This window comes from Manacus vitellinus, unplaced genomic scaffold (genome assembly GCF_001715985.3).
Source record: "Manacus vitellinus isolate BGI_N305 unplaced genomic scaffold, ASM171598v3 scaffold_0_pilon, whole genome shotgun sequence".
Lineage (NCBI taxonomy): Eukaryota > Metazoa > Chordata > Aves > Passeriformes > Pipridae > Manacus > Manacus vitellinus.
The window spans coordinates 36194091-36266179 of NW_021938789.1; the positions used below are offsets into that span (position 1 = coordinate 36194091).

Genomic DNA, 72089 nt, shown 5'->3' on the forward strand with positions numbered 1-72089 from the left:
CAAAATATTCAACAATGCTCTGAAATGCTAAACAACTCTTTTCCAATCCAATCACCCCTATATGAAAAATCGTACTTGACACACCTCAGTTTCTTTACAGCACTAACAGAACTATAAGGTGTTTGCATTTCTTTGGGTTGCTTTTTCTTGGGAGGGAAAATTTTGACTTTTTCAGAGGTAGTTCAAGGACCAATATATTTCACTATTTCAGCCTCAAAAGACTTTTCTGCATAATTCAAAGTCACAGAGAATTCACACCCAGAACCTTTTAAAGTTGCTGGAATTCTACTATTTTAGTAACACTGGAGGTTTTTCTTTGTTTTTCTTATTCTAAAAAAAAAGTTGTCACTTCACTGACAGAAAGGTTGCTTTGTTATTTTCCACAAAAAAAGAATTATTTCAATTGTGATATATACCCACACTTTTGCTCAGAAGTAGGATGCATTGTAAATTTTGCTGTAAAAAAAGTTACTCTTTTGGTAAAGATGGTAAATCTACCAAGAAGGCAGTGCCTGCCAGGAAAAATGAAATATTTTCATCCAAAATGCTAACACATATACCTGCTTAATACATTACTTCCTATTATAGCACATGTAATCTATATATCCTAGTACAGGACAAATGTGCCTTGTCTCAGGGGTCTCAGATATAAGGGGAGTTCTGTCTCCATTCTTCTTTGCTATTGTCTTCTCTTTTCAGTTTTAAGTGATTTATTGATTTTTTTTTTCTCCTTTGGAGTAAGAGGCTAATGTCTTCTACTGGCTTAAAGACGGTTGGTTGATTTTGGTTTTGTTTTTTCTCCCAGAAAACTAAGCTTGTATTCCTATTGAACTCTGATGCAGTTCTTTTTTAGACAATCAGGATTATGCAATGGTGGAAAATGAGAAGTAAATGTTTCTTAAAGGTTGAAGGGCATTCAGTTTCAATAGACAGGAAAAACCCATAAGTTTAATTCTTGTAATGGATGGCAGTGACACACATTCTGCTTTCTGGGATATTATTCCATAGAGGAATGCAACATAAACCAGTAGTTAAACTAGCACAGATGTTACTGGAAATATTTAGAAGATGTTTACTTTATATGATTAGTGACTAAATATGCAATGTTCTTGGGTATGTCATCCTCATGACTTCCCACAAGACATAATATTTTCCTTGTTGGAAAAAGCAAACAGCTAAGTTGTAGGCAGCTTTTAATAACTGAGATATTTTGGACTGATGATATAACTGTTTAAGCATCCATCAGCAAAATCATCCTGCAGCCCAACCACTTCCCTGGGCTTGCTCCCATGGAGGAAGGGACAGCTTATTCCAGGGAATTGAGGTGGGAAATTTCTCATTGGAAAGCTACCAGAGAAAGTACCAGTGCTGGGCTGGGAGAGGGTGACTGGGAGAGGGGAGAAGCATTTTTAAGGTATGCAGGGAATAAGGGGAGCAAGCCCAGGGAAGTGGTCTCAGAATAAAACCTGTTTCTTACTATAATTTACTGGATGGATCTCTCTGGGTTTAACTAAAGAAGTGAAAAAGGATTTTTCTTACTAGGGTGTGAAACCAGCAAATAGAGTTTTCTTTCACAAAGCTCACAAAAGTTTCAGCTATTGCAGTAAAACTGCTGCAACATTCTCCGAGTATGTGCTTGTAGTCGCTTAAAGAAAAAAAATTAACAAGCACTGTGGTTAATATGATTCTGTAAAATTAGCTGATTTAAGACTTCCTACACTCAAAGTTGTATCAATATAATCCCCTCTAGCTAATCAGGTGATTTGTGCATAGAATGTACCAAATCCTCTACTGTAGATGAAAAAAGACCAAGCAGTTGAAAAAAAAGGGAGGTGTGAAGTCTGCCTTCCTTTCTCTCAAGCCTCCCACCCTTCAGACCCAAAGTAGACCCTATTACACTGAAGCAGGGACAGCACAGAAGAATCATAGAATAACTTAGGCTTGAAAAGACCTTTAAGATCATCAAGTACAACTATTAATGCAGCACTGCCAAGTTCACCACTAAACCATGTCCCCACGTACCACATCTACACATGTTTTAAATACCTCAGGGATGGTGACTCAAACACTTCCCTGGGCAGCCTGTTCCAGTGCTTCACAATCTTTCCTGTGAAGAAATGTTTCCTAATATTCAACCTAAACCTCACCCGGTGCAAGCTAAGGCCATTTACTTTTGTCCTGTCATTTGTTACCTGGGAAAAGAGACCAACCCCCACCTTGCTACAACCTCTTTTTGTTTACCTTCTCTGGACACTCTCCAGCACCATAATGTCTTTCCTGTAGTGAGGGGCCCAAAACTGGATGCAGGATTCAAGGTGCAGCCTCACCAGTGCCAAGTACAGGGGCACAATCACTGCCCTGGTCCTGCTGGCCACACTATTGCTGATACAGGCCAGGATGCCATTGGCCTTCTTGGCCACTTGGGCACACTGCTGGCTCATGTTCAGCCACTGGCAACCAGCATCCTCAAGTCCTTTTCCGCCAGGCAGTTTTCCAGCCACTCTGCCCCCAGCCTGTAGTGTTACACGAGGCTGTTATGATCCAAGGGCAGGACCCAACACTTCACTTTGTTGAACCTCATACACTTGTCCTCAGTTCATCAAACCAGACTGTCCAAATCCCTCTGCAGAGCCTTCCTGCTCTCCTGCAGATCAACACTCCCACCCAACTTGCTGTCATCTGTGAACTGACTGAGGGAGCACTTGATCCTCTTGTCCAGTTATTAAAGTATTAAACAGGTCTGGCCTCAATACTGGGCCCTGGGGAACCCCACTTGTGACCAGCTGCCAGCTGGATGTAACTCCATTCACCACTACTCTCTGAGTCTCGCCATCTAGCCAGTTTTTTACCCAGCAAAGAGTACACCTGTCCAAGCTATGAACAGCCATTTTCTCCAGAATGCTGTGGAAACTGTGTCAAGGGATTTAATAACGTCCAGGTAGACTACACCCACAGCCTTTCCCTCATCCACAAGCATGTCATCTTGCCATAGAAGAAGATCAGGTTGGTCCAATTAGGACATGCTCTTCATGGACCATGCTGTCTGGACCCGATCTTCTCGTTGTCCTGCACCTACCATGCACATTTCTTCACGATGTCCTTACTGGTCTCTGCCCTGTTGCCTTCCCTGTCCTTCATCTTTTGCCTGACACAAGCATTGTTCCGACTGCCTGTGGCTCTCAGCCCACTTTCTCTGAATAACTGCACCCACATCGCCCCAAGGTCAGATCAAATATCTTTTTAATTTTAAGAAATAGTGGCCCATATCACTTTCTTGAAGACAAAGCAGCACTGTTTTCCTCACCTCATTCTTACTATGCACCCCCATGTTGATGAACTCCTGTTTGTTTCTCGTCTTCTGTATAACCCTCCTGTTTTGGCTCATTACACATTGCTCAGTGATCTCCAGCCTCTGGGGTCAGGGCCGGCATTGGATTGAGGGGATGTGTGGTGGGATGTCACCATCCAGGGCTGTGGTTGCAGGGAGGGAAATGTCGCAGGCCATGGCTGGGCCTCATGCTCTGAGTTTGTCATACAAGGGGGTTACCCTCTGCTGCAGCAACAAGTTTTGTCCGCTCTATTCCTCAGCCTCCTTCATCTTTTTCCTCCCTCTTTTGTTCCACTTTCCAATGCTAAACATGAAGCTGGAGTAGCCAGAAAGACAACTGCTGCCTTTTTCCAACTGCCTCTCCTATGCATCCATCCTTTATGGGGATTAAACATTTTTGTTTTATTGTGAATTTTTTTGACCAGTGGATGATGGCTGGTGAAAGAAGCTTGATTCTGAAAGAGTTGAAGCTCTGTGCTGCAGTTGAAAGGCAAAATATTGTGGAGAGCTCTGTATACCAGCCAAACAGCAAGACTTTCTCATGCTCCTACTTCTTAAATGATCGTCTGCTAAATATGCTGCTTTTATATAATTTACAGAATGTTTCCTGGCCTTTTCTATGTACATTTGCTATGGTATGGTCATATATTATTTTTCTTATCAGCTTGAGGGCACAGATATTGATACAGCTCTTATACCACTGCAATCCCAATGACTTCAAGGGAATTACTTCCCATTACAGCAAGTGAAATCAGAATGACTAAATACACCATTTCTCTGCTATTCACCATTAACACTGTAAATCTCACTGGAGTAGTCAGAGAAAGCTGGAGACTAACTCTTATTTGGCTCTGTGCATCTTGTGTGATATGCAGGGCATCCTCTTTCTCATTGAGAACCAGAACTGCTCTGACAGAGTGGAGAAGAGCCAGTGACAGAATAATTATGTGCTATTTATTTTTACTACCAAATTGGAAATACTTTATTTTCTCTAGCTTTTTCTGTTGGGAATCAAAGCACTCAAGCCATTCAGTCACCCAGAAAGGGCTTTCATCCTCTCTTATAAATGGGAAAACCCTGAGACACAGACAGCTTAAATTATTTGTTCTTGGCCATAGATGTGGTGGAGACAGAAATAGTTCCATGTTCCAGATTGCCACTTGAATACGTTTAACCACAAGACCATCCTTCTTCATTACTCCTTAGTGTTTAATTTAGACACAAACATAAGAAAGCAACAAAACAAAAGCTCAGGTTCAGATCCACCACAAATCAGACACGCAAAACTGCTAAACTGCATCCAGCTATCATATGGCTGCTGTAGGAAAGCTTGGCAGTTGCCTCCCTATGGAGAGGTCAGTTATGATTGCATACCACAGAGATACTCCCTGGATGGGCTGTGAGTTACTCCGGAAGAGAAAGAGAAAGGATCTGTCAAAGTCAAACATGTTCTGAAGACACATCCTCATAAACAGACCCAGGAACCGCCAACCCAAGCACGTACTAAGTGGATCTCAAGTCACAAATGACTTGGGAAGCCCCTACTGGGTCTGTCTGGCCTTCTCTTTCCCTCCATGGGTATTAATAAAATAGTCTATCCCAATTTTTTAATCCAGAAGTTACTAATGACAGCCTTCCTCTTCCCAATGTTAACACATTCTTTCCTGGTATTTTCCTTTAAGACAAAAAGGAATAATGAATCCCTCAATAACTAACATCTCACAGTTCTTTGTAATGAAGAGGTCATGTACTTTCTCAGCATGTCATGTACTTTCTCCATGGATGTAAGCAAGGCTAGTCATAAGTCTAGGAGAGTATTCTTCTGAGCTTTGCCTATGTACTAAGTTATATCTACGGAAGAGAGCAGCAGCAAAATGGTTCGGAATATGGACACATTCAGAGACTGAGCTGGCAGTTCAGGCTCATAGTTGTCATGTCTATGTACACTATATGCAGTGTTGTTCCCAACAGAGAAGTTAGTTTTCCTACCTCCACACTTTCAGCTGCACACTCATTCAAATCTGGAAGGTTTTCTTAATGTACACGACCTAGAATATATTTGTGTTTTAAGCAATGAACAACCAAAATTATTTTCTTGTCTGTGCCCTTTGCTGATACATTCTCAGCAATGAACATACCTTCCATTTTTCTCTAAAGTAAACAGATTTCATCTACTCTTCTCACTCCCCACCTCCAAGTTAGAAATGCCAGGAATTACAATTGCTGATGCTGTGCTTGCTGCAGGACTACCAAGAACTGGGGCTTTGGTACAAGCAGAAATTTGACCTGCTGTTTTCTCAGCCTTCAGCAGAGGGAAAGAGGATGTTGTCTCTCACATAAAGGGCTTTCACAAGGAACTCACAAAACCTGTTCTCAGCCAATGCTGGTTTATCATTTCAGATAAAATTGCAAGCAAATGAGTAGGGATTTTCTTGGCTTGACTGAATGTTTCTACTTTAAAAAAAAAATCATTAAAACATTGCAGCTCAGGTTTCTCTCATTTCTCATGTCACTAAGTCATGGTTTGCAGGCTACCCTGTAGCAAAACTGTGGAAATTGAGATTTAATATTTGCAGACTACAACAAATGCATTTGCAGATTTGCAGAAGAGAATAAAGAGTCAAAACCAGCTCAGTACCTTTGTTCCCACTGTAATTTTCACTGTTGCAAGAGGCAGTTCAGTTTCGTATAATCACAAAAGCAAGCAGCTATAACAGAATACATTAAAAACACATTTGTTCAATAAAATAATGCCATTTCACAAAAGGTCATGCTTTGAGTTTTGAGGAGACTGCTAGTCATTTGCCTAAATGCCAATATATCATATCACAAACCTTTGACTTATCTATTCCCTAGATGCCTTAGCTACAAAAATAAAACAAATAGTATTTACCTACCATTTCAGATGCTGAAATATTTGGCTATAAATTAAAAATACATAGTACTGAATATTTAAAATGAGGCACATGTGAAATAAGACATACAGTTCCATAAAGTGGATAACATATGGGAAATGCACTGTTAAGAGTCTCCTTGGGAAAAACAATAGTCTTGGAAAAAACAGTAATTATGAGTTTCAGCAGTTTAATTAATTGCGTACAACATTCCATGGCACTTATTTAGAAGCCAGCTAGTTCATACTAAATTTTAAATACTTAAAGACAAACCACCATTTCACAGAGTTTCTCCTTTCCACCTGAATGACTGCAGCCACCACAGTCTGTTTCCAGTGACAGGATAAAGAACATCGGCATAGATATACACCATTTCTGCATTACCTCGTCCAAAGCTCTAAAGTGCTATTCCCTATCGTTTCAGTCTGCATCCTGTAAAGCTTCTAACACATTTGAAAGGCGACTTTTATGCTAGAAGAGAATTTACTTTTAAGCTGGGGTAAATTTATTGCATCATTCAATCTGCAAACTCCTCTTAAATAGAGGAACCTAGCTTTTTGTCCATTTGTCTCTTGGGCACTTAGTTAATGAAGGAGGAGAATTTTGCTGATTTTATTGCCTAAATTTTGGTCTTTTTAAAATGTTGTCCAAGGAAAAAGATGAATACTTATCAGTCCAGGTAGATGGGGAGAAATATAGTACTGCCTGTGATATTAATTTTTCTCTTTTTTCATCCTGTATGATATTTAAAAGAAGTCAGGTGTCTGTGAGTCAAGTATTACTACTCAGCAGCATCTGTAGTTATGATTACTTTTTAAGGAACTCTTTTTGATGATTTATATATTTTCCAAAGAAACTATTTGATTAAATTTGATAGTACATGGGTAGTATAATTTCTAAAAGAGTCAGCTCTAATGGATCACCTTTCTCTCAGAATTCTGAAAATGTAAAAGCATATTTCTTTCCCCATATTATAAAAAACAAGTAAAAGGAATGGGTTTTGTTAGCTCTCACACCTAGTAACTCCATAAACGACACCTGAAATTCCTCAAGTGTGCCATCATGAGGAGGTTGTGCTTTTGGAGTTTCCACCTGACCAAGCCCTACAGTTTGGGGCAAGCAGTTCATCATTCTCAGAAGCAATCTATAAGAATTTGTCACCTAAGTTCAGTGCATATGCCCAGTACCACATGTGCTCCACAGCCTTTGAACAGGCAAAATGCAGAACAGGTCTAAAGACGAGAAGGTATGAAAATAACGCAAAGCGGGAGAAGGTGGCCATAATGGAAAAAGATGAGAGTAGAAAAGCCCAAAACCAAAAGCAGGAGCAGAGGGTGGGGGAAAAGGCTGCAAGCCAGGAGGGGACAAAGGCACCAGTTGGAGAGGTAGAGGTGAGAACTGAAGAGGTCTTTAATCATTCCTCTCTCACACTTCGTTTCAGAATTTGGCAGTGAACATACAGCTCTCGAGCCGCAACATACCTCTGCTGTCTAGCAAACAGCTACAAGCACAACTGGGGAAAACATTTTTTCTCATTCTCCTCACATCTTACCTTTAAATGCTGCCTTTTGAAATGTTAATTTTATTTTAATTTCTTTTTTTTTCAATGGAATAAAAAATATCTCTACTGTAGCAGCATTAAAAGACAATCAGACTTGACTGCTGGGAAAAGCACAGAAGGAATGCAAACAATCAACAAAGAGTTGACAACCTAGAAATTCTGGTCCCCTTACTAACTGTTGTGTGTATATAAAATCTTCTTCCTGTAAGTTATACACAGGGTTTTTTTGCTTACAAACATCCTAAACATCAATTATCCATGCAAGTTGGGAAAAAAAATCATAATTGATGCTCTCTTACTCAAGGCAAGTTTCGAGAGAAAATTAGTGCCCTGGATGGTAAAATATTCAAACTGATTATAACTCTGTTACTGATATGAGCTTTTAAATGGCATATGACACATCCAGATTGGTTCAGTAAGAAAACAGGTTTAGGGTTGGATGGTAGCTGAGATTTTTCTCTTGTTTTTATGGCTAAGGATAGCCAGATGGATAAGGATTTTATTATAGGTATTGGCAACTTAATGCTGCTGAAAGCCTGACACATGATGCATTGACTCAAAGTTGGAACATTAGATTTTCATCAACATTAAATTCAAGCAATTTTTCTGAAACTGCAGCCTGGATGTGCCACCATAGTTTGTATATTACCTACCTCAAATGAAGAAACCCCATAAACACCAGGAATTATTCTCTCTGAAGTGAAAAAAGATGAGCAAAGAGCATTCTCCACAAGAGAAGAGCCAGAACTCTTGAAAACTTGTGCATGCAAACACATATGTTAAGCTCTTTTCATCTGCACACCCTGCTCACAGGCACGTCACAGAGCACAGTGCCCTCTTCACATCATACAGCCTGGAAAACTGGGGTTTACTGTTGGTCTTCTGCCTTCCAGTCCAGTCTCCAGATCAGGAAGAAGCACTCCAGTAACCTCTGAACCCTGCACTGTAGATGAACCTCTAAAACATATGTGATTTGTTGAAAATACATGTATCATATTCATCAGTTAAATCCCCAATTTCCTAATTCAAGTATGAAAACAGTGTTAGCTTGGAATACCTAAACCAAAGTGATAGGGCTGCACATGAGTCCTCCAAAGGACTTCCTCATGGGTGAGATTTATCTCTGTTTCTTCATTTGTAGCATAGACAAAGGGAGTCATTTACATTCCTGAAAGATTTGTCTCAGTAATTTCCCTTTTGAGACAGTGCAGTAAGGGAAAGAGGTAACTAATCTATTTGGGGTCTTCAAATAGTACACCAGAAACTTTATAAGCACGGGCAGGTACCTGCCTGGGAAAGTAGGTCATCTAATTTTACATATGCCAAGATGAACAGGAGGAAAAAAATACTATAGGCAGAGTAGGGTTAACAAAGAAAGAATTCTGGCCAGTAAGAGAACAGAGTAACTCGATCGGTGCACGTCTGTGCAGCATGACATGTAGTTGTTAACACAAAGGATAAAAAACTTTGCCATTAATATCACTCAAACTGCAGTGATTAAACATGTCCCTGGGGTTTCTCCTCTCATCAGAACAAGAATTCTTCCTAAATTTGGCCACTATCTCTTAGCCACTCTCACATGCGACCTTCCCCAATAACACAGGTTTCAATTGCAATAGTGAACACCAACTATTATCTGAGTCCTACAGAAAGGCTACCCGAGCTGAGCCAACTGCAGCAATCAGCTCAGAAAAATGACTAAAAAGCTGCTGCGCTTGAGCTATAGCAGACAAGGTCAACATTTTTCTGACTAATAAGTGATTTGGGTCAGGAGGCACTAGAAATGAGGTAGATTTTGGATGCTCCTTCCACGTAACCTGGGATCTGCTCGGCTTGCAGTGCCTCCCAGCACTCAGCAGCCCAGCTGGAAGCCATAAGCAGCTATCAGCTTGGGCTCATGACATCACTGTGGCACCGAGCACATTTTTCACATACTAAGACAACACAGATACAGGCTGATAGCAGAAGGAGTTTATTAAACAGCCAAACTGCCAGCTGCCGGCACTTCATTTCTGCAGGTTAAGCTGTTTGTTTTGTTGGAGCGATCACATTTTTCAGCTGCAAAGACTTTATTAAAAAAAAGTCATTGACATTACCACTGGTTACACTTGCATGTCAGAACACCTAAGCATTAGTTTTTGAAACACATACAATTTCTTCCAACTCCTCTTAGGTTTTCTAAAGGGGCTGAGGTTTCTGGTTGTAAATTTTACTCACCAGTATCAATCCCCTTGTGAAATGTGCAGAAATTGCAGAGAGCAGTTTGATAAAGGAAGGCACATATTTAACTTCAGCAAGAGCAGCCCCTGGGAATAACGTCGTTTTGTACCACAGCATAGGCAGTCTTGTGAAAGAGAAATGAATCAGTCACACTCTGCCCTGTAGCCTCATGGAAGCTATACTGAACCACAGGCTGAGGGGCCAGCTTATTACATCTTTGGGAAAGAGAAATTATTATAGCTGAGGAATTTTGCAGTGTGCTAAGAGGTTTCACAATCCCAGAGCAGACAGAGATGGTGAAAGAGCCTAAACCTGTCAAGTTAAAGGAGTAAATCATTGCTCTGGTCATGTGTCTCTGGCAGCCACCACCTGCTGGGCTGCAGTTGGGCTGCCTTTCTCCATGCTAAGGGAGAACAGCACTGCCAAAGCAAGAGAGGAGGATTTATCCAAGGAGAAACAAACATGCACACTTGTACAATGAGCCACACTGGTAGTGCAGGTTTTAGACCTAAGGGAGAAAGGCCAAGACTAAGCCTAGAGGTCTGCTGCAGCCCTGCAGACACCAACACAACTCACAGGAGAAAACCATATCCTACCTGACACAAAGGCTGTGGTTGGGCTCCTCAAAAGAGCTGGTATAGAAGAATCCCATCTTTCGACTTCAGATCCTGAGAGTTCAAGTCTTGCTTGTGACCTTGAGTGAGAAATGCATAGAGAATTAGTCTGAAAGCTCTATTTAAGTGTACTCTATATTGACAAGGTAGAAGTCAGCTGCTCAGCAAAACAAGACTTCTGCCAGGTTCTTTAGGCCATTTCTGAAGATGGCACAGTATCAGACCTATGTTAACAAAATGCTTTTAATGCAAAGTTTTAATGTTTCAAAGTTCAGCTGTGTAGCTGGTCACATCTACAGGTAATTTTAAATTGAATTTTTACTGCAACAGAAAGCATTGGGTGCCAGCATGACTGAAAGACAGAAGGCAGTTCTATTCTTCTGCTGGTTATAAGGTAAGTTTTTAATAGCTTCCAGTCCACTTGGGCAAAGTACGCTAGCTGCAAAGTAAATCATGAAAGATTTGCTACACTTAATGTATAACTAAAATGATACACTGCAAAAGGTGGAAACAGCACTATAGCAGTCACAAGTCCTGAACTGGAGGAACATGTGACCAAAACAGCTAAGGATGAGAAACGCTGAAGCACAAGTTTAACAAACAAATGAGAGGCTGATATTGTTAATATATTTTTTTTCTAAATCAACAAGATGACCAAGTCCCAATTCTAGTGGGAATCTGATGTGTCAAACGCAGCACAGCTCAAGTGGTTACTACTACTTTGGCATTCCCTACCGATTTTTTTTTTAATAGGATGGCTGCTGTGAAGTGTCAGTCTCATGTGAGCAAAACAAGCTTTGAAAGAGGAAGACAACATTTTCTTATTCTCTTATGCACAAGATCGGAGTTTAAAAAGATGTGGACTCTTGTCTTCTACCCAATCATGATCCTTAGGGTCTGATTTAAGATATCTGAACTCCTGGATGTACTCTTAGCTATTAAGGCATTATTTGACCTTGATTTCCAAGCAGCCATTGCTCAAAGCCTTTGCATTCTTCTTTGAATTGTTTCACTTCTTTATGGATTTTTCCAGCTGACCCTTTTGATCCTATTTGAAGAAGCTGTGTGGGGGCAGCTCATTGCATGAAGGAATATTAGGCCTGAAGAACAACAGCTGTAGCTCCAGCAGAAGTTAGAAAAACTTTTATATGGCATTCTTTTCCTTTAATTCCTATGGAACTGCCTTCTGAGTGCAAAATATGCTTAGCAGTTCATCTTAGTTCTCTGATGACTTTGCCTTTCCCTAGCCAGCAGGACAACGATTTTGCAGCTGCTGCTACTGCACCTAATTTATCAGCAGCTTCCTTCGCCGGTGCTTGGAGCACTGACAATTGTGCTCATAATTCACACAGAACAGGGACTCCACTCCTGAAGGAAACAAGAGCTACACAATGCCCTTCTGCAGTTTCACAGCTGTGGGAGATACTCAGCTGGAGTGGTTCCTTCTCCCACTGATGCCCGCTGCCAGCCCCACGTCCCTGACTGCTTTGTAACAGTCAGGGAGCAGAGGCAAAAAACTGGAAACAGAATGAATACATTCTGCAATTTCCCAGGAGTTACACCTCCTCTTAGAGTGGTGTTAAAGTCAGAAATAATGACAGCTGGCTTCACAGGGGGCTTCACTGGTGAGGAAGGGAGCAATTGGGATTTATTTCAATAGGTTACCTTAGACAGTCTCCAGTAGCATAACAATCAGGTCCAATAGAACATACCATGAACGGTAATAGGGTTTGCAAAGCTGAGCTATTTGATGCCAATCTAGAGCTAGGCAAGCAATCTGAAACCAGCTTTTACGCTAACTGCAGCTGGGGAAAAGGAGAATTGGATTGGCACTGGTCCCACAAAACACGCATTTCGGTATTATAGCCAGCTGTAGCTCTGTTACTTCACCAGTCCTTCAGAGTGCAGTTTTCATGTTATAGCTAAGCTGAAGTAATGGGTAGGTGATGCTGGAAGGGGGAGTCATGCTTCTCCCTCTCATCCTTAACACCTGGCTCTGGATTCTCGAGGCATCACAGCAGCAGCTCTCATCTGACCCCTACTGCAAGCCGGTAGGTAAGGGTATATTTCCACAAGTACACACAAGGGATCAGCAGCAGACAGCCTTAACTTATGTGAAACTCAGTGCTCAAAATTCCCATTTGATCATTGCTTTAGGCAGACTATGCTGAAAGGGGCAGACCTGTTGTCCTCTTCCCTGCTACAGCCACTTCCCTTGCACTTGCTCAGAGACTCAACCTCATCCTCATCATGAGCATAAAGATCAAAATACTGTGTTTATTCATTGGATGGGGTTCTGAGCAACCTGATCTAGTTGAAGATCTCTCTGTTCATTGCAGGGCAGGGGTGAACTAGAAGACCTGAACTAGAAGACTTTGGTCCCTTCCAACCCAAACGATTCAAGGATTCTATAAATATTATGCCTTTATATAGTAGGCGCCCAGTCTTCTCTTTCTCCTGCTGTCAAACCTCACATTTCTTCCCCTTGACACGCTAGCAAAACTCAAGCTCCAATTTGGTTTGGCATTTGCTGTCCTTCAGAAACTGGTGATGCCTCTCAGGCACTCACTTTTACAACCAGAGCCACTCCTTAATCTCAAGAAGCAGAAATAAATCATTTAATGGCCTTTGTTTTGAGAAACAGTTTGCAAGCTTGTCTAATCATGCAGAAGGCACCTTATCCCCAAGGGGTTCACCATCTCCAGCTACCTAGCAGCTGGCCAAAATCAGCCAGCTCCCCAACAGCAACAGCCAGGATTGCCATGGCCATTTATCGCCTTAGAGAATGACAGTCACATCTTGTCTGGTCATGGTTGCTTTTCATCTTCGGATTCCCACCACATGGATTAAAACAAGCAGCACCAAGGCTGAGTCAGGAACTCACAACAGACACCGGTACAGAGTCAAATGGCATTTATGACCCAAAATTTTACTTTTTTGCTCATTCTTCTATTTCCTCCTGCCCCTATCCATTCACATAGTGTAAAGCCATAACACTCATTACAGTATTTCAGCCCATATGCATACTTCCAAGCAAAACTGCATTATATCACTATTTTCTATATTAAAATGGCCAGATATAAACATGCTGCATTACAACAGCACAACATTCATTACAGATACATGCACACCGAGTACAAACTAGCACATAAGCTGTTTCTGTGAAGGAGTAAGTTAACATCTTGTACATTCCACATGCTTGTCTGTAACACCTTCCCACTGCCTCAAACAAGAAACTCCCTCAGAGACTCTGATCTTTCACTTCTGTCTATATTTTTCTGAAAACTAGCACTTCTTTTGGGTGGTTACTGACTCCTGCTATTTCTTCCAAAGTGTTGCTCAGCTGCTTGTCATGAGTTACTTTTTCCCACATAATTCATGCATCTCAAGCAAAAAATAAAGATGCATAACAGCAAAGAAGCAGGTGTTCAGAAAACCAAAATACATTTATTTGGCAGAATCCATGCGGCAGATACTTTCAGCTAAAATAGCCTTATAGGCACAATTTTAATTGTACACAGTATATAAGAATGAGCACACATTTTCTCTTCTTTTCTTTCACAAAAGAGATATGTCTGAATGTCAGACATTATGTCTCTGACTCTTTAAAGCCATTGCCAGGAAGGGAGAAGGGAGGTGTACACATGCCCCCATCTGAGCTTGGCCAGTGGGACTGTTCCACAATGATAGCATTATTTTAGGACTCAGGTACTAACCTTTGACACAGCATCCCTGCATACCTTTGGCCAATCACCTCATCCTTCTGTAATGAATGGTGATAATTACCAGAATGCTGAGAAAACAAACAGGACCTGATTTTATGATGAGCCACAGACACAGGGTGAAATTTCCTGACCTGCCACCAGCCAAAGCTTAGTCAAGAATTAGGAATGGTTAATCAGTGTGGTTTACTCAGCATGGTACTGAGATTAAGATGTGTTACAGAGTGACTAGAAACAGGTTTAGTGAATCCAGAGATGATCTCAGTATTGCTGCATAGTGCTGTGCTACACTGACAAGCTGTGCTATCAGGATCCTCGATGCTACCTCATCACAGAGCGGTAAAACTGCATTTACCTTGAGCAAGTCCACCACACTGTAAAGTTCAATCATATTTCAACCTCAACTACAATGCAACCCAGCTCAGCATCACAGCTACAAGAGGGGTAGTAACGTGCACTTTGGCAGCTGACCACCATCAAACTATTGGAAGTGTTACATGGCAAAAGGCAGTCTGATGGTGCAGAGGCTTCACCCCAGACCACTAACAAGTTCATCTTTGTGCTTTTTAGCACAGTCCCCAATTGTTAAGGAAAGACCGACACTTAGCAACATTCAACAGCTAGCAGCAAGAGGACCTGCAGGTGCAGATTGCTGCTTGGGTTCACTGAGACAGCAATTTCCAGGGACCTCTGCTGGAAGCGCTTTGCCTCCTGGAATGGGACCGTTCAGCTCTTAGCTCTCCAACCAGACAAAGATCTGAAATCTTCTCAGCACTAATCACCAAGTCCATGCCAGATTTTTTCAGGGCTGCAGAGCAGTTGCTGGCCACAAAAATAGACCTGCAGAAAAAGCTTTGTATATTTACAAGAAAAGAAAGAATATTAATTTGAAGTGAAGCAAGGGAGGGTGGAGAAGAGTCAGCTTCCCTGTAAAGTTTAGTATGATCCCACAGATGAACTAGTTAGATTAGGTCCTTTGCAGCAACATAGTCTAAATATCACAAGGCTCAGGACAGGAAGCCTTGTGAAGACAAGAACAGCATTCTCTAATTACCAGCTTGCCTGCATATCAAGAGCATCGGCACTCGCACTTGGGAAGCCACCAGAGCTTATTTAATTCAAGCATATAATAACACACAGCTACTTCTCCAACCACTCCCATCAGCCAACGAATTACCTGTGAGACTCGGAATTTATTTAGCAACATGACAAATGGGCTTTGCATCTTTTGCTTTTGGTGTTTACCCACTACTGAGCAACAGGACAGGCTACTGCATTCTTGTGGGAAGAAAATGGCACATGGAAAACCAGAGGCAGCTGTCTCCCTTTGGGGTGAGGTCGTGGCTAGGTTTAACACAAATGGTTTAAATACCAGAGGCCTGACAAACTCACCTGGAACACTGGTGGCTGTTACGTCCCCAGCTGTGCTGAAATGGCACAGGTCAGTCTGTCACTGGCTTTGGCAATAGCAGCAGGTCAGCATCCAGAGGACCCTGCTCAACAAGCCTTTGGATTCAGTCACCCTTTCCATGTTAGGAATACCAAAACCTGACAGGAGACTGCCAGAACTGTAATTGTGGTAAAGAGCAAGGAAAGGAAAAAAGTTAACTTTCCCTCAGTGCTAACTCCATTTTTGTTTTATTCCCCCACCAGGCAGGCCACTCCCAATATTCCTGACCAACAAGGCCACAATGCAGGACTAGGCTGGCCTGGGGTTCAGGGAATGGAGAAGGCTCTCTTAACCCATGCAGCAATGGGTTGATGCAATGATGTGGGCATCCCAGGAACCTCTGCTTCCCAAATCAAAAGTTAAGGCATACTTTCTTTGTTAGAAACAAGCCTTTTAAGAATTAAAGCGCTTGCACTATGACTGCAGTGACCTTGTACGAGTCAGTCCCTTAAAAGGGCAGGAGGAGCTAATGGGATGGTTTGGAAATGTGATTTTTAATTTCACATTGCTTATGAGGCAGCTGCGTTTGAAGGTCAAACACATGTTGTAGGGAATCACATCTAGTTCATCAAAATAAGTTCAATTTAAAACCCCTATATTTTTCATAGCTAAAGTGAACAACTTTAGGAGATTTGTCCATCTTGAAGCTAACAGGGCCTGTGCAGATCTTAAAAAGAAAAAAAAAGTGATGCGATACTGTAGAAAATAAAAAATGAAAACATTTATACGAAACACAGCAAAGAGGAGAAAACTACACAGGCTCATTTTACCTAGGGACAAAGAGATAAAGTAGCAAAATAAAGTTACAATAGTTACATTAGGGACATATTTGAAACAATTTTGTTATATGCAGGGTTGGAATTCAACTCAACAGAAGGCAAAACATCTTTGTGAGCCAAAATACCCAAGCCCTTGACCCTATGCTACTCTTATCAGAACATAAAACCCCTACATGGGAATATCTCAAGCAGACCTAAGTATCACTTCATATTTCCACATTCACGAACGTTTCTCTGCCCCTAGGATTGGGAGCTTTACTCCTTGGTGAGAAACTCATTTCTCAGGGCAGTCTGCTCTCTCTCAAACACCATTTTGTCAGATCACAGTGGAATCTCTCTTGTAGCTTCAAATGGAAAAAATTCAGTTTATGAGATTACATTTATTTTTGAGTGCTTGACTGTCACTATAAGCCCTTCAGTCATGTGTTGACCTTCAGGATTTCGAGACAAAGTTCTACTCTACTCGTACTGCTTAAACTGTTTTAGCTTTGGAATTGTGCCAGACAGACAACTAACTGCAACTATTATAGGAGTAATTTTCCAGTATGCAGATTACTAGCATGTATCCACTTAAGATAATTTTATATGGGATCAGGAGCCTTATAGGTCACAGTCTCATGGTTTGTCACTTGGTCCAATGTCCTTTATATCCAAAATCCTGTTTTATATGCTTAGTCCTGATCTCTTCAAACATATAAGTACAGAAAGCCAAAGAATATGGTGCATGCATGATCAGTAGAAAGCTTTGCTATATAACTTTTTCAATTACAGATAAAAGGAGAAAGACTGGCAGAACTTTGGTACAAGACTTAGTTACTTTGTGATATAGTTCATGTTTACTGCTGTAGCCTTGAAATCCTTTTTATATATGAGGAGAATCCCTTCATACGCAGGAAAACAGTACAATCAATTGCTCACTATCAATATTTGTATTATTTCAAGTCACATCTTTTGAACAAATCATGGAATCTGACTGCAGAGTTTGAGAATTTTTCAAATCTAGGTATTATTTTCTCCTTTGCAGCTGTCTGTCCTAAAAGCTCTGTGGTAGCCCTCTCAGCCACATAAGTATTTATTAATGCAGGTCTCCGTCCTTTCCCAGTGCTTGGCCATTTTATACCTGTCAGCCTCCATACCTGCCTCTTCCTAACCTGCCACCATCCCAAACATACAGATTCTGAGACACTGGCTAAGTGCTCTTAAGAAAGAAATTCAACCAGTTGATATGATCAACAGCTTAACTACATTTTTTAAGTAGTGGAATCAGAGCAGAGGAGTTTCACAGTCTCACAAAGCCTGGGTGGAAAACCCATTGCTGCCCCACATAAACCACCAAGATAGTCCAATGGTTCACAAGTATCAAAGACATCAGGAGCTGGAGCAATCTCAGTCCTTCTCTGTTCCTAGCTGAGGGGTCCTATTTCTTCCCTTGCCCCTTTGAGACAAATTCAATTTGTTAACCCAGCAGCAGCTTTTTTTTTTTTTCTGTTGCAAACATGTTTCAGCTGGCTACAAGGGACTCATTGCACAACAGAGCAAGGCAAAGATTAAAACTTTAAAACTTGCAGATGCAGCTAGTATGACAGGAGAAAAGACTGGACAGAGTAACTGGGTTTTCTCCTCACCATCAAGCCCCTTGATGCCAAAGTTCCTGGGCTTTTCATCTTACTTCCAAATCTTGTTAGCCTGACCAACAAGCAAACCTCAAACATTTCAGTCTGCAGGTAAGAAGTGCTTACACCCCACAAATCAGACTGTAATTCAGACCTGTTCAAAGATGTTCAGCATAATTACAGTTGATCAGCTCATCTCTGTTTTTATTTCTAAATAAGAATTTTCCAATAAGCTGACAATACTAAATAGAAAGTCAGGTCTTGGAGACTTTGAGAGAAATTGATGATCTCTTTATTTTAAACTAAACTTCATAATCTAGCAGACATGAGGTGTCACTCATTCCCATTTGGTTGAGCAATTTTAAAAACTGGATATATTATCTAATAGTGACACATTTTTCAGGTAGCTCTAATACATATGAAAAGAGCTAAATGCCAGCCACACAAGAGTGTGGCAATTCCACAGGACCTATTCCAACAGTCATTGTCTTAATTTTCCATTAATTTTTGCCATTATTTTTCACACTATAAGAGCTCTTGTGGAGTAAAGTTTCCAAATATGCTAAAAGTGTTAAATCAGGTTCCAAATTTTGTGGAGTCTTTCTGTCAGACATTTCTTGCAAGTTGCATACTCTGCTACTGGGTTATTGAATGCTCATGTGCTTTTAGATCTCAGCTACAACAATAACAGCCATTTCAGAAGTTTTAAAAAGGAAGATACCAAATATCACTTAAGTTGATTTCAGAAAGTTTATTGCACCAAATGCCGCAAAGAAATAGACCAAAATGATAGCATACATGAACAACTATAAGAAAAAAACCATGTAGTTTGACATTGGTATTCAGTCATTCCTAAAAAAGCCTATGTTCTCCAAACATGCAATAGCAACACACATTTTTTTCTACTATGAAAAACCTGCTGTGTATGTCAAATTAGCTCATTCGACCTCCAAAAAAAAAAAGGAAAATGTCTATACTATATTCAGTAGTTCAGACTTGATTTTTATTTGGATCCTTTTAATTGAAGTTAGACTTCGGGGTAAGTGATCGTTTTGCATAAAACTTATTTACAAGAATTTGGTGCATCTGAAAAGAGTTTTTGACTTGAAGAGTAAAGATGCATATAGTAGTAGGGAGTGGGGAAGATCAATCTAGAATTCTGGAGGATGCTATTAGAAAAGTGAATTACAGAATCAGTGTCTATTAGTTTTTTGGGGGCAGAAGAAAATATTATACGTTAGTTCAGAGAGTACCTACTGAAATTAAAATGTTTAATTCTTGGTATCGTCTGGGGTTAAAGAATTCATTTAGATTAAATACTACAATTTAGCAGTTCACTTCTCCCCTCTGCTTAGTCTTGCCTGAAAAAAAAGCATACATTCTTTAAATTTCACTGTGTAAACTGCAATTATGTGGGATTTTGGAAAGACTGTGCACTCCCACTTAACCAAGAAAGTATGTATTTAAGTTTACAAAAACCTACATAATACTGATAAAAACAACTTTGGAATAGTTGAAAATTAAGCTACATTATCAATTTTCAACACATCTGTACATTCATATCACTTTTCATCCTATTAAAATAAAACCAGAAACATGCCCTAAAAATGTCTAAAAACCACATCTGTAAATACTTACTGCCCTGTCATGCCACACCAATTTACATAAACATCAAGATGCTACCAAAAACAAGTTAAAAGACTTTGAGTCAAAAAAAAAAAGCCCTAGAAAGTGGAATCCTGTCAACTGAGGTAGTACGTTTGGTGGAGGGGGAAATATATAATTAGCTTTCATTAGTGTAAAGCCTTTTAAAGGTAATAAAGAGCTTTTGTTTTGAATTTTCTTTCCCCCAAAACTAAAACTGTAAGAATAAGATAGTTCAACATGTCATTTCTGAAGAGCAGCAAAATGTTAGAGAAAGCAGCAAGAACTATAAAGTTTTAGCCTGGGCTGAAGAAAATCCAAGTTTTTTTGACCATCGGCTCACATGCCCCCATAAGGTTAATTGATGTCTTGCCAAAGGGCAGATTTTTTAATTTTTCTTTTATAAATAGTTGATGTAGTAAAATCAGGTATTACTGACTATGGTATTAATATTGAAATCATTGAATGTCTGCTGATCTCTGACTTCTTTAGTACACTCTGTGATAACAAAAGCACATCTTTATGTTAGCATCTATTTCTTTGAAGACTTGTCAGTGTTTGGTCAGATAAAAACCCAACTTACACTTTAAAGGAACTGGAATTGACTTTTAATGATCTCAGCTACTATTTAAGTGATATGAAATAGAGAAAATACATGAGGATTCCTATATACACTCAGGGAAGCAGTTTCATAGTCTTACACATGCACACGTTCTCCATCAATAGGGTAGTTTAGGAATATGTGACTTGCTCTATGGTTCTTACTTTGTCTTAACCTTGTGAAATAGAAAGCAGTATCTGCTAAAAGTTATATGCAGAGGTAAGTTTACTTTCCAGCAGATATCCAGAGACAAGAAAAGTTTCCTTAACTACAAGCAGGAGAAAACCTGAACCACAGAAATATTTTAACCTTTTTAGGCAAAATACTAGGGAGAAGTATGAAAATGCAATAAAAGTAACATTTGGAATGTCAGGTCAGAAAACCAGCATAGAAGGAACAGCTTTAGAAGTGTTACCAGAATATTAAGTATCCCTCCACATGGAAACAACCTCTTTTCACAGTAGGTCAGTCTACCTATTTCCCCCAAAAAGCAACACAAGGTTAATCAAGACCCCCATCACATTTAAACAATTCACAATATGCACATTTCATTATTTCAAATCATTGAAAGTTTACTGTAGAAAAGTCCAAACATCAAGGTAGTAGGAAATAACACTTGCAGTAAAAGTGTGTCCCTTCAGTGTTAAAAATCTGTAATCATCAACAAGGAGAACTCACAACTGGTGACCAAGAGTTTCTTATAAGAATTCACTATTTTCAAGCAATCGTGTTGCCAGCAATCTGCTTGCAAGATGACAATTTCAGACACTGCATTCGCAGTGGCTCAAAACAGAACAGTCCAACATTGAGTTTTTTGTTTAAGAATGTTTTGATCCTTTGTTCTCTCCTCAGTCTGGTCCGTAGTTTCATATCCAGCTTAACAGTGCTTGATGCAAAAAAAGTATTTTTTTACATTCATTTTAATCAACCACATGAAAACAGTGAAATACAAAATTTTATTTTGCTTTCTAGAAACACCAGAGGCCAGTATCAACTAGTGGAGAAGTGGTTTCTGGTGTCAGAGTACTTAACCTATTAAGGAAAGGCACCTGGATGATAGTTCAAGATTTCTGCAGAATCAAAAAGAGTAATTGCAAACATTCATAGTAATATCAAATATTGGGGTTTGCCCCCTACATTTCATTTTACTTCAAACAGTGTTCCTCTTTTATTCCTACTGAGTGTGACAACTTGTAGCTGGAAAAAAGTAATACTTTTGACTAAAGGTTTGGTGGGGGGTTTTGTTGTCTTTTATTTCCCCAATAGGATTGTCTTCAGTTTGTGCCAATGGCTTGGTGTATGTGTGCACAGACACGTGCTGACAGCACTGGCATCATTCAGAAGGTTTTCAGATTCATACTTCTTGGAGATGGTAATACTTGATGACACCAAGACACAGGTTTAGTTCCCAGGACTACAGTCATACAGCAACTCAAGAGTTATTAAAGTTGCATCAGCAACAAATGTAAACTTGTAGTAGAAGTTCCATAAGGCTTTCCCACAAAATCCCTATCTCGGAAGTTCATTCCATTCCATCTCTAGCCATGGGCCCATTTGAATGCCTCCTCATTAAAACAGAAGCAGCCACAGCTCTCAACCTCTTGTCCTTAAAGGGAAAAGTAACATCAACCTCACACACACCTCCATTTCCACATAACATTTGGCTGCTGAATCCAGGTTCCTTGTTCCGAGCCCATCACTTCTACTACACAAAATCATGTGTATGCTCCGCAAGAAAATCATGTCCCACCTAATACACTTGTGTATAGGAATGCTATATACAGAGTCTACAGCTCCTCCTCCTCCCCAGTAAAGAAACATACACCACACCACACTCACAAGCATAGTATTACAAAATTCATTTTAACCCACTTGTTCTTTTGACTGGTACTTCATGGTTTTGAGCAGCGTTTTGGATGGCAGCTCCTGGTCTGCCACATAGCGTTAACTTTTGTCCTCTGAATAAAAATAAAATACAAGGATGCAGTCTCTTTCTTAAGTCAGAAGTGAGATTGTAAGAAAAACCTGAATGCCTTTGACATTATGTAAACTGAAGTCCTCCGATAAAACATCCGGTTGAGATCAGAATCGGAAGGTGGTAGAATGTACAGTCATCACCGCCTTTCCTCAGTGCTCCCCTTTACCAGTGTTTGGCACCTCTGTTCTTCATTCAACATTCCCATTTTCTTAACTTTACTTTAAGGGAATGACTATCCTGAGAGTTTAATTTATAAGAGTATTTGAGCAACATATGGGGAATGAGTACTTGCTATAGCAGCCAACAGAGGCAAGTCATTGGATTCAATCCTAGAAATTAAAAAAAAAAAAAAAAAAAAGAGACAGACTTTAAAATATACAGTCACCTTCACAAGAAAAACAAAAGATATTTTTCATTCACTTTAAAGAAACTGGAAGTGTCTTGCTATAACTAAGTTCACTGTTTAATTATTATTTATTGCCATTACTCATAACATACCAGTAAAGGTAGGTAATAATGTTTAAAATCAAGAAGTATGCTACCATTTAAGTCAAAAGACAGTATTATATTCTGTGCTATACAATCTTTTGTAGTTTAAATAAAAAACCTTTTATTTATCTGCTAAGCTATGAGCCTTAGCTTGTAGTCTTCCCAGTCAGTAGGCACCAGTAAGCACAGTTTAAGCAAGTACTAAGTATCAGCTTATGGAAGACTATGCATTTCAGGTTTTGAATATAACTCTGTTCACTACATAGTAGCACTTTCTTACCAAAAATGACTAAAAACTGAAATTATTAACTATTACACAATAACAGTTCCAGGAATGTCTCTCAAATGCATTGGTCAGCTTCCAACCATTTCCAAATGTGAAGCTGCTCAGAGGCCAGGATGTACATGTATATTTATATATATTTAGCATATATACGCACACTGAGAAGAGTGCTTATTTCAGGTTTTCACTATTTACAGCTACATTTCTGAATATGATATCTTGAACAGTCTGAAAAAGATGAATTAGATTTAATTTACAGTGCTAAAAAGCATCTTGAGAACATGTTTTCACTTCTTCCCCCTTTTCTGCTGTCAGCAGGCACATCACTCAAGGTTATGCCAATCAAGTACTATTATTAGGAGACAGGTGCCCAACAGGACACCTGTTTGTTTTCTACATCTGCTTTTTAAGACCCTCTCTTCCCTCGAGATACAAATACCTAATCTTCCAAAAATTCCAAAGTATTTGTTGGGATGAAGTTTTCATTAAGGAGATCACAACAGATGATCTTGTGTATGAATGCATGCTTAACTTCCTAAGGACCAAAATCCAAACTTTCTTTATTCTGAAGATTAAAGAGTAACAAGTAATTTGTTCTTGCTGTATAAATGTCTCCTCCTGATTTCCAGATAGCTCCGCAGAACCCATTTGCACACCTTATTAGGTATATGAGAGAGTGCTAAATATGAAGCAAGTCCTTGTGAGAACAAGATGTCAAAATTCAGATGAAAAGGAAAACCACTGGCAAAATCTGGGGCAGTTATTTAAGACTGATACCTGCAATACTCACCCCAATACAATTCCTAGTTCTTTTACATGCACTCTTGTATGTCCTCGCAGATATTCTGAAAGCATTTTGCTTTTGAGATACATCTCTTGTAGTCTATCCTCAAGATGCATTATGCACTGTAAACAAAGATCAAAAACCTCAGAATGGCTTTAGCAATTGCACGCAAACATTACAGATATGTAAGCATATCACTTTACCTTCTATCTTTGCCAGAAGATAAACTAAATCTATACTCCGACATTTAGAAGAGGTAATTGGTTTTGTTACAACCGTGCTACAAACATTAAAACAGTTACAGTATCCCACAAAGAAGAAACCCCTGATAGAACTGGGACAGTCCAGCTTTCCTGGCCAGCCAGTTTACTACACTAACTCCATTCTCCACTAAAGTAAGCCACTGTGCTTCTGTTGACTTCAGCAGTTTTAACTGAGTTCAAAACCACTCTGAACATCTTATTAAGAATCAAACCAGAATCCTTAGATCAAGATGTCTTTGTTATAAGTCAATACCATTTTTCTGAAAGACTTGGTTTAGACAACAGTTCCTAAAATTATCATTCTAGCTCTAAGGCTCTAGTGCCATTCAAGAAACTAACACTCAGGAAGTAGAAGACATCAGTACCTTATTCATCAAAAAATTATAACTCTTTTGCTGACAGCTTTACCATAGCAGATAAGATACAAATTAATTTTAGGCATTTGTCTTCATTATTTCTAGGTACTTCTAGTTTAAAATTGCTTAAACATTTGATGCTGATTGCCAAAAGGTAACAGTTCAAGTTGAAACATCAGTTTAATCACACCCCTTTTCTTTCAGCAGTGGAATGCTAGAAATGCATATTATTTTTAAATACAGTCATGTGATGCATGGTATTTTCTTACATCAACTACAGGAGAGCAGATGAACTTCAGCTTCAAAGAGAAAGAGGGGTTATTTTGGTAAGACAAGGTCAGTAGTTAGCATGTCTTCACAAGGCAAGTAGGTAGGATGTCTTATCAGGTATTTTGTTCTAGGACAAAAGGCACATTCACTTTGATATATTCCTTCTTTTCATAAGGATGACCACTTCAAAAAAGTTAAATTAGTTCAGTTCTCCAAACTCCAGGAGATGAAAGCAGGAAGTGCATGCAGCACCTCACATTATCAAATGTATAATTATCCAGCAGGCATACACAGCAATTAGAAACAGTAGCAGCAAACAGCTTCGGGCCATTGTCTCATGTACTTCAAGTTGAATGAAAGCCTAAGTATTAGAAAGGAGATCTGGTAAAACCTGTTTTGTTAATTAACAAAATAATGATGAAAAAAATAGACTCAGGCTTGTAGGTAGCCTACCATGCATTTTTTCTGATTGTCTGGAGCAAGATGAAGATTTGTAATGATTTAATAGGTAATACCAAGTCTTAATCATGGAAGATGAAGAGGCATTTTAAAAAATGTGCTACATGGTAGTAGAGTAAAATAATTGACACCAGTGGAGGAAAGGTAAAAGTTTTTTGGCAGTAGTTTGATCTATTTGTTTCAAGCAAATTTTCACTCAAATCATTTTAATCATACCACTTCTGATTCTGGTCAAAAGGGAAGCATTCTTATCTTTTCCATTACAGGTAACTCTAATGCAAAAAGCCTATGAGCACTGCCTCAGTGGTTCAGGGGAGCATGCAGCTGATTCACAAAGCAGCAGTTCAATATATTTCAATTCCAGTATTTGTATAAAGGAATACGGATTATTTATATTTTCAAGTCATGAGGCAGCATGTAAGAAAGAATGACACATGATTTTAAAAGAGGGATTGTTTACATAATGTTATCTGCTCCTCATTAATATCAGCCAAAAATCAAAAGACATTTCTCCCCACAAGCTTGGTACATGAACCTCTTTTGCTGAAAACTTCCACAAGTCTTTTGTTTTTAATGTTAGCTTCCTCTGCAGTTTTTCCTCATTGACTAAATGGAAAAAAAAAAAAGTCAAGTTACTTTTAAAAATAGAAGAGTAGCTTAAAATGAGTTTAAAGGTGTAGGTAAAACTTTTGGCATATTGCTGAAATGCAGCAGTTGCAATCATCACTTTCCTCTCATCAGGGCATACTGCAAAGCTCTCTGCAGCACTGTCACCAGTCAGAAGTGCCAGAAGGAAGATATCACCACTTCCCTTTCATCTGGTCTCAAATTGTGTTTTGTTTTCTGTTGTACCAAAAAAAACCCAAAAATACTTATTCATCTGAACATCTAAAGAATCATGCATTCCTAAAGGAAACTTCAAACATACTGCATTATGCTCATCTCTGACTGGTATTAGTACATCAGTACATATGGTTTCTGTCCAAATTAAAATCAATAGAAACACTACAATTAAAAAGTCACACTTCTCCCCCTAGAGTTTAGTAGAACACTTAACTGCCATGCACCAGTGTTCTGTTCTAGCAGAGTTGTACAATCCACCAGAAGGATCAAAGTGTCTCTAACATGGATTATAGAAAATTTATCAACTACTAGCACTGTCACTTCACTGTTCCTTTTTGTAAGAAAAAGTAAATAAAAACCTGAAAATCATTCCACCTCCAGACCCCTCCCAAACCATACAAGCCATAAAGAAATTGCATACACAAATCCCAAGGCAATTTCGTAAAGAACACTTCGGTTGCAGAATCAACTATTCAGTTTAAAAATGCCAGAATTTAAGGTGTGACTGGGATAGTGTTAGGTTATAATTTCAACCGAAGTTGCATATTTTTCGACACCCAGAAGAATCCAAAGACAACACTGAAAAACATGCCCACACATTTTGCCTAGCATTTGACTTCAAGAACTCAGTGTAATCAATACTACTAATTTTATCCAAAACAGTGCCAAGTAATACTACTTACAGCTGTTAGTATTTAGCTCTATCTTTCTCTTCCATCTGCTGGCACAGTCATTACACAGGATTCCTACAAAGTTTCTCAAGGCTATCTGCTGAAGGACAGATCAATTCTGCTAACTGCAAAAGCAGTGAGCACTGAAAAAAAAACGACTCCATCTCCCCTCACCTACAGTCGTGCATTAAAAACTGTATTACAATTACTGCTGTCAGACTTCTGAGTAATTTTGTTGTAATAGCAGCGTTACTGATTTGCTCTGATGAACTCCACAACAAATGAGGACAGAAAAGGATGCTGTGGGACAGGGAGCACGCAATATGACAAAATAACATCCTCTGCTGCGACCCACCCGTTCTCCGAGGTGTCTCATCCCATTAATCCTACGGAGACATCAGCAAGTCTACCCAAGACAGCACTTGCTGACAGGGGTGGCTAAAATATGCACAAAATAGAAGGGTCAGATAAGCACACAGAGGAACAATTATTTGGAAAGCAGAGAGAAGAGGCATCCACTGCATGGGATTGAATAGAAAGCGCAAGAATAGAAAGTTGTATGCCAGAACCAGGCTTAGGTAATAGACACTTCAACAACTTAAAGAAGTGTGGAAATCATACAAACAAAAAAATAAGAACCAAATTTAAGAGTCCTAAACATAAACACATGAGGACCATGCTACAATTGCCTAAAAAATTTGAGTTTTGGCACATGTATTTTCAAGTAGTTAAACTTCAATTTGTTCTATTAAATGTAAATTACAGCTAAACCAGCATCCGTTATTGAACTGTAGCATGGATTCTTTTCAATATGTTGTAACAACTCTGCATTATTTCAGGTATCAGTTCATTGATATAGCAACACGGTATACAAAACTCTGCATCTGCTATCTGAGCTAAACCATTTTCATTAGCTTCAGTCTGCAGTAAGGAAATACTTACAAAGTCAGCTGGGACGTTGAGTTTGTAAAGCTGTAAAATAGACTGTAATAAACTGGATACTTGACTTGAAACCAAAACATCCTTGCCCAACTTCATACTGTCCATCATCTTTCTCTGGCTTGTAGCTACTTGTACGTTCCATTTATCTGTGTCTGCAATAATGCAGACAGCTTCTGCTATGGGCTCATCTAGCACTGGATGCTGCAACAGAAACAAAATACAATTATGTGACACTTCCATATACATTTCCACAGCTCAGTTTGAAGTTCTATTTTCATTCGCACTGAGGTAGGGACTGAGAAAGTGATTCAATGTCCAATAGGGAACAAAAGGCATCTTGAAAAACAAGGAATACCATTTAGTTTTAATTAACGCTTCAAAATCACTACTCCATTTTATTTTTCTTCACATATTCCACCTACCCTGAAAACAAATTTCTTTCAAAATTAAGAGAGTAATAATTACACTAATCCAGTGATGTTGAAAGTATGTTCAATGTTTCAGAGATATGTGAGAGATTTTACTATGCAGAATCAAGGGCAGGTTATCACAGAATAGTTAGGGTTTGAAGGAACCTCTGGAGACCACCTAGGCCAACTCCCCGACCAAGGCAGGGTCACCTAGAGCAGGTGACACAGGAACATGTCCGAGTGGGTTTTGATTGCCTTCAGAGAGGGAGAATCCAGAACATCCCCGGGCAGCCTGTTCCAGTGCTCTGCCACCATCAATGTAAAGAAGTTCTTCCTCATGTTGAGATGGACCTTCTTGCGTTTTAGTTTATGGTAATTACTCCTTGTCCTGTCACTGGGTACCACTGAAAAGAGTCTGGCACCACTCTTGACCCACCTTTGAGATATTTACATGCATTAATGAGATTCCCTGTCTTCTCCTCTCTAGACTAAACAGGCCCAGCTACTGCAGTTTCTCCTCATAAGAGAGATGTTCCAGACCCCTAATCATCTCTGAGGGCCTTCACTGGATCCTCTCCTGTAGCTCCTTGTCTTTCTTGAACTGTGGAGACCAGAACTGAACACAATACCTGAGATGTGGCCTCACTAGGACCGAGTAGAGGGGCAGGATCACCTCCCTTGACCTGGTGGCCACACTCTTTGATGCATACCAGGATACCATTGGCCCTCCTGGCTGCAAGGGCATACTGCTGGCTCATAGTCAACTTGTCATCCACCAGTGAAGAGACACAGCATCATATAAGACCAATCTGATGTTGTTTCAAGAAGTTAGTTACATACACACACATCACTGTTTTGGATATTACATGCAGTCATGCCAGCAGGATGATTCTTAATTGCTATAGAGAAGCTGCAGACTACTACTAGATAAGTATTTTAAATTGCATATTGAGGTCAGACAGTTATTTCAGTGAAAGGTTAGTTATAAATTCTATAGTTTAGGAGTACCTACAGTAGAGTAAGAACATGGCAAAGTTCTTACCCACAGACAATTACTTTCTATAGTCAGTCATTTCTATTACAGCCTAGTATCATACAGGCCTCAACAAGACTTTATCTCCCTTGCAACACATGCCACTAAAGTGGCAGAATATGATGTTTCAACTTGCGTATCATTTTTCTGAAATACAGATAATTCTGTCTGCTATTGTGATTGAAAAGAGAAGCAGCTTGAGTTTTTTTCTTGTCACTTCAAGTTGCAAACAATCTTCCTTGTGTTTATCTTTGAAGAGAAGCCTTAAGAGAGTATAAAGGAAAGCACACAATTCTTGTGTGAACAGGCTTTGCATATAATGAATTATGGGCTTACATCTTTCAAGAAGGAAGACATGGTAGGTGTGGCTGTTCAGAACAGGTAAGTAAAAAAGAAACCTATTGAAATAATCTGCTTCTGTTGATCTCAGTAATATCACAACTCCTGCTATGACTCAGAACAGTACTTTAACTCACGTGCATCGCATGAAGTAGATCTGCTAGTAGACACTGCTTGAGTTTTTCATCATTATTTATTCCGTGCAGCACTAGATCAGGTATATATGTATGACAGTAACCACCCAGAAGTGATCTTCCAAAGTTTTTCACACATTGACTGCTGATGGTATTTGACCTGAAATACAGAAATGCAAAGCAGGTAAGATTCTTGCTCCACAAACTGCATTCAGATTTTACAGGAACACGAAGTTAGGTTTATCAACCTGCTTCTACTGCAAATATTAATCAACAACTGTACTCAAAGTACATGTAAGTGTTCACACCAGTAAACATTTACTGGTGTTCTTCGAAACAAGAATTTTAAAAGTTTAAATTTAACAATGTACTGATTCCTTCAAATTCAAAAATAAGCAAATTTACATGCATTAGAGCTTGTGGTATGTATGAGCTCCCTGTTCTGCACCTAAAAAATTTGCTAAATTTGAATTTTCTCCAATTCTCATGCTTAAGGTCTAGAAACCTACCTTAAGCATCAAGTTCCACGCACACTTATAATGCTCAAAAGTTTTCAAATAGGATGTCTATATTTATTCCAAATCTGTCTTTGACTTGTCAATTATGTCAAATCTAAACAATTATCTGTTTAAGCAAAGCTTTCCTTGTCCTCAGATGTTCTCTCTACATGTCTACATTAAACGTTACAGGCAATTTTTATATAAAAAGTCTGACCACTTTTTGTTAGACATTTGAACTATACCTTTGTCACAAAACTTCTTTAAACCTGCTGTCTCTGTTTTCTTTTTGCTTAATCTGTTTACAAGATTTCTAACCACATCAGTGTCTGTTACTGATTTGTTTGCAAGGAACTTAGTCAAGACTCCAGAAGATTTCAGACTTGAAACTCTGAAAAACTCTAAAGTAACAAGAGCTTTTAACTTAATTTAGTTCTAAATTAAATCAGACTACTTTACCTTGGTAAAGGAAGTTCCACTTCCGCAAATTCTTCAAGTCGTTTGCTGACATTATCACAATGCACTTCATCAGGGATACAACAGTCACCTTCTTCATCACTGGCTCCAAGAGCACTGTCTGAACTCTCATTCCTTGGAATGTCCCCTTCAACTCTGAAGGAGGTTTTCCTTCCAGCATCCCCATAGGGGACATCTTTAGCACCTACTTTAGGGGAATCCTGTTTGACAGCAGAATCTGCTTCTACGCAGTCAGAGGAATAGTTCTGTAAGTTGCCAGAGCATAAAGTTCTATTTTCTTTTATGTTTGGCAATTTTACAGTTTCTATGTTATCCGTGGGCAAAAGCAGTTCACTTGATATGGCATTCTTTAAATTCATTTCAGTTCCTTTACTTTCCATATGTTGGCTAAGTGTACTCTCCTTCTCCTCACACGGTGGGATTTGGGCATAACAAACATTATGTTTACTGAAGGGTATAAAGGCAGCTTCACAACTGTCTTCTTGATTCTGAGAGGCATCCATAGCCAGACTTGTGGAACTTGAGGCACAATGTATCACCTCTGTATTTTTTCTTAATGCCTTCAGGTTTTCTTCCATTTCTCTTCTACAAGTTTCTAAGTCTGACTCTGGTGATGCAGAACTTCCAATCTGAAAGGTGACCTTTTCTAAGTGGGAACTCCTGTGGCCAGACCTTTCAGGACAAGGTAAGGCAGATGACCTACTAGAAAACTGATTTTCTGCTTTTCTCTCATTCTGGTTCTTGTTCTTCTTTACATCCTCTAATTTAGATAACTCTTCAGAGTGATAGGATACTATGCCTGTGTCAGTGACGGTTCTTTTCCTACCATCAGCTGCTCCTTTACAGAAACTGCTAGTTAGACAGTCCACAGATGCTTCGGAGCTCTGACTGGCCTTTCCTATTGCCTCCTTCTTTTCTTTTGAAGAGATCGGGACAGCATGAGTGCTTTCTGGGTCATGCACCCACTCTACAGTACTGTTGTTCTTACTTCCATCATTCTTTGGAGGTAGGATTGGAGGCACAAGAGCAGGTTCATTTTTAACAGTGACAACCACATAATCAGACTCCTCTACCTCTCCCTTTTCTAGAGCAGTTGTTATCTTACTTCCATTTAGCACTTGTTCTCCTTCTCCAGCCGTCTCACTCCACATCAGCTGATTTTCCTGCAGCTCAGAGCACCGAATGAAGTAAGTTAGAACATAGAGCAAGCGCTGCACCAACTCCTTGCGTTTTCCAACAATAACAGTTCGAGTTAATCTAACCGGAGAGCCTATGGCACCGTAGAGATCACCTACACAGGAGAGCAAAAATTTCATTTTAACATCACCTTCACTGCTCAAATTCAATACATTTTGAAACAGCATTTACTATGGACACAAATCAGACAATTAATTTCTTTCACAGTAAATTCATAAAAGTTTAAAAGAATAAGGAAAGACAAAAAAAGTCCCCTACTGCTTCTTACACCTGGCTTTTGTCTGGAAGTGTTTTGGTGTTTTTTGTGAGGAATTAGCTGCTATTGCTCATTTTCTTTCTGTTCAAAACCACTAAGTTTTTTATTCACACAATGCTTACAAGGTATTATCACTTAGAAACTGACACAAGAGGGGGTGAAGAGGAAAGTAGACCCAGAAAAACTCCAAAGCAAGCTGGACTATTTTCTATTTTTCTACTTATTTTCTTTCACATCAAAGTGATTTCTTTTCTGTTAAATACAGGTATTTTTACAGAGAAAATCTAAATTACATTTTTCAGGACTAAGAAATCAAAAAAAGGATTAAATATTAGCTTTATAAATAAGGTTCAGGAAAAAGAGGCCTTATTGAGCAAGGCTCATGGTATGGACTTGGAGTCAACCTCACTAACATGAGCATTTATCTGTGGCAGGGGGCAGTGGAGAACTAGAAAATTTTACTACCTAAAGTACAACTGTAATATGAAAGGTAGGCACTACAATATAATCTGAGTCCCCCCCTACTCATTTACTAGATCGTTTATCCTGAAGAACTGCTTTTGTAACAGAACTAAGGTCATACATATCCTACTTTCAACATATTTGTTTGGGAGAGTGGTAGCTATCTTCCAGTTGCTTATAATCATCTATCAGCTACAGAGTTTCTACTCCAAAGTTCTGGGAAAGTAAACACAGCTAGCCAATAAGGGAATGTTCACGTGCTCTCTCAAAGATGGACTAACTCAAGAAGTGTTTATTACCAGGTTGAGTTAACCCTGTTGTCTTCACCTGACACCCATTAGAAAATACCAACTAAATTGTCTTTGCTTAACCAAACTGTGACTGATCTCACCAGTACATGGCAGACAGCCAGCAAAAGCTCAGTTTTCTTCAGCCACCTTAATTGTTGAAAGCAGACTTCTTTGCCTTGAGACTTTATCAGCTACCTGCTAATCTACTGGATTGCTTTAGGTGCTAAATCCTTACTCTGAGCAGCTCCAACTCTGTTCTGGATGGAGTTTGCCATCAGGATTTTGTATGACACCTCAAGAAGCAACATTATATTGAAGTTATAATCAGAGCTTCAGAAAAGTTTCTACCAAGGGCAAGGGGGCCTCTGGCTTCAATATGAGGACACTAACACAGCAAAAAACCTCCAAATATATTTATGCTCAGCCTCCTCCTCACTATACAGAACATAAAAGGAATAAGGCTTCTGACTCCATTCCTACAAAACAAGGATCAATGAGACAGAAATTCCATGGCTCTCACTGTCTCCCCTGCCAAGATCTGCCATTTCTCATGATTCCAGTGATGCACTGGAGAGGCTGCTGTGTAGTGGCATCAGTGGTGCCATCTTTCCTCAATTAGGAACAATCTCATAGCCTAACATGCCAGCAAATTCATTTCTCAGTAACCAAAAGCGGGTGTCAAACTGCGCAATTAACCTCGAAGCCTGGTAGGCCACAAGAACAAGCAATTTGGAAAGGAAACGGGAAGATATTGCTTTACTTTTGAGTTGAGCACAGTTGCTATGGAAATCAGATTCAGACTTCATGTTAATTTGCACAATTGCTTTTTATATAAAATCATTATTAATAAGACAGCATAAAAAGTCAAAATTGTGACCGTCAAAACATACTAATACTTCTTATTAACACTATTATATTGAAGATGATGCTTAAGAGACAGTATGTCTTCCTGACAATGGGATTTACAGTTTTATCAGTATGTAACTGTAATTGATACATAATATGTAATGACAATAGAGGTCTGAAGGTGGAAAGACAAGTGGAAAATCCCTTCCTTAATAAAACGGCATTTCCATTTTAAATACTAGACACATGACTTTTTGGTTTTCCTCCCTCTTCCTAAAGAAGGAGACCAGCAGAGGGCAACATCTTACTTTCGTGATCAGTTTTTGCAACCACTTAATAGTGGTTTTTTGGGCTTTATAAAAATGAAACAAAACCAGAAAGCACTTTGCGTTCAGGCACCAAGAACTTGTCAAGGCAGAAAAAGCCCAGATCCTTGACTAGTCACCAGTGCTCGCTCCCAGGAGCGACCATAAACTCAGCAGCAGCTCTTATGCTTCCAGTCTAGCTGGTTTTTATAACTCCAGGCCTGGCTCCGTCCTCAACACCATGAACACACTTCTAATTTCTCCTTCCGTCTAAACTCTGCACAATGTTTAAAAGACATCCTAAGCCAGGAAACAATTCTATTACAACTATATGGCCAAGGCAGCAATTATTAGTTTCATAACAGTTGCTGAGAATAACGAGTATAATTGAAACAATTAGCAAGAAACACAACCAGTAGTACAGTGTAAAAGTCAAATTATTGCTTTAGTGTGCACATGTGTCATCTTACATAACAATACAGTGTATCAGTTAAAGTGAAGGCTGACCTGATGTCACTCACATCTCCTGCCAAGAAGGACTTTTCCAGGATTTACCACTGGCAGAATTATTCTCTCAGCTTTCACTCACCTACTCATCTAACATCAGTTGTTTAGTCCTCTGTATCAAGACAACTTATAAGCTATAAATTATTTGTCAGAGAATAGCTTGAGGCATGGGGCATAATAAAAAAATCTTGGACCAAGCCCACTCATGTAACTGTGAATGGAGGTATTGTCACTTGCCAGACTTCTGATTTGTTGTCTTGCTGTCTATCCTACTCTGTGAGAGAGAGATAAAACGAAGTAGAACCAGGGCAGCTGCAACTACAAAGGGCCTCCAAGACCAGATAACTCCCCTCAGTCCAGTCTATTCCCTCTTGTTTTTTCCCAACCTGCTCAGACTGTTCACAGCAGTTGCACCATTTTAATACTTCTACACCAAATTACTTAACCAGACAGTGTAAAAGAGGATGACAACAAAAAGTAAAGAATAAAAAGTAGGCTATGCAAACAGGCCTCCAAACACTCTGATTAACCAGGCAAAATGTGACCTGGATCACAAGTGGTTCCTATCTAAAAGGAGCAGATACAGGAAGGTGATAGTTATAGAGAAGTCAGAAGCTTTCCATTTCCTACTGACCAAGTTGTGCCCAGAGAGGGTTATATGGGTGGGATTTTGCCAGCATGTTCACAGACTGTGATGTGCGCTTCTCAGAGAAGGCCTTGATGGGAGGATGGTCAACTGGCATTACTGTTGGGACCCAAGCCAGATGATATGTCAGCACTGCGGTCAACAAAGCAGCAAAGAACCTAGGAAAAAAAGAATATGTCCAAAGTAACACCAACAAAACAATATCCCATTAAGTGCTTTAACATCCCCACATGCCCTGTGAAGAACACAATTTTTTTTTAAAGAAAAAAGCATTGGGAGAAGCTTACTGATTTTTGTTGATCTGTTCTATCAGAAACGTAAATTCTTTAAGAAAACGCTGGCATAGCTGGTTCTTTTCCAGGGTACTGGACATCATATTAAGCCACACAGGCTCTGCAATCCTTGGAACAGAATACAGGTTCCAGATGGTAACTCTGCTCAAAGAAAATTCCCAAAAAGTAAGTGTTAACATGCACATTTCAATCTTGCAAATAATTACAAGTAGTCCCTTTCCTCTTCTATTGTCCACTGATTTTTATTTATTTTTGCAAGATTGAGGAGACTAAACAAACTGGAAGAGTTTTTACTAGTGTCCAGAACACTAGTCTGTTTAATTCAGAGTATCAGTAATCTAGTGTCTTCACATGAATTACATATTTGGCTTCCCTTTCTTGCATTACAGTGTGTACTTGATTCAGAGAAACCATACAGAAATAATTTTGAGGGGAAAAAGAACCCATTCTATTCATTGCAGGGATTTGATTCTACATCCCAGATATTACAGAAACTCCATCCCACTAAAGCCTTCTCTCTCTCTTTAGCCAACTTTCTTAGCCTCTGACCATTCCTTCCTTCCTTTCTTAGGTACAGAAAAGAGAGCCTTTGATCGCATCTTTCTTGCCAGTTACATTGTTCAGCATCTACGGCTAGGAACAGGCAACTCCTCTGTCTGAATACAACATCAATCCACCTGACTATACAGGTATCAGCAGAGGTCAACTCTTGATGAGATCTTATAAAATTTAACTGACAGTTCCAGGAACACATGATTGCAACAGAACTACTTTTACTCTCATTAAGAAAATGGTTGAGCTGGTTTTGCTAAAGTTTTTTGAAAGCATTTACCCAATACCCAATGCAGAAAATTCATTCACGTTAACTTCAAGACTGTCTAAAATACAAGACCTTGCATTCAGTTGCTTATAACTGCAAGTGACAAATATCTTTTGAGGGGCATGAAAAGAGCTTTCCTTGTAATTCAGAATTCCATCAACTCACCTGAATTCTCCCAGGGCATCCATGACACGGCTGATATAAACCTGCACTCTCTGGCTGGATTCTGCTATTTTTCTACATGAGATCATGGCCTTGATTAAGAGTTAAAGACACAAAACAGCTTCTTAAAGGATTCGCATTCTTCATCTTTTTAAGCTTCATTAACATGTCAAAACAACTAAGTTTAGCCCCAGTCCTGTACAGCCACTCATGACAGCAACAGCTGCCAACCTCCCTCCACCTGGTGAGGGACCAATCCCTAATACTGGGTAAGGAGAGAGAAGAGGACATTTCTGAGAGACCAAGAGGAAGACAGCAACAAATATTTTGTGTCTCTCTTTTAGAAACTGCATGAAAGGATAGAATATCATCATTTCCACAGTCTCCAGGGAGTCAAAAACCTCATAGCGATACATGGTGAAAAAGAAAGAAAAGCCACCCATAGCATAAAACTCTCCATTCTAATTCTGTCTAGAAAAGAAACCACACCCCTTTCAGCAAATGTTGAATTCCTACACTGGGCTCAGGCTCAAGACTGCATGTGTAAGGAGGGAGGCAAGCTTGAAACCACGCACCTTCTCCCACTCTTCATCTATCAGATTCTAGAATACTTCATTCTGATTGACACTTATTTTTCCACATTATGCCAAATTAGTATTCTGTACCTTTTCTATTGCATATTTCAGCTTGTTCATGTGAGATTCAAAAAGAGGAAAGTGAGAAAAAAAGAAATCCTGGAAGTTTCTCTGTGCTTCTTCTTTTTCAGGCAGAGAAAAGATTATGCTGATTGCAATTTTTTTCCTCCGAACCATCGCAGGATTGGAGCTGCAGTTTTCATCAGCCATACTAAACATTTCTTCAGTGGACCTGTAAGGCAGATTTGTTAGGACAGTTACTTATACACTGAGAGATAATTCATCTTCTATCCATACCTCTCTATATAAGTACAAGGTCTCCTCTGACTGACTATATAAGGCTTTGCTGTCACAGTCTCTGAACAGAGGATACTCAACATTTCAATGCACAAGACCCATTCTTGTTCAAATAGGAGGAAGACAATCCCCAGAGAGGCCTGGTGTGAACAGTTTTCATCTGAAACAGAGTTACTACAAATTCCCTCCTGGATTTATCTTTGAGGGAGATAAAGAAAAGGGAATGGAGATACCTCACACAAAATCATTACCAAAAAAGGTTAAAGGTAACTCCAGAGCTCTGAACTGCATCTACCACTCAAGCTCCTATCTAGGTGCTCAGCAGTATGCCCATGATGCTCTTGAATCTGTACTGTTCCTCATGAGAGAAGTTGGGAAACATGCTACCTATACTGTTCTGGCATCTTAAGATGGATGTTTGCACTTAACGATGCAAAATAAAACTTTTTATTTTAACTGAAGACAGTGTGTCATCATTCAGTAATTACTGTGGAAACACAAATTTAATGCCTACCAATACATATGTACCCAGCTCAAAGTTGGGTAGGCTTCAGCTTAAATTATTTGTTTTCTGATTAAAATCTTTAAAACAAAAAGAAAAAAAACCAGACAAACCCAACAACAACAAAAACCAAACAAAACCCCAAACAAAACAAACAAATGAACAAAAAAACAGTGGCTATTTTACAACCATTATTATTTCCCCAAATTCTGTTTATTTCCTTGACAGTTCTGCCACATTCCCTTCAACAACCATGTCTCTCTTCAATATTACACCTGTGTTACTACTAGGATCAATACCGCTCAATATTTTGATTATCAGCCTGGCCTGTGGATCAAAACACACCTTCAGTGAGTTTGCAGATGATGTTAGATAGAGGAAAAATGGTCAATAAACTGGAGGGCACTGTCCAGAGAGGCTGTGGAATCTCCATTCTTGGAGATTTTCAAAGACTCAAATAGACAAGATCCACTGCTACCTGATATAAATTCCAAGCACAGGTAACTGATTTTGATGATATCCACAAGTCTCAGCCCACCATAAGTTTTACTGTGATTATGCAAAACCCTGTTCTTCCATAAATACTTGCATTGCAGTGCTAGATATTGATACTCTGGGTTTACAATATTATTATTTTTTCTTGCTTGAAGCATCCTGATCAATTTCATCTATATACACAAATAAGTAAAACAGTATGGACAGAATATCTGTTGGTAGGAACTTGAACTGAAAAATGGGTTTTAATCTACTGAGAAATTATAGAGGGGGACAGGGTAAGAAAGACAAGAAAGCCACGAAGACATTCAGAGCAACAGCTCATGTGGAAATAGCTTGATTATGGAGTTTCGTCATAAGTTAAGACTGCAATACCAGTGAGTGGTAATTAAAAGCTTGAAATCTTTTCATATCAGAATTACCTTGAAATGGACTCTGTGGTATTTATAGACCACTATGAAGCAATTAACAAAAGGAAAGACTCAGAGCTAAGCATTCATGCTACGTCCATTCTAAAAATAAGTGGTTTATAGTTTAATTGGTTTTACAAACTTAAATATATAAAAGTTTCTCATCACAGAGGTATGACTCCATGAATACAGGAAAAAACACACAATAAAACCCCAGCAAAAAACAGCTTGTGGGAAAACAGAGTTCAAGACAAAAACATAACCTCATTTGAACTTCAGGAACTTGCATGCAGAGACAGAAATTCCCAAGGAAGTCGGGAAAGGGTGGACAGTCAGCATCTATGAAACATCACAAGCTTTTGTACTGCTTCCCAGGAACAGAAATTGAAGAACTTAAGTCTGTGAGAAAAGCCTTTTCAACAAAGCTACTTAATCTAGTTTGTTTGCCAATTGACTATGAGGAGTTCCAGGAGGCATCTCATTTTCTTTGAGCTATTAGCCTAAAACATCAGTGACAGTGATTGTAGAATCTTGGCTGTGCAAAATGGAAGTGCAAACTGTGGCACTGAAGTATTCAACCAGAAGCCTACTGTTTCTTTAGCAAGTAATCAGAAAACAAGTATCTGAAGAGGCTTTTTGGCTTAGAAAAAAATCACTGTCTAGAGCTACTCCTCAATTGGGAAAATAATGTCCTGTTTCCAATATCTTTCCCCAGCACAACTTCTCCAGTGTGGAAGAAAAAAACCTACTCCCTACACTGAACAAGCAGCCCAAAGAGGTTACTTTCCCCTAAACAATTTGTAACTTTCAGACATTTTGAGGAAGTTTAGATTTGTGAAACTTTGGCTATTCCTTAAACTGGGCTCAAATCGTCCTATCTACCCTAAATGTTTTAATTTTTTTACATGGACTGCTCTCAGCCTTATTTCTTTAGGCAAGTAGACTAAAAAGTACTTCAATTTACTGAAAGCAAAATGTTTACTAGCTTGATCTCAAATGCAAGTGTGATTTAGGAAGTATGACTGCTATATTAGCATCATGGCACGATTCTTCATGTTAAAAATGATTCACTAAGAATATCCAGGAAAAAGCTGTAAGTGTTGACACTAGGGAAAAAAGTCTTTTAAAAAAGAGTTTCATTTTAATTTTCAGTGACTACATACTTTACTTGGCAGATTTTAAGCTTCCCTTAACTGAAAACAGTGAAAAGGGAAAGAGGCCGAAGAGCAGGAATTTCTTGTGGCTCTCCACTAATTCCATGCTGTCTCTGGATACAGGTAGATGAGCAGAGTGAGAAGATAGTCAAGAACCATTTGATATTTTGCAACTGACAAGGGAAGAATTTGCTTATTAGCTATGCAAAGTCTGCTGCATTCCATGCTTTGTTATGCCACTGAGCTACAAGAGCTAGTAAAATTCCAAAACAGAAGCCTAGCCTTTTCATTACAGCTTTTTTTTTTCTTCCTGTTTTGGCAGAAGTCACATCAGGAACATCCTGTACCAGCCAAGAGAGTCGTCACAGGCTATTACTCCAAAATTTCAGTAACTGCTCACTAGTCAGACTTCATTATAGTATAATGTAATTATGGCAGCAGTGCCGTTACAGTCCCTTTCATCTCAACAGGATGCTCTGCTCATTCAGAAACAGTTTAGTATGTTTTTCAGACTGTGGCTTCAGACACAGACTATATACTAATAAAAATAAGTATATTTCAAATTGGACTTTGAAGTTCATATTCACCCAAAACTTAATCTTTCTTTAAATTGGCAATCTTATGTAACATGCAGAGGAGAGAGACTAAGTCGAAAGCATTTAATAATAGGATTTGTCCTTTTAAAGAAAAGAGGTTTAAGCTCTATTTATCTTAAATTACTGCCAAACAGCTTTTGTAAAAAGAAAGGTGTGGCACTCACCACCTTGGAATAATTCCATTCTCTAAACTGGTTGTCTGACTTCGGAGCCAGCGACGTTGGTAGCTGCTAGAAGATGATGATGAAGAGCTTGGAGATGGAAAAGGAGTAACCAGAAGACTGCTCAGAGATGCTATGAAGAAAGCAGGAAACCCCACAGATAATGAATTACAAAGAGTGCTGGTTAAATATTTTTCTTCATACTCTAACTGGGAACAATTTCTCACAAATATTGCTCTTGCTTACTGATCTTTTTCACACAACTCACTTGCAACAGGAGAGACAATTATTTTAAATAAATCTCGCTGCCTGAGAACATTCTTTTGTTATAAAGTCAGAGATCTTCCCTATTAGAACACACTAAAATTTATCTTATTGTCATTAAAAGCAATCTGTCCCAAGAGGTGCTGCCCTTCTATTATAATGGACAGGACTTCTGGTCTTCTGACACCCTTTTCTTATTCAGTGCAAGAAAAAGCTTCTCTTCACTTGCTCTAGTAAAGGCTCAAACCAGTTCTTCCTCCAAATGAGAAATTGGTTAAGGACCCAGAACATGGTAGCTGTAAACAAAGAATAGAATTACAAATATTCTTGCATTAAGGCTTGGGGCAAATGTAGAAGGAAAACCACCTAGCAGATCAAAACCATTGTGGTTTACAGGTCATAAGGTGCCTATCTTTCAGGTGAATCACTGCACTGAAGAATTGTAACATAATTACAAAAGCATGCAAACAAGAGACAGCAGATACCTGACCGAGCAATGCCGCTGTCTCTGTCCTCATTTTGTCCTCTGCTAGGCATATCGACAGGTGTGCTGTGTGCTAAAACAAACAGACAGATCAATAGAAAATATTACATAACTCATCATACTGTTTGTCAGCATTTAAAAAAATGTTTACGTTTAAAGGTCATACAGGAAAAGAATTACATCCTTTACTCTTACTGCAAATCAGCAGTATGGTGTGAACAGAGGCGGCAGCAAACAGCATACCTATACTGAGTATCATGTTACTAGAGAGGAAGGTTATTTGCCCCAACGCAAATGTAAAAACATCTCTAAGGAGCTTAAGAATACAAATACATTATTTGCATTATCAGAAATCAGATATGCTTTGAAAGTGAGGGCTCGTGGTAAGCTCACCTGTCACGCTTGACAAATTTTTTTGTGTGCAAAATTGTCATTTAACACAGGTTAACTTCATAGTGAAATAGTCAAACACAAGGTCCATTAAAAGCTTCTGTTTCGCTCCCCAAGCAGAGATTTACTGTCCTCAAAGCCTCACAGTAAGAAGCATTCAGCCTATGTCATGTTACATTGAAGTGTTAGTAGTGCAGAGTCACTCAAATCGTAGAGCATGCAAGATCCGCAAAGGCTGTGAAGAAACTGCATCGGTATTTCAGTTTGTATTTTTGCAGTTAAGAGAAGTAATTGGGCCTAAGATCTACCCACCTGCATGGGTCATCATTATGCCTGTAAAAGCAGACTTTATGCAGCTTAAAGTTTTGAGAATTAAAGAAATTAACATTGTTAAAGAAGAAAACCTTAGGACCTCCTAGATTTAGCTCAAAAATTAAATTTTGAATATATGCCATCAAATTAAAAAAAAAAAGGTAGCAAGAGGCAAGAGAAGAAAAAGTTGTACACCAGCAAGACACCTGCACGCTAGCAAGAAACCAGCAATAAGCCAGGAAACATAAGTTCTCTAAGAAATATAAGGGCTAATTTATTATTAAAAACACTGCATAAAAATATCTTTAAAATTAAACATAGTACTCAGAAAATAAATATGGACCAAAACCAATCAGTTTAGCCATTTTTTTTGAAGAAAGATTTTTTAAGTATATGCCAGATACTTCTGCTGTCACTATTTTAGCCCTCTGTTTCTAGAGAGTAATTATGTATGTCCTGCAAGGATACAGAAGGAACTGGATTTGTGTGTGCAAATGGATGGATCACACTGTGGCTGGCATTCCACACAAACCTGCAAAGAAAGAAGCACTGCGGATGAGCCGGAGGGGACCTCCTTCAGACACACCCTGCAGCAGTTTGCTGCTACACAGCTGTAACACACCTAGGAAACAAAAGCAATGTAGAAAAAACACACACACACACAAAAAAAAAAAGGCAAAAAAAAAAAGTTAAAAAAAAAGTACAAAAAAAGTAAAAAACACAAGGAGGTGATGTACTGGGGAAAAAAACCTTAAAACTTAATGAACAGATGGCCTTATGTTGTCAGAAAGACATAGAACCTGGAAATATTTACCTAAATTACTTCCACTGCGACAGGTTCCCAAACCATTCTGATTTGAGCTCAGTTTTCCCAGGCTGGGATCTTGGTTGATGTATTCAAAGCTATCTTGCAAGCTAAAACAGGGGGAAAAGCCAGTGTTCCTTAAGAATGCGATCAATAGGCATTGATATGAGCTTAAGAATAAGGTTCATTTTATAAATAAAGAAGGCTGAACACAAACTTTACAATCAAATTCAAGGACAAGTACGTTTCTGAAACTGGAATGAAACAGGCATTTATTCCTTATATACGCTTCCTCTCTAAATTATTAGAAGTTTCTTTATGTCACATTTGGGATTTAGTTTATTCACATTTGCCCATTTTGGGGACAAGGAAAAAAACAGAACAGATGAGAAACAGTGGATTTGCTGAAGGAAACAGAAGTGGAATATAACGAAACAAAGCACTCTCAACAAATGTACCCTCCTCACATTTCTGATAGCAGGAAGATATAGAGGCTTTGATTGTTCAAAGTACCTAACCTCTCAACTTTACTGTATGCCCTGGACAAATTAAGAAGCAGAAATTTGTAGAGATTTTTCTTTATTAAAAGCTTGGGTAGCCTGACTAGGATCTATTAACAGAACCCTTCTCCACAGCTGCCACTCCTAATTCTTTTCTAGGACTACAAAAGGAGAAAGACAGACAGACAACTGCATTGGACACGGAAGAAAAAAAAAAAAATCTTCTTACTTATTGTTGCTTCCACTGAAGCTTCCTACCCTGGCTGAGAAGACTTTACTTATCATCAGCTGTGGGGGAGAGCTGAAAGGATAAACAGTCATTTCAGTGAATCATCAATTCCAAGTGCCTGACAAGAGAGTGCATCACAGAAAAGGACACTCACCGTATGTAGTGAATTTTCAAGGTGGAGCCTTTGTAACTCATTGCCACTGAGCCAAACATCATTTCTCCCAGCATATTGACATCAGAGGCTGGCCTGGTGTACTACACAGACAAGATGGGAAGAGCAAAGTCAAAAATAACTTGGCATTTCAATTTAATATAGTGTCATAGTGCTACATTTTGAATGGAAAGTAAGATCAGTGTGGTTTTAACACACCGAATGCAAGGATAAGTAAGGACAGCCAGAAGATGTATTCCATTTTGCTCACTAGATGGGCATTATTACCCTTTTTCCAGGGGGACCTCCAAAGGCAAGAAAGAGGAAAAAAGATCTACTGCATTTCCAAAGAAATAGCTGTGTCCAGCAACATTCCCATATAGCAGAGTGTTTGATGAAACCTGCAGGTGTTAACAGGACTTGGATTCTGTGGTTTGGATCCCCAAACAAACTACTTCCTTTTCCAAATTAGTATATTCTCCTTCCCTGCCCTTATAGAAAGCTTCTTGGAAACATTTTTTATTGGAAAATAGTTTGTGATTATACTTAGAAAGGCAGTCTTCAGACCAATTGCTTATTTTGTTTCAAAGACTGATCATCAATAGCAAATATGAAGAGAAGTTTGTTAATTCTGAGGGAAATCACTTACCTTCCAGTTAAATATATTTTTTCCCACCTTAATCCATACATGCTGCAAATTACTTTTTTCTAGCTAAAATGCTAATAATGCTTTTAGTGAGAAACAGTCAGAGTACCTAAAAATTAGCTCTCTTAAAAAACAGACTAAAGGGACTCTTAATTTACTCTTTCAACAGCTTCTTCAGAACTAACCTGAAGCATAGGTAGACAAGAACAGAGAATAGTATAGTGGTTCTTATGACATTGACAAAATGTTATTAGATTTTAGATTAGATTTCACAGTTCCTTCAAAAATAAGACCAAGATAGACCAAAAGGTAAAGATGCACCCACGTGTTTTTATTCTACACCACTTCAAGGATAGGACAGATATTTCAAGGTTCAGATTAACTTATAATACAACAGAAGTGTAAGTCATTCAATGTATGTAACTGAATGCTTTTATAAACTAACTTCTTCAGTAAAGTGAATAAATAAAAGCAACAAAAGTAATGAATATTACCTGATACTTCGGTATCTGTTCTTTGATATTCTGCATACAACTTATTGTGGGACTGCGGGAAGAAATATGGTTGTTCCCATTGCTTGCCTGGCAGTTCTTGGCACAAGTCTTTACAGAAGCCTCATCTGCCATTTTCTATGTCAAAACAGAACAATACGATAAAAACTATTAAAGTCAATATAAGAACTCCCATCTCTAAACGTACCATGGCATGAATTTTCTTAAAACCACAGGAAAACAAAAGAAATTAAAAAACACAAATTTATTTGGTCTTATATCAGTTTTAAAATATTTTATAAAATGCCAGCATCAGAGCAAGTGGAGAACTATCATCACATTTACAATGGCAGATAGGTTTCATAGTATCACATACAGTCTGAGTAATTAGCCAGTTTCATGGAAAGATCATTCCCGAGAGTTATGAATTACTCTTTGTAACATTTACCAAAGTTTATGTAAACAAAATCTCAGCTTATGGGTTGCTTACAAACCAATTCTTGTAATCATTTGCACAATTAATCACTCAAATTGCACATAACTTTTGCTTCCCAAATGATTAACAGATTTCTTAAAGAGAAGAACAACCAACAGAAACAAGGGGTGAATAATGCATCATTTGGTAGAATTAACAGGTTAAAGGCAAACAATGTATTTGAATATTCAATGTAAATAAGCTTTACTGTATTTCAGGAAAATGCATGAATGCACAGTATACACACACCTTCTTGATTTCAGTTTAAACAGGACTCAGTTTGAGAGTAAGTCTGCCTCAATTTTAAACGAATCAAGTTTAAGTTTGCTGTTTGATAATATATCAAACAAACGACCAGACACTCAAAATCACTTTTAACATCTATGTGTTTGCACTGCATTCTAAGTGCTTTAGCTGTTTTAAAAGGGTACCTAGTTTAGTGTCTAGCTGAAAAAGAGATTATAGTCTGTATCACGTGTTATGAGAGCGGCTATAATCTGTTTTATGTCAGTGTTGCATGGAGTTTCTGATCGGATACATTTTAGTTAACTTTTAGTTTAAAGTATTCAAGTAAGTGGAATAGTTTGAATATTTAAATGAAGCCAGAAATATATTTCTTCTTCCCATGCTGTGTGTTTTAAACCAACTTAGAGATACAAAGTAATGACCTTGATTTTGGCGGGGGGAAGAGGGGGGAAGCAAGATTAACAGACCAGTCTGACCCATTTACCCTCTTAAGTAGATGATCAGACATCAGCTGATGATGCTCACCAGTCTTACTGATTCAGCACAATGGCATATTTACAGTGTGACTGAAACAGAGATTGTCGCTTTTTAAGCATCTTGATAAGTAATTTCTACAAGTCACGACTATTCTTATATAGCTTATACAGCTATATATATAGTTCTACAATAAACCATAGTAGTCTAATAAGATGAAGCTGTTAGTTCTAAAAAAACTTCAAAACAAACAAAAATTTGAAATAATTCAATATAAAAGAGAAACATGGAGGTAGTAAGAAAAAAAACACAAGCAAAACTACAACAAAACAGGAAACACTATTGGTTTAGTTACCTTAAAATCACTTAAGTTTGCTGAAAGCATTACTCCACAATTTGTGTGCCTGGAGAACAGCAAAAAGAACTTGCATCTTGTCAGCATTTGCTCTTGCTTCTATGTGTGTCACCAAAACTTACATGGTCATATATCACCATGTGTCATTCTTCACAATATGGCATGGTTAGCCAGGGGAGTTGTTTTAATTCATATAAAGACAACAACTTGACTAATCCAAAACACCAAAGGAAGAAAAGCACCTTCAGACATGTGGTAGACATTACTGGAACAAGGGGACTGCACAGCCAGGGCTAACAACAAAAAGCAAACCCAGTCAACATTAAAAAGGCTCAAGAAATACTCAGTTTAAAGGAGCATAGATTTCTTTGCCAGAAAGCAAATCAGGTCTAAGTTGTTAAGTTTCAATAACGCATTTATATCATAAATACCAAATACCAGATATGTTCCCAGGCTTTTTGGAATCTAACACACTCTTATTGCAGCTATCACAGAATAGCAAAAGATAAAGCAAAGATCACAAGATTAACAAGTTGACACTGTCCTATTAGGACAACAGCAAAATTAACATTTCATACCTGAACCACAGTTTCATCAATTTTGCGGACTGCTTTGGAATCAAATAAGACCTGTCTGCCTCTCCTCTCACAGTCCTGGTAAACTATCAGGCGGATTTCATTCAAGTCAAACTCTGAAGAGGACCAGCTACGGATTAGAAACACAAGATGTTAAAATAGTGTACTTACTTTGCAGGTTCATTTAAGTGAAGAAACAGGTATTATGCAAATACAACTTTTACTCAGCATTTACAGGATCCAGGGTGCAATCATTTAACTCCAACCAAAAAGGAACTCCAAAGGAGTACCTAAACCCAGTGTCACTGCTGATCCTAAAGCAGGAATAGCCACACCAATTTTCATCCAATCTTTTTTCAAAATTTTGCAGAAAGAGAACACAAAACTTTGTCTCAGCAGTCTGCCTCAAGGCTTAACTACTCCTAAATTTCTTTGTACACAGCCTGGATCATCCTTATTGTAAGGCAGGTGTACTATTTTGTCCGATGCTCTTAGTGGCAATAAAATACAATGGGTTACCCTTCTCTCTAGCACAGTGCTTCAAAAGCACAAGGTTTGCACCCTCCCACATCCTTCTCTAAACAACAGAAAGCCAATTCATTTTGGTCTATTCCTGACAATATCATTTAAGATTTTCCCTAAGTTTAAGTCTTGCAACTGAAAGACAAGGTTTATGTTGTTCCATTATTTTTCCCCTTTTTCTGAGACATTTCAGGGTTTACTGAACAGCCATAGATTACTGAGACTTGATCTCCAACTACAATAAAATTCATTTCGTATATGAAATCAAGATACCACAGAGATTCAACCTGAAGAAAACAACTATCTCAAGCCAGAATCTGCCCATTCCCCAGAGATACAACATGGCACACAACTTGGCTCATTGCACTACGGCAAGAGGCTGAGGAGCACAACTGCAGCATGGCTGCAATGACAAGAAACCTTATTTACCAATACAAAGGGAGTCAGTCTGCACATCAGAGCATGGAGGTTTGCTTGGTCTCAGCTTCAGCCACAGAAAATGCTTTTCACGTTATGTAGCTTACAAGCTGAAATTAATGGAAAAAACCTACTACTGCATAAAGCAATGCCACACAGCACTGATGCTCAGCCATATTGCCTCATTCCTGACCTCGATGAACTGCACTGAGGGGGTAAGAGTACAACTGTTATTAATAGTTTTTGGTTTAACAGACTTCAGTCAAGGCCACACTGATCTTCCACCCAAACGGAAGTTACATTTAGGAATTTTGCCAAACTGTGCCTACAGAAAAGGAAGGCAGAGAATTGAGAAGAGCATAAAACCCCTATACAGTTGAAACACTAGAATTTCTGAAGCTATTTCTTTTTATTACTTGCTCTGTTAACATCCATAAGCGAGGTAAACACTTTCAAATACTGCTAGAGTCAGTAAGGTAACTGTGGATAACTGTTTTAGGAGCACACACAGACTTTTAAATTTAAAATCATTTTAAGTAAAGGCAGCCTAATTTCCTCTTTGTGCTCTTTCTTGGTAGCTAAAAAGAGAAATAAGGGTAAATAGGCATCCTTTTCAAACCTGAAAGACCTCATTCTGGAAGGTTTCATCCTACTTTCAAATATCTTGAGACAGAATAAGCCAGATACCCATTGCCACTGTAAGGTACTCTGATACGAGTATGCTATATGTACATAATATGCAAGGTTCCAGTACACTTCAAAGCCAGATTATGGAATGCTGCTAAAGGCTGTTTTGCCATCCACAGCAAGGAAACTTCTTGCTATGTTTGTAACATGTTGCCTCCAAAACTGCCAGGAGTGCCAGGCAGATTTCTTTTCAAGTTTTCCCTTTCAAACAGAGTCACAGCATTAAGTTCACCTGCACGAGACCAGACCTGATACCATTGTTGATAGTTGCCCAACAAAGATCCTACACACCTCACATATACAGAGAGCTGCAACTACACCATCTGTTTTAGAAATCTGTTACTAGTTTCTCAGCCCACTGCCTCTGCAACGCTATAACAAAATCCAGTTATGCAGAATGCACGAGAAGTCAGAGCCATGAGTACACTTCATTCTAGCCTGCCACACGAATCTGATGCTCTTCAGCTATCTACTTACATGCTTTCTGCAGTAGGTGACCTCAGGTAACTATTCTGCTTTCTTAAAAAGGCTACAGGTCTCCTTTTAACTACTAAGAAAAGGTATCTCTCTATGGCCTTAGTTAAAATTCTATGCAAGAGCAAAGCCTTATTTATCTCCAGGATTAGCACAGCAGCATCAATACTTCAGACTACAGGACTGCAAGTCTAAAATGAGAAAGACTCATTTTAGACAGACTGAGCCAATCTGGCCCTGCATCTGCCCACCGATGCAGGGTTGCATGCAGGTTGGGTTGGGCTGCATGAATTCCGGTTTCCTTCCCTCACTGTGCACTAAAGCAAACTTCATGTTGTTTGTGCAGTGCCAACTTCTGTATAAGATTTTATGCTGAAGTAGAAGCCAATTCAACAGCCTGCTGAGGTGCCTTTTCCACACAGCATGCTAGAACTAAAGACTGCTGCAATCTGTCATAACTACAAACAGATTCTCTAGTACCAGACAGCAACAAGCTAAGTTACATAAAATCTATTGTACAGAGCTTTATCTGACTAATAGATCAAATCTAGGGAAGTAATTTCCGCTAATGCTTCTTAGAGTACTAACCAAATATCAACCTTATGTTTTAATGAAGTCTTTGCTTTCAGGCTGTAAATTACCCAGAACAGAGATGCAGTTCCTGCAGCAGTCCTACCCATTACAGAAGAGTTCCATCCTACTAAAACCTCATTTGGTAACATCAAGCATATCTATAGGCAATTCATACAGGCATATAAGTCCATGTAGTCTCATTACTTCCACGTGGAATCTAGCACCAGGCCCAAGACTAGTCAGATGACTGGGATGTTTATCCCTGTCACAAAAGCTGATGAGCAGAATGCTTACAGTACTTCCACCCTTTATTGTTTAAGCCAGCTTATATAACCTAGAGCCCCCAAAACAGGGACAGCAGGAATATTCAATCATCTCCTAAAAGCACAGCGTTGAAGAACACCGACAGAACACAGATTCTTTGGTCCGCTCTGTTTTCACATGTGTAAAAACCAAAACACAACCCATTACTTTCTTATCTCTGTATCAGCTTCCTGCTTATTTAGATACGCAAGGTCCTGCATATTCCTCAAAATTAGCTGAACTGATTAATTTGAGCTTGTGCAGATGTTCACGTTTCAGGTTAAATGTGGCTATTCTGACTGAACATGTTTTCTTATTTGACCACAAAAATTAAAAGCCCCATATAACCTTTTGCCCCTTTTTGTAACTATGTGACCCTTCCTGTTACTCATGTCTGCTCTGGCAATTCTTGGACCCTTCTGTAAACTGAATTCCCTGCAGCAAGAAAAGTGCGTCCAAGCATCTGAAAGTGGATCAGAAACATAGTTGGAAACAGGAAGGAAGAAGTAGAAAGCAATGGAATCGCCACCTCTTAGTGGCAGCATGTCCTACACTGACTTTGTCCATGGAACTATACACCTTTGGGAAAGGGCAGAAAGAAAACGTTCCCTATGCATTCCAAATAAGTATTGAGGCTAGTTAGAATGTTAATTGAGTTTTCTTGTTCCCAAGTCAGTTCTCTGCCGCTTATTGAGCTAACTGACACCCTAAGGGGAGCCAGTTCCAAAAGGACTGCAAAGGGGGAAAAGGACAAAACCATGATGCCAGAAATCAAAGGAAGAAGTGGCAGTGTAATTACCTCCTTTGACATCATCGGCTTGGCTTATCTAGCTCACCTTCAGACGGTATCTTTCCTGCACGTAGAAGATGCTAGAACTAATAAACATCATTTTCAACTCAAAATAAATAAATAAAATCAAGCTGTCTGTGTTCATACAACAGGAGAACCAAGTCTACTAAAGATACTAAAATACTATGGATTTTTATTTTTCGAAAGAAAGCCACAAGTTTGGAACATCTTACAGATAGCCTGAAAAGTTTTCTCCCCAGATTCCATATTAAGCTTAAACATGCTTTACTTCCTCTTAAACTGGTATATAAACTACTTTCCTTTGGCTCGTTCAACATTTCTTCAACTATATATATATATGTGAGACACGGAGGTAAGGAAATCTCTCTTAGGGGAATGTAGACTTGTTTGTTTCTGGAAAAAAGCCACAAAAATTCTGCCTCATTCTGCCCTGAATCAGTACTTTCAGTTAATATAGATCTCCAAAGCCTGATTTTTACACAGAAAGCTTTTGCTTCACCTTCATAATAATCAGCATTCATGCATGCAATAACTGAAGAGTGACCTATTAATTTATATCCAAAAACTACTTTGGCTGACCTTAAACTGTTTTTGAAAGTGACTAAGCACTCACTACTTCAGTGTAACATCTATAGGCTGGAGAAACAAACAGGCTGTAACATCTCCATATACCTATATATGTATTTATATTTTTCTGCTTCTTAGACCAGCAATCCTGAATATGTTGAATACTAATTGTAACACCCTTGGGTGCCAAGATTTAGAAAAAGCTACCCTGAACCATGTTCCCAACACAGTTACATAGCTGTAAAGACTCAGACATTAGAGACATGCTGGCACACATATGAAAAAGACACCACAAAAGTTAAAGAAACTATTCACACTTCAGATTACTTTGATGTAATGCTTGATCTAGAGGTAATTTCCAAGTAAAACAGAGGATTCTCCTCTCCATTCTTCCCCCATTTCACAGCATTCCCTCCTGTCTGCTCTGCACACTGTTACTACTTGACCCACTAACACAGGGGGTGGCAAGAAAAAGAGGGCAAACTAATTAGAAAACTAGAAAGAGAAGGTAAGATTATTCAACCTTAATTGAAAAGATCACCCTCCATGCCTCAGTTTGCATATACATAAATCTCACATATCAGAGATAAGAATGTAGATTCAGTTTCAAATAGGAAAGACTTTCTTGAGTTTCAGTCAGCATCATCATCAAGAATAAGCTTCTAATAGAACTTTCCCAATTATTTACAAAATAGCCTTTCAGGAACATGATTATAAATCTAGTATTAACTAAAAACGTCTATTCTTTGTCAAGAAAAAATTACATGCATACCTGTTTTGCAGCAGTCTAGTCACTTTGCTCGCACAGCTGACACACTGGTCCCTCAAACACTTTCTACTTCTTTCATCCAGTTTGGTACAGGAGAGATTATTTCCAAGTAGTACATCGTTGTTGTTTCTTCCTCTTTCTATTTGTCCCCCAGTGCCATTTGTAGCTTTTGGTGTACCCCCACACATTTTCTTAGTTACAAATACTCTTGTAAAGCTCCCTCAAAGAAACTAAATACCTGCTGAGGAGGTACAGCCTCAAGCAGATTTCTTTACTATTGATCAACCATTAACAATGGTAATTTACCATCAGCTTTCTTCCCTATACAGGAACCCAGTCTGCTGAATTTCCCACTAGGGGAAAAAAAGGCAAAGCAACCTTCATATAGTCTATAAGCCATTAATAGAGAAAGACAGCTGTAGCTTAGGTACTCCTGCAATTATTCCAGACAGAGTAGACATGACTTTTAGGTCTCAGAAGCCATCCTAGACTTGCTCTTGCTGCTGTCAGTTTTTCCTACCAAGCCTGGCACAAGGCTGTAGCAGATACAACAGCTAATATTGACTTTAGCTATGTTTGTTTCCTGGTATGTGATTTAGGTAGCCGGCAATTATGTAGTCACAAGACTGAACCATATGGCCTCTTAAAAAAAAAAAAAGCATAGTTGCTTTTGCAGTGACTCGCCCTTAGTTGCAAGGTTGTTCTAACACTGGCTACAACACCCTGTTAATGGCTCTCATGTGAGCAAGTGTCATCTGACAACCCCTAGCAACCTCATATAGCTTAGAAGCAAGTAAGAATCTGTCATCATTGCCATATGGCTATCAGTTAAAAAAAAAAACCAATTACCAACACCAAGAAACACCCTAAATATTCTGCACCATAATGCTTTTACTTTGAAGGACAAACGGGATTTACACTTGGCCAAGAACTTGAAACTACTACCTTGAGAAGCCTTTTTTTAAAAAAAAGTAGAAAGGAAAACAAGGAGAAAAGGTTTGTCGCAGACACCAAGTCGGTGGACGAGAATTTATAGTCATGTGCCTATTAAAATAATTTAATGGCAGTGCTGATGACAAAAATATCTAGTAAAAATATTTCTGACCAAGTAAATTTAAGTTTTTTAACAGAATAGAGGAACTGGATGTTCTGTCAGGCTCAGGTAATTCTACTGCAGAACAAAGTCCTCTTCCCCACCCCTGATTTTTAAAAAAAGTTATCCATATGTCTGCTCATAATTCATGTCTTACATAGCTTTTCCCCCATCAGTAAGATGACAGCTCTACTGCAATTTCCCTTCCAGGTTAAAAAGGGAAAATAACTTTGCTATTAGTCAACCAGAAATACAGCATAGAGTTAGAAAACACAGTAAGATTTCAAAACTTAGTGCTACGTGCTACCTTCTAAATAACACAGCACCCTTGCTAAAATGATTTTGTAATCTCAGTTAACCCCAACCTCTAAACACTGGACAGATGTCAAGCAAAAAACTAGAGCAAGGTTAGGCTGAACAATTCACTCTGTTACAGAGGGAAGCCTACAGCAATTAAAAAAAAGTTCAGTTTCAATTCCCAGAGTAGTGACAAGTACTAGATCATCATCACTCCTCCTCCCAAGTGCAGGGAAACAAGTGAAAAGCTTTGGTCTGTTCTCAAGTGATTCAAATGATCTAGGAGAGGGTAACCCCTAGTCCTCACCTCACCGAGGAGGACTACTTTAAACATCAGTGTTCCTAGTCATCTTTGAAGTGCGAATGAAATAAGCAGCTGAGGGCCAGGTTCTTACACTTCCACTAAGATCAACAGTTAAAAGCCTTCACTTCTGTCCTATCTTTTCACCAAACAAAGCAACACTCACCACAGTATCAAATTCACATCAAACATTAGAACTAGGAATTCCTGTAAGCTCACCAAAAAGACATGTTTCACAACACTACCTCATCTGTAGGTGCAGTCATCTGTAGAATATTATAAATCTCAAAGTACCCGGGGAATTAACTTTGAAAATCCACAGAACAGTTTCTCAACAATAAAATAATATTCAAATCCACACATTGAAAACACTCAGAGTCCACAAAGTAGATCATACATAAAATAGAAGAAAAGCATCCTGTTCTCAAGATATAACCCTCTGGAAAGCAGAGTTTAATCACACCTTTTCTAGGCTATGTGACAGCACTTCACCTGCTCTGTTTGTAGGTCATTTCCTGTCCTTCATCCCCATTGAGAGACAACTGCCCAAATGATTTCAACTCAAGGTAACACTAGCAAAAAAATTTGGGGTGGGAGAAAGAGGAAATATATGTGATGTAGTTGTCTAATTAAAAATAATTTTCTGTACAAGTTACAGCTCTCCACTAAACCTTAAGCACTGTTTTCACATCTAAGAGAATATTTGCAGAGACCCCTGTATGGATTTATTTTCCCAAGAGCTTTTAGAAGCCAGTTAGAGAAGCTTAGGAAAACAAAGTTTGAATCATACCTGCTGTTTTGGTGAGCATTTGTTTTTGCAAAACATACACTTAGCAAAACTGATACACAAAAAATGCCTAGACCCAGACATTCAGGATTAGTGCCAAACACATGTTTAAAGACGAAGTGGAATCTATTTTGGATTGCTTAATGATGATTTCCCCTCCTTTAGTCCATCAAATAGCTTATGTAGAAGATATAGGTTCCCTTCCTCTCTCCAAATACGAATCATTTACCTTGCATTGTTTCTCCTCTTTTTAAAACCTCAGATGTGGAAGAGTTGTGCTGATGCCACACCACATTCTTTTTCCACAATGACTTAAAGAAGTCCTAATATGGTAAAGCACTATTAACCTCAGATGAACTACCTTGTTCAAGCATGATACATAGTTACTAGGTCCACACGAGTTAGGCGGGATACATTGCAGATTAGTCACGCAACAAGTGAAGGAACCTATTATTTGCAGCACTGCTCTCTCTCGGGTTAGATTTTCCTATAGAAAGAGCTCAGGTAGAGAAAAATAAAATTCTCAGTATTAGATCACTATACAGAAAAGTTATCTGTTTTAGGATAATTCCATATGTTACCATATGAAATGTAAAACAAACATTGGATATATTTGTTCACTGAAAAGTTAGAAATCCACAGACTCCCTGCTTAAGAAAGGAGAATACACTGGATTTTTGTGAGGTTGCAAGCATTTTTCATCATCTTGGTTGCCAGAAAGCAATATCATCATATGCATGCACAAAAAAATGACAAGACACACACACTGCTGATAGAAGCTAACAAACAGATCTACACAAGTTAGTCACCATAAATTTGCACACATCAGCCTTCCACAAACATAAAGAACAGCCCATTAAACCAGTGTTTCACAACTCAGTCAAATTCCGTAAGTTGAAATTGCACAAAAAAAGGCATGAATTTAATTGTGTTTTACCATTAAGAAAAGTGTGGTTTTGTTAAACTAGGTCTTTAAACAAAGGTAAGGTATGCAATACGGTTAGTGCCATAGATCCACCACTTAGTTCTTTCCTCAGTACAGAAAGCCATGTCTAGTCTTAATTAACTTTCCCCCTTCCATCCCACTTTCTGCCCTCAATCCCATAGTTACTGACAGCTGATCCAGAGTAAGTCAAATGTTTTGCAGAAGTTGTTTCATAGTCATGATCTTTATAATTTTCTGATGAATTGAAAATTTACTTATAATTTAACACTCTTCACGATTTGACTTAGTTTCTTTCCGTGTTTATTTTTTCAAGGCACCTGCAGTAACCAACTTCCAGCTTTCACTGGAGCCAAAGAGGTTGAGCCAAACAGCAGCAGCCATCTGGGAGCAAGCGGTGCTGGACACAGCATCTGCGCTGAGTGCCGGGGCGCAGGCAGCCCGGCCGGCTGGGCCACCCCACCTCCTCCAGCACAGGTCTCAGCTAATGCATCATTCCCATGTCACTTGTTCCAGTGGCGCCATGTGACTGGGCCAGCGTCCAGGAACACAGCTACTAAATACAGACACTGCCAAGGCACGTCTGAGAACTGCCTCTGCCAGAAAATGAGATTAATAGAAATCTCTTATCCTACCGGCTTTACTGCCTCTGCCTTCCCCACCTTCTCTTGAACAGAGGGAAGAACTACACATTGTACATCTGAAGGAGAATTCTGAGCAGAAATGCAAGGCAGAATCCAGTATTTATAACACTATCAGCTCTTGTTGCATTTCAGTGCTGTATAAAAGTACTGACAGATCTCAGACCTCAGTGTCTCCTACATAAGTGAGCAGGTCAAGACAGACTACCACACCTTAGGGGCGGTATCCTGAGGCATGGGTTTGCTTGCCTGCTCTTTCCTGTTCCTTCTCCCTCTTCTATGAAGCCCTATTTTATTTTTTAAGAAAAGAAGTCTGTACACAGCTTTCAAGCCTCTGTTCAAAGAAGTAATTTCAGAAAATTAAAAAAAAATTACTAAGAAATAATGTTATTTATTAGATAAAAGTAAATACATATTAATACCAACAGATACAGAGATATGAAGAATGTCTGATGTTTAGCATCCCCCCCTTCCCACTTTTTTCTAGTTAACTGAAAAATATTCCTTTTGCTAAAACACACACTTTCATTCAAAGTGGCTAAAAACACATGCATATTAACAGCAACCATTTCTTTACAAATTTCCTCCACTTCTACTATGAAAAGCCTACTTTCACAAGAGGGCTTTGTAAACTCCAGAGAACATGGCACTCTCTCTCAAATTTTACAGCCAAATAAGTTTAGGGTAATCCCTCCAAGGGCGCAGAAAGCATTGCAAATGCCCTCCTCGTCTTCGTTCTGAACACACACTCTCACTGCACAAGAGAATGCTCTTCAGGAAGGTAGAGACAAGTGCTATCCAGGGACCTCACATTTTTCTTCCAAAGGACACTGCTTCAGAAGGGGTCAATATCAACTAACTCAAAAACACAAACTCAGCAGTATCATTTCACTTTAAAAAAAAAATTACTAAAATTTACCTGGTTCTAGCTGCACCCTCCTAAATTCCTAACATATGAAAAGGTATCAGATGTGGCTCTCTAACAGTCCTGAGAGCTGAGGCCACACAGTTTTTTTGACCAGCTAACATAATATTGGTGAGACTTCTGTAAATGGTTATGTTAAAATGTTGTAAGCGCAAGATGTTTTTTGATTCTTTTAAAACAGTTGCTTCAGATTGCAACTGAAAAGTTAGTCTGTAATAATCAAGAAGGGAAGGAAGAAAAACCTAAGTCAAGTATTTATGAGAATGTACTGATTTACCCAACTAGCAAGAATATGGGAAAAGACACACACAAGAAGCCATGTTTGATCACCCAAAAGTTGCTATAGCATGAACAGCAAAGTCCATTGCCTCTGTCTAGATGAATGCCAGGAAATCCTGACTTAGATTGAATGAAGTGATAACACAGACGGATATAACGTCAGCTCCGGCATTTTTCACTAGTTATAGCCAAAAATATGTTTTGCTGCTCTTGTTGTTGTTATGATAACTTGTCTATTCCATCCAAAACACTTTCCTTAACCCTCACTTGTAGACAGCATGGAAAGTAGCTTGCTAGTAACTAGCACTGAATCTTGTAGTCTTGGACACATTTACTTTCAAGTTTCACGGGAAAGGGAAGGAAGAACCATATCTTGGGACCATGTACAGAAGATCAGGGTAATTAAATCACTCACACCATATACCTTCTCAATGAAAAAGACTACACACAAAACCAACCAAATAAACCACAGTCCTGCAGCTGACTGGTATGGGCAAAACTAACCTTGCTGCAAGCCACTATACCAGAGACTCATGTTCTGTTTACCACCAATTGCGTAGGACTTTGAATGTATAAATAGTCATTAAGTTATGAAACAGTTTCCCCTCCTTAAACCGCTCAACCACTCTTAACTACTCACATAGAACCCCAAACATTTTCTTAAAAACACTGGTATTATAGGAGACTTAAAAGTTTATCCAGTCAGGTTTGTACATAATTACAGTTGACCACACCCAGTAACATGCCAAGATTTGGCTGCCAAGTATCTGTCCAAAAATCCCAAAATATCTGGACAAAAAAATAAAAATCACACACAACGATCCAGTTGCAACCTTGTCCTGCAACAGGAAACTGCTTTGCACATTGATAGAAACAAATTTCAGTCAGCAAGCTTATGTAGCAATTATCTTTTTAGACAAATTACAAGCTTATCTCCTCATAAGAAGGTAAGAATTGGTCAAGTTCCTTTGGTGTTCCCCAGAAAAACACTGTACAAGAAAATAGTTTATAACAGACCTGACTTACTCCTGAGATGAAGTCTACCAGAGCAGACTTACTAGAAGCCTTCTTAGCAGTTACAGATTCAGGATAATTTCATTTAAATATAAACAAAATTCACTTTCTTTTGAATCAAAACAGGGCCCAAGGATACAACTCTAAGACTATAGTCAACTTTTAGTACTATAGTCAACTTTCAGTACTTCAGTAATGCAAACAAAAAGCCAAATTTAAATCAAGTTTCAATCAAAATTCTAGTTCACCTGCCAACACCACATTTCAATACAAATAGAGAATTATTTCTTTAAGCATTAAACAAAGTTTAATTCAGAGGTTCAAGGCATCTTTGACATTCCACACAGATGTGTTTTTCTTAAAAACAAAGGAATTGAGCAGATATATTATCAATGTGCATGTGAGTTCATTGAGCTGACTGTTTCAAAAAACCCATGTCCACTACAAAGTACATTGTTCTGATTGCATTTTCCTCTCCTTTGTATACCTATTCCTGCATCCATTATCCAGTTCAGCTACACATATGCATTTTACAGTTACCAAGTATCACCATAAAGTGACAAACAGAAAAAGCTATTTTCAGATCAACATAATTTCTCTAGTTTCATTCAAAAGCACTCTTAAACATATCCCTGTCTGTAAGACTACATATAGGAACTTCATAACACAAGATGCTTAGCACCTGAATTGTTTTTGAACTCAACTGTACTCTGATCTAGTCCACAGTGGGTGACTGACATATATCCCCGCGTCTCCCAAATACTGAATTCACCAGATTTTACTCACCCACACCAAAACTGGGAATTATATCTGAAATCATTTTAGCACTTAGTAAGCATGATGTATATCCACAGCCAAATCTCATAAATAACTTGTAATAAGAGAGGGTTACTTTTTCCAACTCTTTAACTTGATGTAACTCTTTTAGCAGTTGGAAGGCAGAGGTGGCACTCTTGAAGCTGTTTCAACCAGCTAACATAGGAGAACAACCTTCCTCCAGGCTAAAAGCCAAGACCAAGTAGGAGCTCAGATGCATGTCACTATGGTTGTCCGCTAAATTAACTGATTACCAATTCCCTGCTCTTTATTCCAGCCTTCTCAACCCAACTGAGGATTAGAACATATTAGCCCTCTATAAGCATTCCTGCATTGTGTGACAGCTTAACACAGACTGGTGTAAGAAGAGCTGGGTTCTATCACTGACCATTACACAGAGATGACTGAGAAGAGCTTCAACGCCCTCTATTCCCTCAGTGCTGCTGTGGAAGTGACAAATGTCCAGCCAATAATTGATTTCAGCAGAGCATGGGAGAATGCAGTAACATCTTGTACCACTGCAGCCATTCACCAAGACCAGAGTCTTAACACACGTGGACTAACTCTGCTGCTGTACAGCTGAGCAGAGTGGTCTCTGCACCAAACTCGCTTCTTCCTTGTGCCTACACCAGAGATCACCAACCTTCCTTTGCAGCAGCCTCACAGGTCTCTGCCCAGTTTGTTTAAACCAGTCCTGTTAAACAAGCCAGAATTTCAGAAACAAAAGGCCCGTGACCTTTCCTATAGTAGGATTTGCCTTAAAAAGCACAACCTGTTTTAAAGGGCAACTTAGAGAGCAGAGCATTAAATGTGAAGATTTTAAAAGGTCATTTTGGGGGAACGTGAAAGGAAGAGCAAGGGAATATGACAGAAACAAGTAACTGATCAGCAGCATTAGTTGGACAGGCTCAGGTGCCCACACGGAAAAACAGAAGACACAACAAAAATTTGTCTGAATATAAACTAATTTCTGTGACTTGCAGATTTAAAAAAAATTCCATAACTGTCTCTTCCAGCCCACAGAGGGCTTTAACATTACAACATTAAAATTCTGTAAAGTGAAATAATAATAATTAAAGAATAACTCGTTCAGAACTATATATTCAACAGTTTGTAGATTCTCCCTCTTTGGGGTTTCCTTCCAAAACTTTATCTAATATTCTCTGCTCAGATTTTCTGTACTCCTGGAGTTGTGCATTAACAAACCCAACCCCAAGAGTTGAGCAATTTCAGGTGCTGGATAATATCCAGATTCAGAATTCAGTGCAAATACTCTGCACAGAAACCCAGAGCACTGAGTTCATTCAAGTAACTGTTTTCTTTCATAGAAGTCAGTAAACTCAATTAAAACAAAAGCTAAGAGATGTTATTTTAAGAAACTTCCCGTACATTATAAAAAATAAATACTAATGTGTTCAGATTTCTAATTTGAAAGTGCTAATACCAAATTCAGACTGCTAGAACTTCTATTAGAAAAGTAAATAAATATTGTCAGATTGTTTACTTAATACAGCTGATTTCATTAGCATGTGTGAAACTCCACTGAGCGCCTCAGAGGAGAAAAGCTGAACTGTATTAAACTGAGGTGAGGACATCCTGCAGAGAAAGCTCCATACTGATTCAGTAATTACATCACACAGAGCTCAAGTTTCACTTCAGCAGTCTATGGAAGGAAAATCATGAGTCAGTTTTAACAGCAGCAAGTGTGATGTAAAGCCCTCATGCCCATTTATCTAAGAATCTAACCAATATCCAAGAAGTGTGCTGACTGACCAAAAATATTTCAGCTGTTGGTCATGTAAACGCATCCACACTTGTCCTATTTGACGTGGGAAAGGCACAGGCTGTTACCAAAACTCCTAGGCTAGTCCACTCACTGCCTCAAAAGAACACTTTGCCTTGTAACCTGGAAGGGAGCTTGTCCTATGACCTCAGTCTTGCATATTAAAATATGACACTGTTATGGTATTTGAGTGACAAACCCATACAAACAGGGCAAATGGAGCAACTTGAGAAAGGCACTGTTAAGGTGAGGAGAAAGCAGAATAGAGAAAAACCCGAGCCTGAAGATTAAAAAGTAGCATAGGCAGAGCACACATAGAGGAGCTGATTCATGACAGGCAAAGGTGAACCACCATGTCCATGCCTGTTAGTCAGATCAGCAGTAATCTGACACTATCACAAGAAGCACAAGAAGAAGAGCAGACAGACATATTTGCTGTCTTCACACAACAAGTATCCAATTCAAAGTCCTCCTTTTCTTGCTTATTCTCTCTAGCAAGCCTGTTAACCACCACCCTACAGAACTGCATTCCTCTTCTTTTGCCTAACAAGTGTACCCATGGAAACCTTCACATAGCAAATACTGATAAATAGGACAGCATAAGAACATTCCTCTTACACCACTTCGTCTAAAGCAGCATGCAAGACAACAGTGTGCTCTTAATCAAGAGTGCACCTGGTAGAAATAACTGTTGAGAAACATAAAACACAACACATGGCTTAAAAACTGAATCTACTCTTCAGAAGCTATCCCTGAACATCACTAAGGTGTAAAGTACATTACAGATGAAAGTACATGATTGTTAGCACCAGAAGGAATACTTAAAGGAACAGGTACATCATCAATGTTTGTAGCACATGTAGTCATTATTAATCCAAAGAATTTTCTTTGCAAAAGAAGTCCTTAGCAGCTTCAATAGTACTGAAATGTCAGAACAAGAAATTACTTTTACGAGAACAATTACTCCATCTTCTGTCCACTCTGACACCAGCTATTTTGTCACATCTCTGGGCTTTCAGTCTGCTGTTACTCACTGTTCAGACCAAAGCAACAGCTAAAGGCCACTACCATGCACTGAAAACACCTACATCTCACAATGTCAAAGTGGGATGACACGATGACTAATGATTAAACATTTTTGTCAAACTTCTTCCATCTTCCTTTCCCCTAAATATTTAATAAAGCTATTTTGCAACTTTAACTTAGTCTACATAAGAAAAGTTACAAAGTTTATGTAATTTTCATGAAGCCAGCCTCTCCTGGCAACAAAGCTCCGTATCAGTTTTTTAAGTGTTTCTCTACAAATTCAGCTTTTATGAATGATAGTCTACATTTTTTCAGCCCCAAGCAGCTTTATTTTCTTATTCACATCAAACCATTTATGTCAACTGATAAGTATTCCCCTACAGCATTAGCATCACTGTATTAGATTGTAGTGCATCCTGCTTTAAACTCTGCTACCGGCAAGGAAAGGTAGCTCCAAAGCTTTCTGTCACTACTGTTCCCCAAATCACTTTCCACTGAGCACAGTATGTGGCAGAGTACTCACTCACCCAGTTTTAGGTATGTCAACAGTAAAAGTGCCCTAAGAATAAGGAATCACGAGCCTACTATCCAATTACACATCAATTTAAGAATCAATGCATGGAACTCTGTGCATAAGTTACTTGTAAATCAGAAATAACCTACAGGCAAACCTCATGTGATTAGTAAGGCAATAATGCATCTTTTCATGGAATTAAATTAAAGAACTAAGGTATACCCATCCCCCTTGGAATACCAGTAGCTTGTGCATTTCTACCTATTTTGCAGTCTTCTGTGGCAAAAAAAAGGAAAAAGAAGAGGCTGTCTTGCAACTTTAGGAGTTAGTCTCAGAGCAAATCTAGAGGAAACCAAGAGGTTGTTTTGCGACAGAAGTATGTAAGGGAAGGAAAATCCAAACAACTGAAGAAGGCCTTAGTTCCTGCAAAGCTGAAAACCAGAGGACTTGGGGGTTTGTTTGTTTTCCTTCTAAACAGCCCCAGGCTGGAAGTGTAGTTTCCATGCCAAAGGACCATACTTTCAACCACTTCCACTCTAAGCTGTTTTCTTGAGTGAGGACTAGTAAATCTATTTCTGCAGAACTTACACCTTAGCTCTCATTACTGAGCAAAGACTAAGGACAGCACAGAGGTATAATACTGCAACTAAGGCTCACCTTCAGCTGTCAGTGAAGCGGTATATGGCTTAGACTTGCTCTTTGACCTTTCCTGCCCCCATGATTAGATCTGGCCCTGAGCTGATTCCCATTCCTACAGCAAATAAAATAGTAATTTTATTTCAAATGCTTTTTGAAGGGTTTACAGCCAGATGTTTAATGATATTTCCAAGTATGAAGATGTACATGTGTGGTCAGCAGTGTTATTGCTCTGTGGCTATCTACAAAGCTTCAAGAAGCTCAAGAAAAACCCAATTAGGCCACAAGAGGTTACGGAGGAGCATTTCATTTGAACAAAGAAGTAACAAACTGACATGCAAGCAGACTCCGAGCTCACTACTGTTTTTTTTCCTTTTTCAGAAGGTGGAGCACTGCCAGGCTGGTAATAAATGCCATGAAATAATGCTCAGCAAGTAGGATCTCACCAAGCATTTCAGCGCTATGACCAAAGAAATTACTAGTACCAGCTGCTGAACAAATGATCTCATATACCAAAGCTAACAAACTGTTACCAGATAGATATCCTGCAGCTACAACACAACATCCACTCCAATATAGACACAAGAAGGAGCAGCTGATACTTAAAGCTGAAGAAACAGACCATATGCAAGTTTCAGACACAGCTGAAATAATACAACTTTTTTTTCCTAAATGCACATAAAATGGTCCTTCACTAAATATACCAATATTAAAGAAATTTCAGAAGTTACAATACAGAAGTTATACATTCAGCATGAAAGTAGTCTTCCAAAGACTCCAAGGCAACTATTTGCATTTTAAAAAAAAACCAACCCAAAAACTATTAAAGACTGAAATTAAGGTGAAACCTTAGCCCTCAAGCTTAAGGATAACATCAGACTTCATGTTGAATACAGAACAGCACTGACATGAAATCTCTTCTATAATCAGGTAAACACAATCACAGAAAAACAGCTATAAATTTAAGTAAAATCAAACTATCTGCAACCCATACGAATTTCCTTAAAGCCATTTCCCAATACCTTACTCAAACACATGCTTAGCACTTGAGACATTCTAGTCTTGAGATACTATGTGCTTATACTCTACATTACCCCTAAAACTTAATGGACTGTTCAGTGTGTAAGGAATTGGTTGGATGGTTGCATCCGGAGGGTAGTGGTCAACAGCTTAGAGTCCCAATGGACATCCATGACAAGTGCTGCCCCTCAGGAGCAGCAGAAAATGGGGTCAGGTGCACCCTCAGCAAATTTGCAGATGACACCAAGCTGAGTGCTGCGGATAACACACCTGAAGGCTGGGATGCCATCCACAGGGACCTGGACAAGCTCAAGAGGTAGGCCCATGGGAATCTCATGAGGTTTAATAAGACCAAGTGCAAAGTGCTGCACCTGGATCAGAACAACCCCCAGTATCAACAGAGCCTGGGGGATGAACAGATCAAGAGCAGCCTTGACAAGAAGGACTTGGGGGTGCTGGTGGAGGAGAGGCTGGACATGAGCTGGCAGGTCAAGGGAGGGGATTCTGTTCCTCTGCTCCGCTCTGGTGAGACCCCACCAGGAGTGCTGCATCCAGCTCTGGGGTCCCCAGCACAGGAAGGACATAGACCTGTTGGAGCGAGCCCAGAGGAGGGACACTGAGATGATTAGAAGGATGTAGCATTTCTCCTATGAGGAAAGGCTCAGAGAATTGGGATTGTTCAGCCTGGAAAAAGAAGGCTTTGGGGTGACCTAATTGTGGCCTTCCAGTACATGAAGGGAACCTACAAGAGAGACTATTTACAAGGTCATGAAGTGACAGGACAAGGGGGAATGGATTCAAACTGACAGAAAGTAGGTTTAGATTAGAAGTTAGGAAGAAATTCTTTACTGTGAGAGTGGTGAGGCACTGCAACGGGTTGCCCAGAGAAGCTGTGGAAGCCCCATCCTTGGAAGTGTTCAAGGCCAGGTTGGATGGGGCTCTGGGCAACCTGATCTAGAGGAAGGTGTCCCCATCCAAGGCAGGGGAGTTGGAACTAGATGATACTAAAGGTCCCTACCAACCCAAACCATTCCATGATTCTGCTGAGCACATGACCCTAATGGCATTCCAAAAAAGTGTACAAACTACTTTAAACCAATCTTGTAAGGGAAGTAACATTTGATATGGAAATAAGAAATATTAGGGGGATTTAGCCACATAAATACACATTTCTTGTAAACAAAGTGTCCTAGTTAGGACAGCTGAGATCAGTTCATCATGGTGGGTGTAACCCAAAACTGTATTCTATAGCCTTCCATGTCATTTCCCAGAAACTAGACTATTGTTGTCAATAGGCTATTCGCACCCTCTGCCCATAGAGCATGGTGGGTGTAACCCAAAACTGTATTCTATAGCCTTCCATGTCATTTCCCAGAAACTAGACTATTGTTGTCAATAGACTATTCGCACCCTCTGCCCATAGAGCCTGACTCCTCAGGCTATAAACTAGGTGTTAAGAGGCCTGTGAGATAGAAGGATGTTTCTGTCCTCACACCCTTTGTGAGCTCCCCGCCCTGAGGAGAGTACCAAGCATTCCTGCCTGAACTGGAGGATATATAATCTTGGAGTTTTGGAACATTTTTCAACCCACTCGTGGGATCCAGAGGACGGCTGCATCTCATCGCTCTCAACCAGACTTAGACCACCACTGGACTGCGATCACCAGTTCTGGCCAGACTGCAGCAGCTCTCCCACCAGCAGGTTCTTCCCCTCTCCCTTTACTTTGGACTCAAACAGGGCCCAAGGAACACCACTTTGTTCAGGCCCCAGGGTACTGGGTTACACATTTGGGTTTTTGTGGGTTGAGACCAATTGTTTGTTTGTATTATTGTACTTACTGTATTATTTTAATAAATTGTTATTCTGACTTATAATCTCTCCTTTGAGTTGGGTTCATTCCCCCTGCTGGTTAACTTTTAAACCAGCACACAAAGTAATTAGGATTTCCTCAGAGCCTCAGAAGCTAAAAGGAAATATACTGAACTACAGCCACTCAAATGTCTCTGTTGAAAGGGGGTGTGCGTGCACATATACATACATCTTTATGTATGCATTACACATACAAATATATATTTTTAGTTAAGGGAAGCAAAAATCAGTAGTAACAAAAACCAGAAGCTCAAGTGTGTACAAAACTGCTTAGAACAAATGTAATATGTCACTAATACACATCTGTTCTCCAGATTTATAATTACTCTTTTTAAAATAAGTAAGATATTCTATAATTTTAACTACTACCCTTCTACCACTTTGTAGTTCCATTATTTTAAGGGAGGCCTGGGCCAATAGAAAGTCACATTGTCCTAACAGCTCTATATTAACATTTACATCTCATGTTCACATTCTCCTCACCCAGCAAGTAAGGGTTGTGCTTACACGAAGATACAGTGTGGCCCAACCAAATTAGATCCACAGAGTGAATTAATTGGTGCTAAGGACCTGACACCCACACTATACACGTTCTGGAGTTTAACTTTTGATCAGCTGTAGTCTGGTCCCAGGGACTGAATGCCCATTAGTGGTAGGAGCACACTTTCTAATCTCATTCATTCCAACTGGAATCCAGTTTATGCACTGAATCCACCTGGCTATGCAAGCCAAAGTGCAGTCAGTAGAGACAATTGAGAAGCTTTCTTTAAAAGAGCACTCCTGGTCCAAATTAATATGTTAATGGTCATGCACCCAAAAAACCATTTCCTGTAGCTCCACATTCAGCTATAGGCACCATGTCTCCTGCTCTTTGAGGCTGTGCCAGCTCATCCTGGTAAGCAGCGTGGACCTTGAAGCTTGCTATTTCCTTCAGAGCTAAAGAATGCAAGCAGCACAGATGTCTGGTCAAGATTTAGCTCCCCTTATAGAAGAGGGGGCAACAGAACTTGCAGTATTTGTTACAGGTAAACCTCAAGCCTAACTGATGGACCTCTGCAACAGAATTTCTCCTGGTGTTCCTAAGAAGACTAGAAAACACTAAGCTTCCTAACAATGTAGTTGAAAAAAGTTGTCAAACTACATTAATTTGAGGATTTTTGGTGATTCTGCTGTTGTTCAGGGTGTGTGAATACACTTAGGCTTTCAAGGATTTCATAACAACTGAAAGTCCAAGGATACAGACTGTGGTCTTACAGGGCTGCTTAAGAGAGCTAAACACAGCAAGACACACTGAATGTGGAGGGACCTCGCTAACCAAAACACAAAGTGGGAATAAAACCTTAAAACTAAAATCCTTAAAAATACAGGCCTGCCATTAGAACAAAAATGATTCTGCCACTTTGCCTCTAACAGTAAGCAGCAGTATATGCTTAATACAGAAGCTACCAAAGGATTAAGTCTCGCACTTTACTTAGGTCCAATCGTGTCTCTCCATTCAAACAGAGATTACTGCTCAACAGAAAGTCTATTAAAAGGGTTGTAGCAGAGCTTCTAAGACCCAGTAAGTATGCTCCTGCAGGTCATCAGCAGATCACTAGAAAGAAAGAAAAAGCATTATAGTATATTTAGAAGTCATAAATAGGAAGCTCAATGTAATATTAACAAGCACAAAAAACATCCACATGTAAAAAAAAGAGACAGCAAGGGAATGAGGGAAAAATCAGGGATATAAAGAGTGAAGGGTACCTCCAGTAGTATTTTAAATATAACAGTTTTTCTTTGAAGTGTCAAATCATTTCAATGTTATTCAAACTGAAAACTGAGTGCGGAATATCTTACCTAAGAAATGGAAAGACAAAGAAAAAAATATAATCCCTAATTTCACAAAATACTCCAGATGGAACAATCTTACTCATTCTAATGGGGAACACACTGTGCAAGCAATCTGCCTTCATGAAGATCCTTGATAGTCCAATACCCTAGAACTAACAGCCCTGGTCTCTGATACACCAGTACTTGGTATGATTTTAAGTACAAGGCAAAATAATAGTTCGTCTGGAATTGTCCCTCAGTTTAAATGTGAAAAATTGTTTTCTTTCAAATTAAAGATGATATTTAACTCATAAGGTGAATAACTACCACAAGAAGTAACTAGCAAATACAGTGTATAGACTTTACAGCTTCCCAAAATTCACCAGCCCTGCTCTGCAGCTCCAATACTATGTCCAATGACATACAAAGGAATCACCTTATAACTCAAACATACTGACGTTATTTTGATCTTATACAATTTTTCACCGTGATCTTGCAACTTTGGCCATGCACACGGCCATGACCCACACAGACCATCTTTGAACACATAATGACTCCACAATTGTCATCTTTCATAACTGGCACTAGGGCACTTTGTGGATCAGAGTATTGTCTCTCTTAGCATTCTTGATAGTTTCAGCAGTGAAAGCCCAGATTCCAACTCAATCCTGTATACCATCTGATCACAAGACCAGTCAACTCATGCCGCACAGAAAAACAGGCACAGAGGTTACGGGCACGCATGTGATTGTCACTGCGCTCACCGGGCGCTCGGTCTTGTGAGCAGCACAGATGTGACAGGAACAAAGCTCCAAAGCATCAGCCTGAGCCAGATGCTGTCCCCGAGGTTCAGAAAACAGTAATAATTCAATATTATATAAAGATCACACATTTAAACCCTAAAGCAGCAATTGCTACTGTATCTCACCTTTAAGCATTTGCAGCATCAAAAACAGAGGGCAGTGAAATGGTTAGCGGGGCACCAGACAGCGCACGTGTATTTAGGTCACGACAATCAAGCCATGTTTTAATTTTCCAGTGCTGATGAGACCCGACCACGAGCTATCGCAGCAATCACACACGATCGCCGGACAGAGGGCCCGGCGCCTCTCCCCCGCCGCTGCCCCAGGGGCGAGCGCCTCGCGGCTCCCGGGTGTGCCATGCCAACAGTGGCCAGAAAATGGTGAGAGATCCAACGCGAGGGAAGGGCGGGAGAAGCTCCCGCTTGGCACCCCACGCCCGCCCGGCTGTGCCCGTCCCCGCCGCCGCTCCCCCCGGCCCACTGGCGGCGGGCGCTCCGGATGCGGCACAACCTGCCACCCACGCAGCCCCTCGCCCCACCGTGCCTCTCCGCCGCCTCCTGCCGCCCACCGGGCACCCCCGCCTCGCCGCCGTCGCTCACCTGAAGGCGGGTCCCTCCCCCGGGCCGGCGTGGGGCGCCGCCCACCGCCCCTTTTTTGAAAGCTTCTGGAGCAAGGGTGGGGCCATGCCACCCCCCCACGCGGCGGCGCTCCCGCCTCGCCCCTCGCAGCGTCTCAGCCGCGGCTTAGCGGCGGCGCCGCGCAGCATCCCGGACTGCCGCGGAGCGCCCAGCATTGCGCGGAGGCGAGAGCGGGGAGGCGAGGGGAGCGCCGGCCCGCTCAGCCGCGCCGCTCCTGCAGCCGCCCGTCAACCTGACCGATGGCGAGCGTGCCCGCCCGCGGCGCTGACAGCGGGCGGTGCGCCTCCGGACGGGGCTCTGCGGGCCAGGCTTGGGCCGCTCTTCGGGCTGTGGCTCGGTTGGGCTGGGCTAGCTGGGCTCGGCAGCGCTCCCCGCGCGCCACCAGCCGGCAGACGAGGGACGGACCCGCCGTGGCGCCGCGCCCCTCGGGCGCTCCCCATTGGCTGCGCGGCACCCCCGCCCCGCCCCCAGCACGTGGTAGGGCGCGGAAGCGGCCCTTAAAGGAACACGGGCCCGCCGCCGGCCCCGCGGCGTGGGGAGGGCGGGCGCGGGGCGTGCCCGAGTTACAGCTGTTTTACACACCCACGGTGGGAAGCATGCCCATGTACATAGAGCTGTGGGACCACAGAACGGCTTGGGTTGAAAGGCATCTTAAAGATCATCTAGTCCCAACCCCGCCGCCATCGACAGGGACACCTCCCACTAGAGCAGGTTGCTCAAGGCCTTATCCAACCTGGCCTAGAACGCTGCCAGGGTTGGGGCATCCACAGCCTCCCTGAACTGTTCCAGCGTCTCACCACCATCACAATAAAAAATTTCTTCCTAAAGTGTAACCTAAATTTCCCCTCTTTCAATTTGTACCCATTACTCCTTGTCCTGTCACTACAGTTCCTGAAAAAGAGTCCATTTCCAACTTCCCTGTAGGCCCTTTTCAAACACTGGAAGGTTGCTATGAAGTCTCCAAACATCCATCTCCAGACTGAACAGCCCCAACTTTCTCAGCCTGTCTTGGTAGAGGAGGTGCTCCAGTCCTCTCATCAACTTTGTGGCCCTTCTCTGGACTTGCTCCAACAGTCCCATGTCCTTCTCATGCTGGGGACACCATAGCTGGTGGGGTCTCACAAGAGCAGAGCAGAGGAACAGAATCACCTCCTTTGACCTGCTGGCCACACTGCTTTTCATGCAGCCCAGGACATGGTTGGTTTTCTGGGCTGTGAGCTCACGCTGCTGACTCATGTTGAGTTTTTCATCCACATCCGCACACTGATAGTGTATATTTTACAATACACTTCTCTCTCTATAGATCTGTGTTTGCATATGTACACATGAACGTATACATCCCCTGTATATGTACACACATGTAAAACAGGTAGTTGTGGTTTACAGCAATATGTTTGTGCACTGAAGCAAGGGTGAACAAAGCACTGCCTGCATCAGAGGGGGCTGTTCGCCTGTTTGGGCTGACAGCAGAATGCAGTGCCTCAGTGGCCTCCCATCCTCCTCATGCCAGACAAGCCCACAGCCCAAAAAATATCCATTCGGTTTTCGGAAGCTCACATCCCTCATTTTGCTCCATGCACCCATCTGTCACCAGTGCAGGAAAGTCTTCATCTGATTTTTTTCTAGTCCTTATGTCTGTAATTGAGAGATCCCTGGCATATAATTGTAGAAGTACTGGGATTCCCTCAGAGAACCTGAACTTTAGTCTTTGACCAGGCAAGTGAGAACATTAGAAGAAGGGCATCTGCTGGGATGGTGCTCATTTTCACTCATTTCTGTGAAATGGCTGATCTATTTCATTCACAAATAATTAGATAATGCTACAGTATTTGGGTGTCATTTGGAACTTTATGTTTGTTTGTTTGATTAATTTGGGGGAAAGGGTTGTGTGGTTTTGCCCAGCAGCAGCATGACTCCATGATGCACCCACTGAGAGAAAACGACTTCAAATGCTCCTTTTTAACCAAGTCACTGCACAATGTGGTGCAACAAAAACCAACCAACCAAGCCAAAAAAACCCCCAACCAACCAACCAAACAAAACACCCCACAACCAAACCAAACCAAACACAAAAAAAATCACCATGAACAAAAAAAACAACCAACCAAAAAAACTGCAAGAAAAGCAGAATCACAATAGCTTCCTGCTCTTTTCAGACAACTGGGAGATGAGACATGGAGAATGGTTTAAATACCATAGTTTTAATGGATCTTTACAATAGACTGCAAACTCAACATCCAGTAGTGACAGAAGAGGTGGTGGAGTCAGCCTTTCAGTGTCTGGAGAAGCTGATTTCTCTTAAAAATCAAGAGATTACATCTACTGGCCTGAGAATATGATCCCCTGTGCCCTCGATAACACCAGATTGAATCACATAATGCTCAACTGATCCTGTCTGGAGGTTCATTCTCAGAAGGGCTCTTAACCACTTCATCTGTGAGACTGAATACCCAATGTAAATCTTTCAGCTTGGATGTTATTACTTCCTTTGACTCTTTACTTCCACCATTATCACCAAATGTCCCCAGTCATCAGGGCCAACCCACTCAGAAAAGTAAGGGTATGGCAATGACACCACAAGGAAAGGGTCCTTGTGAATAGCAGAGTGTGGCTGGACAAGATGAAAGACATCACAGCTGACATAGTAATCATTGCAAATGAGATTCTAGGTATCCAGCTCCAGA

The 72089-nt window shown here is 39.8% G+C and overlaps 1 protein-coding gene across 3 annotated transcripts; it reads right to left on the minus strand.

The window, feature by feature from the left end:
* Positions 1-18917: 18917 nt before the first annotated feature.
* FNIP2 (folliculin interacting protein 2) lies at positions 18918-52396 on the minus strand. 3 transcript variants are annotated; one of them, XM_018071193.1, is made up of 18 exons: positions 52212-52396; positions 47089-47215; positions 44964-45098; positions 43827-43927; positions 43673-43744; positions 42953-43053; positions 42671-42760; positions 41438-41509; positions 40692-40821; positions 37104-37305; positions 36442-36530; positions 35451-35597; positions 35152-35321; positions 30637-31945; positions 29684-29840; positions 27765-27965; positions 23967-24082; positions 18918-22733 (listed from the first exon to the last, which is right to left on the minus strand). In XM_018071193.1, the coding sequence occupies exons 1-18, from the start codon at positions 52394-52396 to the stop codon at positions 22655-22657; spliced, it is 3483 nt and encodes a 1160-aa protein (XP_017926682.1). In that variant the 3' UTR covers positions 18918-22654. The 3 variants fall into 3 exon arrangements, with proteins under 3 accessions (XP_017926682.1, XP_025750704.1, XP_025750706.1); XM_025894919.1 differs by lacking the exons at positions 43673-43744; positions 52212-52396 and having other exon boundaries at positions 47089-47188; XM_025894921.1 differs by lacking the exons at positions 42671-42760; positions 43673-43744; positions 52212-52396 and having other exon boundaries at positions 47089-47188.
* Between the last annotated feature and the right edge of the window lie 19693 nt (positions 52397-72089).

What these genes read in the sequence shown, in the direction of transcription:
- FNIP2 (XM_018071193.1), bottom strand. Translation starts at nt 52,396, where the DNA reads ATGTGTGGGGGTACACCAAAAGCTACAAATGGCACTGGGGGACAAATA. An exon ending in ACTAGACTGCTGCAAAACAG is followed by an intron (nt 47,216 to 52,211) that starts GTATGCATGTAA and finishes TCTAATCCGTAG; the next exon opens with CTGGTCCTCTTCAGAGTTTG. An exon ending in TCAACGTCCCAGCTGACTTT is followed by an intron (nt 24,083 to 27,764) that starts GTAAGTATTTCC and finishes CTTTGTTTACAG; the next exon opens with TGCATAATGCATCTTGAGGA.